General features: G+C 38.4%; 1 protein-coding gene across 4 annotated transcripts; it reads left to right on the plus strand.

Annotated features, from left to right (window-relative positions):
• Window positions 1–11,020: 11,020 nt before the first annotated feature.
• Window positions 11,021–44,834, plus strand: LOC149151610 (uncharacterized). 4 transcript variants are annotated; one of them, XM_089445613.1, is made up of 4 exons: window positions 11,022–11,517; window positions 39,785–43,355; window positions 43,461–43,797; window positions 44,027–44,834. In XM_089445613.1, exons 2-4 carry the CDS (start codon window positions 39,790–39,792, stop codon window positions 44,348–44,350), a joined length of 4,227 nt encoding a protein of 1,408 aa, XP_089301739.1. In that variant the 5' UTR covers window positions 11,022–11,517; window positions 39,785–39,789; the 3' UTR covers window positions 44,351–44,834. The 4 variants fall into 4 exon arrangements, with proteins under 4 accessions (XP_089301738.1, XP_089301739.1, XP_089301737.1 ...); XM_089445611.1 differs by having other exon boundaries at window positions 11,022–11,196; window positions 11,306–11,517; window positions 39,785–43,797; XM_089445612.1 differs by having other exon boundaries at window positions 11,021–11,517; window positions 39,790–43,797.
• The last annotated feature ends 27,255 nt before the right edge of the window (window positions 44,835–72,089 follow it).

Here is a 72,089-nt window from a genome sequence, read left to right on the forward strand (position 1 = left end):
CTTGATGTCTGACTCTCATCATGTTTGATTAGCAAATGAATGTATAATGGATATATGACCTAATAGATGATAATGCAACTATTGTGATAAGGCAACAATGCTTCTTTACGAATCTCAGATAAGTATGAGACCCCTATATTCAGATATGTTGTTATGACCTGTAGATTACATATTTGTGACATGTTTGACGAAATGTTTGTTATGGCTATTTAGGGTCAGATCAAGTACTTGTACCAATGATTACATTAGTAGCCTTATTCCATTGTTATTTACCATTTCTGAAAGTTTCATGAATTTTTGGGCAGTGGCCTGAGATCTAGCCCTGGAAAAGTGGCACAAAATCTGGGGTCGCTGGCTAAAAATTGCCTGAAAAAAGCCCGCAGTCGCAGGCATGCCTTGTTGTGGGAGCGACTGGAAGGCCTCAATTGCATGCATGGCTTGTCATGGGAGCAACAGAGGGTCCATATCAGTGAAATGTCAAGTTGTCTCAGGGGTTGGTCACCTGGAATAATTGGTTGGCTCCTGAAGGTTATGTAGAATGTGTGGAAGGTCATAATGGTTTTGTTTTGGCGGTTCCACTTCCTTAACTGTACATGGGGAGTTGAATCATGTCATAGTAACCTCTTGTCACATGTTTATCCTAGTGGACTAGTTAGCTTGGGTAAATGTGGGAGGAGGGTGTTATATGTTGCTTGAAGGGTTCCATCATGTATTTCTTGAGATTTTCCATGAGTTTGTTGGTGAAGACACTAAAATATAAATATCTAGTATTCAACATATCTTCATCTAGCAAGGGCTCTTCATGGCTCCAATAACTAGAAACTTGTTCATCTTAATTAACCTAATTTAAGGAATAATTTTGTTGGTATTAAGCCATAGACCTAGAGTTATATTTTTCCAACTTTTCTTGAATCTTCAGGGCCTTGTTAACAATAATGAAGTCATTTATCATTTCTTCTTCATTGATCCTTGGGACCTCTAGTGGGGCCTGTGTATATTACTTGGGGCATTGCTCTAGATGGTTCATAGCATCCCATACTCCTTAGAGTTGAGTGCCTCTTTCCTTAGCCAATTCCTAGAGTGACAACAACTTGGTGGAGATATTCTAGGGCTGTTGGAGGCATGAATAAACTTGTTAGACCATGGCCTTGTAAGACTTACGCACTTTAGAAGAACAAGACTTGTAATCCTCCATGTTAGTACCTTCTTGTTTTAGAGCTCTATTATCAACCTTCAACAACTCGACCTATTGCTCCATTAATGTTATATGACCATCTTTTTGCTTCAACTATTAAATGAGGTCTTTTACATTTCTCTTAATGTCTTAAGAGAATGTTGTGCCTGTTGAGGCCATAACAAGTGGATCTTTTCTAGTGTATGGCGCAATGGACCTTTTTGTGGTGACTAACAATGAAGTCATATGTGGAGTGGACAAGGTCTTCTCCTTGTGCTCCATTATCCTATTCAAAGTGTGATCATACATGAATATGCCTAGGTTAACTAATTTCTTATTCCTAGTTGGTGCTATGCACATCTTTGTAACCGATAAGTGACTACGCATGACAATAGGGGTTGTTGGTTGAACTATGTCATTGTCAATGTAAGTTGTGCTTTGGTGGACATCATGTTCATGTGCTTCTGGATGGGCCTTGAGAGCTTCTTCCTTCGCTTTGGCATCAACTTCTTCTTCTTGTCTCTTCTCTTCTTATTTTTGTGCTTTTCTCCTTTCTTCCTCTACTTTTCTCTTTCGTTCTTTTTCCCTCATCATATTAAGTTCCTAAGCTACTCTGCCTATTTCTTACTCCCATTTTACCTTCTCTCGTGCAACTCTAATTGCTTCCTACTGAAACACTTGCATCTAGGCAAGAGCATCTCCCTAAGCTTGAATTTTCTCCTTCTTTAATTGAGAAAAGTTATAACCTATCCTAAATTTAAAGAGTTTTTCCATTTATCTTCTCTTGTGTTACATTAGCAGCCAATTCTTAAAAAAGCCTACGCAAAAATTGTGCTTGTGCTTCTTACTTCTCACTTATTTTCCATTAATAATATGTTAAGAGAAATAATTAGTTTAATTTTTTACATTTTAATATATGATGCCAAAGCTGGACTTTTTAGAAATATATTTAATACCAACCAAAATGGACCTTTTAACCATATATTTAATTCCAACCAAAATCTTAACTTTAAGATCTAAGCTTATTATCGTACTTAATTTAAAAAATATAAATATTGTACGGTACCACTGATATCATGTGAGATCCATACTACCACAAACATATGAAGTAGTACTTTAATATATACATTTTATATCTCCCTCAAGTTCATAGAGATATGTGATACATGTAAATAATTTGCTAGTCTCATAATTAAATTGTTAAAAGAATATACAAATATGTTTGATGGACGTCCTATCTCTCTCGGGAAACTTAATTTACTCGTACTAGTGATGAATGGAAAGGAAGTTTCATGAATTGCATGGGAAATGGAGTCAACAATGCAGGACTGACAATGTAATTATGGGAATATAATTGAACCAAAATCATGTTAAAAATAGTTCTCTGGATTTTAACGACAGTATACACATAAAACAATGATATGGGTATCAAAATTTATTATTTTATTTAGATTTTTAATAGTTATATATATATAATTAGTATTTTATTTAGAATTTTAATATATATATTATTTAAAAATAGATGAATTTTTTCTAAGTATTCCATTCGAGGTAAAAAAAAATTCCTTAATCATGTGACATTCAATGTACATTAAATATATATGTATATGATAAAAAAATAATTTGATTTTAATTTTTAAATAAAAATTATAGTTTTTTGTTCAGGAATTTTTTATTTTAATACCATTTAAATTGTTATGTTTTATTTTTTTAATGTCTATCTTTTAAACTTTTTATAAAGTTACGAGTAAATTAGTTTAGAATTAACATGGTGTATGTGTACACATTTTTAAATGGACTTAAGTCTAAATGAGAGAGAATTATCTTTTAAACTTTTTATGAAGTTATGAGTAAATTAGTTTAGAATTAACATGGTGTATGTGTACACATTTTTAAATGGATTTAAATCTATAAATGTGGTTTTATATTATTGATTGAGGTTCTAATCTCATGAGCTGAATTATTTTTTAAACTTTTTGTAAAGTTATGAATGTATTGGTTTAGGATTAACATGGTGTATGTGTACATATTTTTAATGGACTTAAGTCTATAAATGTAGTTTTATATTATTGATTGAGGTTCTAATCTCATGAGCTTCACTTGGTACTTTAAGGTGACATGTGTGTCTTTATAGTTAGGGGCTAGATTTATGACATCAAGAGGTGATGACTCACACGTACATATATGACTTTAGTGGAGTTATGAACAAATTGGTTTAGAACTAACATGGTAATGTGTGTGCACACATTTTCTTTTGCCTAATGGACTCAATATTATAGGTGAAATTTTAGATTGTTAATCAAAGTTCTAATCACATATGCTTCACTTGCTACCTTAAGTTAATCATGTGACTCCTTATAGTTATGGGTTGAACTTATGACATCAATATGTGATGATTTGCATGTACATATGATAAACCCAAGTCCACCCAAGTATTCTCTTCAAGGTGTATATCATTCATCAAATTCCATTCTCATGTGCCTTTCCCTAATGCCTCAAGTATTTGTAGGGTACTTGGAAGTAGAGGTCAAACTTGCAATACTAAGAGCCTATGACTTGCATGTGTATAAATGAACCCAAGCCCACCCCATGCTCTGTCTTTACCTAATGCCTCAAGAATTTGTAGGGTACTTAGAAGTAGAGGTTGAGCTTGCAATACTAAGAGCCTATGACTTGCATATGTATAAATGAACCCAAGCCCACCCCATGCTCTCCTTAAGGTCTACCAAAATTTATTATTTGTTAGGTAAATAATTGAGTTCAAATCTTACCAAGCAAACCTTAACTTACATTATCATAAATATAGCTTGGTCAAGTATATTTTTTTTCCCTTTAATTATAACTTGACAATGGATGATTAAGTTAACTTATTATGATTATATATCGACATTTTTCTTTTTTGAAGTTAGGCACTTTGCATTACGTCAAATGAGGATTACATAGACCAACAATTTTCTGCTACTGACGTGTCTGAAGAGAAACTAGACTAGTAACATAAGTTTAGAGTCTTGTGGTTGGTAAGACCTCATCGAACTAGAGTAGTTTGTAAATAAAAACTTATAAAAATAGGTTGGTTGTGCCAGACCTTGACATACATTGACATGAGAAGAAAAAAAAGGACCACTAGTGCTGCAAGTAAAAAACGAGTGAGTCATAACAACTATTGGGCAAAATCTCTAGGGATCCGCGTTGGTCGGTCACTACCCTCATTTGAGGAGAGGTTGCTTGATCTTTTCACTAAAATGGTGAGCTTGTGGTCAATATTGTTAATTTTTTCCTCTGGCTCTACCATTTAATAGAATTCTCTGGTCGAGTCCTCGTGTACATCCCTGTGCCGCCTGCAATATTCAAATGAGGTTTAACTTTGTACCAACTTCATGCCATGATCAATGAAGTGACAAGAGCACATGCAATGCACCAAGTATAGTGGGAGCCATAGCCCCCTTTCGTGTGAGCTAGATCATATCAAGGCGAAGGAGGGGAGGGGGGAATGCCTACTCCTGGGCACCTTACTTGGGGAATGATTATATTTCAACTTGTTATTGTTTTTAAACTCATATTTTATAGATAAAATAAACTTATACAAACTCACATTATAATACAAAATATTACAAACTTGTTATAATCAATGTTATAGAAAATATTTTCAAGACAAAATTTCAAGATAATTAATAATTTGCAAAAGTAAGGTTGTAAATGATAGAAGCCCTAAAAAAAAACTACTAAAATCCATATAGACAACTAATGAACCTTGAAAGAAATATTGTAAAATAATGTAAACACGCTAAGAAAGAATAAGAAGTACATGTAATTAGTGTTCAATTAATTAATAATGGTATTGAAGCTATATAATCAATCGAGTAATAATATGATGCTTTTAGATAAAGATTATCAAGCTTAGAACTTACAAAAATATTTAAAAAGAATGTTGTCCCAATGATATAACTTATCTAAACTTTGAAACTCTAAGAATGCATGAAAAAGTTATAAAAATGTCAAAAGGACTAAGACATAAATGTCAAGTTTTATGATACATTTATGAACAACTAAAGGTCTCCATACCATAAAATTTATATAATGTTGTTAACCCACAATGTTTATGTTGCAACAGAGAAAAGATGATAAAGACAAACTTTAAATAATTGCGAATGTTGTTTGGTACTAATTACAAAACACTTAAAATGACCACAACTTTAAGTGAAGAAGCCCTCCAAAGGCTCTAGGTTGTGAAGAATTTAAGAAGATTGACATTTCAAAATTTCAATGTGAAAAACAGAGCTTATAAGAGTTTAAAGTGTTAAAAAACCATTTCAACATACCAAACACAATGTATTCCTAACAAAATAATTGCAAAAAATAGAGTTGTTCCATGTAAAGAAGACAAATAATTATAACATTATTGCATTGAAGCAACCTACTATTATATAAAGTTGTATTACTAATAGAAACAAAGATCAAGTTATTTTGACTTTTTAGATTTCCTATATATTGATATTTTAATGCAAAAATATAACACGTCTATAAATAGCTTATCTATATATTGATTCTAGTGTAACAATGTAACATTCATATAATTATATAAATTTATGATAATACATGTGTTTTAAATAAAAATAGAAAAGGGGATTATAACAAAACATATAGAGAATTAATTAATGTATTACTTAACAATTAATGTTATTTGTAAATATTTCAATTATACAATTTAAAATAAAATACAATTAAAAAATTAATATATTTTAATAATTAAAAAAAATTGAACTTCAATCATCTTTATAAAAAACCATTTTACATTATTATTAAATTACAACTTAATACATATAAGAATTATAAAAATAAAAAAATCACCCTATTATATTAAAATAAATTCAAATTAACATTATTTTTATTCTAAATTTACTTAATATTTGTTATCTTAATTTTTTCTATTTAAAAAAATAAAAATTCAAATTAATTAAAATATATAATAATGAAATTACAAATATTCATGTCGATATGATATAGTCTCTTTCACTTTAACACTATTAACATTATTAAAGATTATCATTAAAGATTATCTTGTTATATTTTGTAGCCCCTTTTAATTTAAAATGATTATATATTTGCTTTTTCAAAATAATAATAAATTTTATAATTATATTATGTATATATAGATTTTGTTGTATATTAACATTTATTTTCTTATTTTGTAATAATAATTTTAGATTATTAAATTATTTAAAATTAAATATATAATTTTATTTATTGTTATTCTATTTACCATATTTATAATTAAAATTTTCTTATAATATTTTTATGCATTTTTCAAACTTTTCTATATAAATCAATCAAATCTATTGACATAATATGTCTCAAATTTATTTTGTATTTTTCTTGAGAAAAGAAAAAAGCTCTCACATATTGAAACAACATATTGGGTGAAGAGATGCTTTAAATTATCTAGTATATAAGTAATATTAATCTAACAAATTATGTTTTATATATATATATATATTAAAAATGGCATTGTTAAATTTATATTTTTTTAAAGCGGTAAGAATTTGTTATAAAATATAGTAGTATTTAGTGCTATGTGTACTAAAAACAAAGTAATGAAAACACAATAAAATGGCTTATTGGATAACATAGATACATCATTATGGAATATCTAGTAACATTCCACAAGTGGCAATTTTATCTTTTGAGATTGGTTGCCAATCTTTAACGATAAGTTATAGATTTACTTGTATCAACTCCAACCTCTCATTCTCCCCATCTATTAACTCAAGAGGGTTTTTTTGAATTTAAATGGGAAAGACCAAACAAATGGGGAATTTGAGTTGTGTTGTTATTTTTGATATTTATGCATAACTTGACCATCTCAATGGCAAGGGCTTCCCTCGAACCATTGAATACATTAAGCTAATGACAAATTTAATTGCATAGGCTCTTGACTCAATTTATGGTGCACAACCTCAATAACTTATCAACTAAATTAAATAAGTCATTTCCCTCTTAACCTTATAGCCTTTAATATGAATCAACAAAATAAACTAAGCTAATGATAGAGTTCACTGCATAGGCTCTTTACTCAATGCATGATGCACAACCTCAATAACTTATCAACTAAATTAGATGAGTCATTTCCATCTCTACTTTATAGCCTTTAATATGAATCAACAAAATAAACTAAGCTAATGACAAAGTTCACTACATGAGTTCTCTAATCAATGCATGGTGCACAACCTCATTAACTTATCAACTAAATTAGACTAGTCATTTCTATCTCTACCTTATAGCCTTTAATATAAATCAACAAAATAAACTAAGTTAATGACATAATTTACGACATGGGCTCCCTACTCAATGTCTTGTGCACAATCTCAACAACTTACCAACTAAATTAGACCAATCATTCCCATTTCTACTTTATAGCATTAATATAAATCAACAAACTAAAGTACGGACTAAAAATTCATTATAAACCTAACCATTTATTAATATAAATCAACAAACTAAAGTACAAACTAAAAATTCATTATAAATCTAACCGTTTATTAATTATTATAACATAAAAAATAAACATAACTTTATTTTAAATCTCGTATTTTATAAACTGAAATTTACCTTGTAATAGATTTAAAATTAAAACAAATATATATTAATAATTCAAATTTTAAACCAAAAATAAAAAATATATTAATAACATAAATTTATATTCTGGCTAAGTTCCTTGCCCTTAAACTTAAGCCCCTGGTTGGCCGCACTGAGTCCTTCGTGAAAGACTTTGCATCCTTCATTAAGGAGCTTAAGGATATTAGGCTTAGCCCTGAGGACATTCTCGTCAGCTTTGATGTGGTCTCCCTTTATACTTGCATCCCTATAAAGGAGGCCTTGGAAGTGATCTATCGCCTAATAGATCCCGATACCGCGCATCTGGTGGAGATCTGTCTCACTTTCACTTTCTTCTGTTTCGAGGGTGAGTTCTTTGAACAAACGTGTGGTGTTGCCATGGGTTCCCCTCTTTCCCCTATTGTTGCGAATCTTTTTATGGAAGATTTCGAAGCCAAAGCTTTAGCCTCGGCTCGTCTCCTTCCCAAGCTTTGGAAAAGGTATGTAGATGACACTAATGTCATCTGGCCCCATGGCCCAGAGGAGCTAGATCGCTTCTTCAATCACCTCAACGGCCAGTCCTCTGCCATTAAGTTCACCATGGAAAAAGAGGTCAATGGTTGCCTCCCTTTCCTGGATATTCTTATATCTAGGAATAAGGATGGCTATCTCTCCCACTCTGTGTTCCGGAAGAAAACGCATACTTAGCAGTATCTTCATGCTGATTCCCATCATTTCCCTGCTCAGAAGATGGGTGTTCTTAACACCCTCGCTACTCGTGCCCTTAGGATTTCTGATAGTAAGAGCTTTGATAAGGAGAGATCCCATCTCCTTGATGTCTTTGTGGAGAATGGATATAGTAGGCACCTAGGTCAGAAGGCTTTCCTTAAAGCCTCTAAAAATGCGTTAGTTAAGAAAGAGCCAAAAGAGCACCGTCTAGGTGTCCATCTTCCCTATGTCCAAGGAACCACGGACAAGATTGCTCGGATCCTTAAGAGGTCTGATATTCCCTCAACCTTTAGGCCCCTCAACAGCATTCGCAATTCCCTCCGATTGGTGAAAGATCCCATTAACCCTAAGGACATGAAGGGTGTCTACTTGATCCCTTGTTCTTGTGGGACCCCATATATTGGGGAAACAGGGCGCTCCATCCATCAGAGGATCAATGAACATGCAACCGACCTAAGACATGGGAGATCCAAGTCTTCAGCATTGGCAGAACATGTAGAAAAGACCAAGCATCAGGTTTGTATAGAGGAGGCCAAGGTTGTTGCCAAAGTTGCTCAGTTCCATCATCGTAAATTCAGGGAAGCTATTGAGATTGAAAGAAGGCCTAACAATCTCAATAGAGATGACGACTGGAAGATCAGTAGATGTTGGATCCCTGCCCTTTCATCCTAGTCTTTCTCTTCCTCCCTCTCCCCCCCCCCCCCCTTTCATCTTCTTTGCTTTCGTTAGGGTTTATCCTTCTTGTTTTGGACTTTTTCCGGTCCTTCTCCTTCTCTTTATGTTAGGTCGCTCTTTCTATTTATTTCTTCCTGATAGATATTAATGAATATAATCGTAACTATTATATATTATTATTATTATTATTTTTTTTTAAGGTCTATAATTTTTATTTTATTTATTTATTGTTATTATTTTTTTAAGGTCTATAATTTTTATTTTATTTATTTATTATTTTTTTTGAAAGTTCTATTAATTTTTATTTACTTTTTTACGTTCTTAATTGAATTTTATTCATTTTTATTTTTATGTATCTTTTAGTTATTTATCCATCTAATTTTAACTTATTAGTAATATATAATTATTTTAACCAACTATCATCCTAAAATTACCTTATATATATATATATATATGAAAGTTAGATCTTTAATCTAACTAATTTTCATTTAATTTACAATTTTTAAGTATTATATTATACCTTTTAACAATCACCATATAAAATTATTTCATTTATATATTTTTATCTATTTTTAACTTTCTAGTAATTATAACTAACTATCATACCTTATATATATATATATATTAGGTCTTTAATCTAACTAATTCCCATTAATTTACATTTTTAAATTATACCTTTTAACTAACTAATAACGTAAACACCATCTAAAATTATCTTTATCTATTTAATTTTAACTTTCTAGTAATATATACTTACTATAACTAACTATCATCCTAAAATTACCTTATATATATTTATATATATATAGAAGTTAGGTCTTTGACCTAACTAATTCCCATATAATTTACAATTTTTAATGTTACTTTTTAACTAACTAATAACGTAAACACCATTTATAATTATTTCTTTTATATAATTTAAGGTATGACAACTAACTCCCATTAAATTATCAATTTGACTTTTTGACTCGTCCCTAAGTCAAAATTAGCCGTTGGTCAAGATAGCCGTTGGAGGCTCTGCTCAGACTATTTAGCATGCAAAGCTGGATCTGTTTCTTCAAGTTGTCCTGACGATGAACGACACTGATTGGTTTGAAACGCGTCGACAAATGCATCTCTTTATGTGATTTATGCTGAAGTTCTACTTATAAATAAATTTACTATATTTTTTATGTAATAGATTTAAAATTAAAACAAATATATATTAATAATTCAAATTTTAAACTAAAAATAAAAAAAGTTAATAACTCACTTTATTTAAATAGTGAATATGAATTAAAATAAATTTAATTTATTTTAAATATAAAAATACATTAATGGCTTACTTTATTTAATATAAAATATTAATTTAAAAATGAATTGGCATAAACACAAGTCCTTTCCGGAAAAACCAATTCATTTTTTTTTAAATAGCATTATCGAACCCGTGATTAAAGATGAGAATGATGACACAGAGAAAAATACAAAAATACCAACCCATGAGAAAACATTATAAAGAGTATTAATGCATATCAAAATCTGTAACATCGAGACTTCCAAATATCTTAGATTTGGCACAGTAAACTCCCAGAGGCTGGAATGGACCCACAGAGCATCGCAAAGGAACCGCCAGAGAACAATTAAAAGCCATAAAGCAAAACTGATATAGAAGTTTGAGTGAGATTCCAAGAATGAAAATGCTTAAAATGCCTCCAATGGACCCATACAGGATCCTTTATGCTCAGTTCTTTGACGAAATAAAGAGGAATATGTAGATGGTGATGGGCAAACGATAAAAAGTTTTTTAAATAGAGTTAGGGGATCCTGGGTCACCAACCCGGCACAAAATATATACATAAAAGAGACAGTGAGCGGACAAGGTAAAGCAAAGCATGGAGCCTATCATTAATTCTACACAAACACCTATGGACATAGATATATGTATATCTTTTGTTTTTATTTGGTGCTGTTGCTTTTTCACTTGGACGTCACTCTTTAACCAGTGGTTACTCATCTCACTTGCTTTCTACGTCTTCTACTGGCAGCGGGTAAGTAATAGCTGTAAAAAAATCACAAAACACAGCAGACCAAGCGAAACAACAAGCTGAATCCAGTGATTGTTAACATAAATCCTACATTGATTGCAATTCATGACAGGACGCCCCTTCAGTTTCATGGTTTTTCAGCAGGGAATGCGTCTCTGCTGCGACCCAGACATTGTGCTGCTTTTTTGAGGGTTTATTCCATTGGCAGTGTACAGATAGTCTGAGGAACCGGGTCAGAAAGCCTCCATGGGGACAGATCAGGGCAGAGGAGTGATCAGACACTGGATACTGACATACCCAAAAGCATTTTCTGTGTAAAATGAGGTATTTACTCACATATTCCCTCTGTGCATTCGGTTTAGCATAAGTTTATCATCGAAGAGTTGAAGAATGGGTCTTTTCACTGCAGAGCATCATTTAGTTTTCTTTGGCTCGTTTATAATTGAAAGAAATGCACATTTGTTATTTGTTTGAATGAAATGCAGTTTTGTATGAGTGGGTTTGAGCTCATTGATTTGGGTGTTCTGTTTCTATGGTGTCTATTGTGTGGCATTGCCGGTAGTTGTTTGTTCTATCTTATCATTCAGGTGCTTTGCGTTTGATGGTTTCCCTTGTTCTTTAATTTCTGTTTTATGACAATTGCATTATATCCAATCTGGGTTTTACTTCACTTAACCCTTAGACCAACGAAATAGTGATTTAGGCCCTCGAACTCTAAATTGGAGCAGAACAGACAAAAGGGTCTCAATACCGGATTCCGCACTATTTGCTCATTTCATAGAACTCATAAACATTTCAGACATCATACTTACAAACATTTCCATTGGGCATTTATGATGTCAAGTTCAGACATTGAATAGAACCCTATGTTAGAGATGCAGTGTTGAAACAGTATTATAGAAAGTAAATGCAATAATGGCGGAGAGACAATCTAGTGGAAGTTGGCGAAGATAACATATTTGCTGAACTGGCAACTTGGAGTTGGTGCTATTTAATGACAACAGTAGAGATGATTTATTAACATTTAGTGAGCACTTTTAAAGTTAACGCAGCGTGGAGAAGTAGCGACTCACGGCAGACATCATTCTGAAGTTTAACAGGACTCTCATCATTGTGTCAGAAACTGCGTAGAAACTACCGGTAGTGGATGGGAGGAAGGCTGGAAACTTCCACCTCGACCGGATATTGAAGTTTGATGGCATTATCAGTTGAGAAGTCTATCAACTGCGAGAAGCTTACTAAGGTGTTTCGACAGTCCCACAGACCTTGACTAATAATTTAGAGGCAGGAATTGCGGTCCGAAAGCACGAACATAAAAGGTCTTTGGTAATGTGACAGATACCTTCGATCTGCAAACTATGTCCAATATATACTACCAACAGTTAATCAACCTAACTAATTATTATTATTAATAATGCCACTATGCCTCTTCCATAAGAAAAATGAGCTCTCAGCCTCTCAATCTGAATCATATGCCCGCCTTTTGTAAAGTTGGTAAACCAAGGATTTACATCCCCTAAAGAAAGCAGATTTCCAGGACACTGAATGACATAACACCAAGTTGAAAGTTCGGGTGTAATCCTCCAGGCTTTATTAAGTCTAATATTAGTTCGCGAAGTATCTCAACCGCTGGTAAGCATCAACAGGTTTAGATTTTCAGAAAGGTTTAGAGTAGTTCCATCTCCAACCCTTCCACCAATTGGTGGGAGCCTTGATTGCAAACTTAAACGAGAGAGAGTCCAAGATTATATTTTTCATTCTTTCCAAAATAATTTTGTCATGCGTTGCTTATATTGAACTAAGCTTTGATCTGATTCCAGGATTCTCAGTCTCTATGTTTCTGGGAGTAAATATCTCCAACTTTAGATGTCCATGTTGTTGGAGAGATTAGGTAGTTGATGTAGAAATTGAAGTTGCAGAAGGGCTTCTTCCTAGAGGGATATTTTCGATGGCATGAAAAAGTTCCTTTTAAGGTTATGGAGCTTGAAAAGGCTAATCAGTTTTAGGTTCCACAGGAATGTGGGTTGAGTGATTCAATCCTTAACAGAGTCATTTGGTCCACTTGTTAGAGAAAATATGGGTACGTGGATTAAAAAAGGGTTTATTGTAGTATTCCATCCTCAAATAGAAGTCTTGGAAGCAAAGGGAGCGTGAGAGGTATAAGTCCAACAAATAATGAAATACTAGAAGGATGGCACTTGGGAAGGTTCCCATAGGAAGGGCATTTGCGAAGGAAACTCTAAAGGAATGTGCCTACATGAGGTCTGGTGCAAGAATGTGTTGTGCTCTTTGTTATGTGCTCAAGCACCGACAAGGTAGGTTGTCAATCATGAAAAAATTATAGGGTTTGAACCTAAGTTGCACAATGCGTGGAAACATGTATGAGTTTCTAAAATGGGAACTCTTCGAAGTGTGGCTCCTCCAAAAAGGGTATGCAAGTGAGATAACAAGGATATAAAATGTAGGATAGAAAGGATAGAAAAGGTAAGATAAAGGAGAATACCAATAGGAAAGATAAAGGAAAAGGATAGAAAAAGTAAGATAAAGGAGAATATCAATAGGAAAGATAAAGGAAAAGGATAGAAAATATAAGATAAAGGAGAATTCAACTTTTACTTTAAGAATTTAATGTTACCATTAGTTACCAATGTGCCAAAATCCTTAGAGCTCAATACTCTATCTATATTTTGTCTTAAAGAGTCATTGGCATAGATAGGGCAACATATTCCCATGGGTGCCACACCCCTCATAGGTACTTGTGTGACCCTGGAAACTTCCAAAAAGATGCTCGAAACGTCATTGAAAATGGCTGAAACATCTTGGAAATGTTGTTGGCTGGTTTGGTATTTCTAGAGTTGGAACACCACACGGTATGATTGACAGTGTTTCCAAGGTGTTTTGTACCCATTTCAATGTTTTTGGGTGTTTCAGGTGTAGGGACGTGGGAAAACTAGGTGTCTTCTACAACTTAGGTTTGAGTACTTCAATTTCTATTACATTAACCAAATTGTATACAAATATACTTAATGAAGATATTGTGCATTGATAGATATGCATAGTTAACCTTAATTAGGTTTGGATAAGACTTAATAACAATGTTGCAAACATCAACGTCGGGGTAAAATCGACAAGGGTCAAGAAAACCAAAAGATCGTAAAAATTGAGAAATATTGACAAACATTAGTAAAAATTGGCAAACATTGGCTAGGCCAAAAAAATGTTATTTCGTGATTTTTTTTGCGATAAAATCGGGGTTCTTGCAAGATTGCTTAATAATCCTTGGCCAATGTCCATTTGCTCATTTTAGCCTTAGTATTACTTATTAAATAGTCCTATATTCTTTGTATAAGACTAGATGTGAAGATTTAGATGATGATGATGATTAACATCCACAAAGATCAAATTTTGTCTACTGGACCTTAAGAAGGTAAGGGATTACTCAGATATGTTTAGAATTTTGGAATTGAGATCTAATTTGGGTACATGTTGGACTTTTTGAGAGAAAATGTTTTCATTTTCAACCCTCTTAGTGTCACAAAGATGATAGATTCTTTCATCGCACAAAATTTTGGGGATTGTCTAACACAATTTCATTATGGAGCTTGTGAGCATTTGTTGTTATTTTAGCAATGTTGATTTTTTCCTTTACATTGGTCATAACAAAGAGATACTTTTGATCTTCTAGATTAGGTTCATCACCTCCTTAGAGTATCTTAATTTTCTTTTACCATGTAATTCTTTATCGTACCACAATTTCTCTTTAAATTTAGAAGTAATAATATTTATAATATTATCCTTATTATGTAGATTGATATTTCTCAATGATTTAGCCAAGATTGGACATCTTTATTGCATCCCCACTTGAGTTGAAGATGGTTTTGGTTGGAGTTGAAGCAATTTTGGGTAGCTTGTTGTCTTCCATGTTCAGCTTGTTACTATACATTAGGTACTTGGTCATAACAATGCTCGTAATGGGGGAATGGATTGTTTCTATGAGAAGGATATGATAGGGAGTATTGCCTTTAATTTGAGATTAAGTTATAAAATTCTTTTGGATCTGCTCTATCTCTCTACATGATTCTCTATAGATGCTACATCCCCAAACTTCACATCCATATAAGATAACAAGAGCAGTGGGAATAGTACAAGATTAGGGGGACAAGTGTGCAATCCAAGGATAGTGAAATGCCAATTTTTCATGTCTCATAAATTCCTTGCTACAACGTCATCAGATTTAGCAAATAGACAAAAAGGGAGAGAGTGCGCAGACATTGGAGAATACATTGGAGCAGACCAATATTAATTGGGAAGAGTGAACAAACAATGCAGTTTGAGTAGCAAGAAACCTTTTCCATTGATGTCAAAGGGGGAGAGTGAGTAGACATTTGATCTTTAGAGCCAAGGGAGAATCAATAGCTTGATAGGGGGAGTTCAATCCACAACCATCAATGGCCAACAATGTCTAGTGGTGTTTCCATCATGACAAACCGGGGGGGGTGGGATTGTTGGCAGTGTGTTGTTGTCATTGATGGCAAGTGATGGTAGGCTCATGGGGAGCTTGTTGAAGTATCCATGATGCTAGGAATGTTGTAAAGTGTCTAGTGCCATTGATTGCTAAGTATATATGTTGCAAATTTGTTTGCCTTGAAGTCATGAATGCAAATTAGTTGGACAACTGAACTTGGAAGACCTTTTGCCTTTACATATCTTAATCAAAAGAGTATGAGAAGTGCTTGGTTAGATAGTCCCCTTAGATAACTTTCTAGTGATTTACGACACTTAATCTTACTCCCAAGGGATGAGGAGAAATCTTGAGTTGAAGTTCAGTCATGGTTCCTAAGGCTCATTATTCTGAAAGGGGATCTAGGTTCTGAAAGGGGTTCCACTTCATTGGATCGATGCTAAACAAACGAAAGACACAAGATTAGGGTGAACATGCCAACGATTGATGAGCAATGAACCACCAAGGTCCTGGTTATGGTGCCCAGTGACAAAGAGCCTAGTGGCAAGCACCCAGGCATCTATTAGATTGACCGATACGAAATTGCGAAAGCAAAAACTCAGGAGGGAGTGTGACGAGCAGCGAGTGGTGGTGCGGCAAGTCCACTGGTCATAGTCCCTATGTGCTTATTAGATTGCTTTGTCTAAATGACGTGTACACAACGAATACAACAACGAGGTGGTAGGTGGCAAGACTTGACACGTTCTTTCGAGGTGCCAAGTGGTAGGCCAATTTTGTAGCCTAATGAGATGATGACATTATAGGATGACACGTAGCACTCTGTGATTGTGAGTTGTGACACCTGGCAGGTGGATTTGGTGTTTTTGGATGGTCAAATGGATTGTTGGTGAGTGACTCATGGAAGTTACACTTCAGCAGAGGACATGTGGTAGGCTTTGATTGGTCATATAGGATTACTTGGAAGACACATGGTAGGTGATGTGGACGACACATGGCTGGTGACGTGGATAACATGTGGCACGTGGTGATTGGTACATGAGGAAATGAGGGGGCAAGAGAGGGCGCATGGTACACGCTGATTGGTGCACGTGGACATGATATGGCAACTTTGGATGCCTTGGGATTTGTGCTAGGGATAAGTTTTGCAAGGTTTTTTAGTGTTATATGATTTTGATATTTTCGTGAATTTACGAATCGGTGGTCAACAAATGGCAGAATATCTACAACAGTTAACAGTTAACAGGATCATCGTCAAGAGAAGTTTTTGTTCATCAGACCACCCAGTTTGAAGGATCTTGCAAACGATAAAAGGGCTGGCTGACAATCGATGAGTGGTGATGAGCCCAAGGTTTCAACGCTTGGTTGCAAGGGGTTTAGCGACAGGTGCCTAAGTGTCTAGCGAATTGCCTGGTTGGAAGGTCTTGCACATCGAAACAAATTTAGCCAACGAGCGGTGTGCAATGCAGTAGCAAGTCAGTGGTCACAACCCTAGTTGCGAAGGGCTAGGAAATAAGCGTCGTGGGATTAGATCCATCGGGCCATCAACCATTGGCCATACCAACATTAAGCATTCAGGGTGCAATCAGAGCAACATTTTCATGTGGCAAACTAATTAATGAAGCAGAGTAGGAACGAGATGTGTGCAAGTATTTTACGTGTGAGTTGGACAAGAAAGGCAACAAACAGGTCAATTTAATATCCAGTCAGGCTGAAATACCATGTGTAAATACCATGGACTGATAGCCATGGTAAATAAAGGGTTAAAATTATAAATGCAGAGGGAAATACTAGAAGAAGAGGGTCGACCTGTGTACATGAAAAATGCGTTCTGAAAATGACAACGAGAGATACTGCAGAAGATAAAAACACGTTAAGCTCCTGTCTGAGAGATGTTGAGGAATGGCCCGAATGTGGAATACACGCAAAATTTGAATATGAGATGTCAAGAGTAGTGCTAAGTCTAAGAGAAGAGATGTCAGAACAAATTTGAAAAGTTGCGATCATATATGGGTTTGAGATGCAGAAGAAAGACATAATTTGTAGATGCGATTAAGTTAGAATGTGAAGTGGTGATGGTCTGAGTATGTCTGAGTTGTAGTAGGATTTATAGTTGACTGAGAGCTAAAGTGTGACTTAGTGAGAGCAACACAAATAATTTTGACGATTAAAAAGGAAAGAAAGCTTGTGGATTTGAGTTGGAAAATGGATGAAAGAGGGATCTGCTAGGATGAGCGGGTTGGTGACTGCACATCAGGGGATACAAGTCTCCTTCAGGTTGGTGCCTCCTGTAAGTGGGTGCTTGTAAATCAGGAGATGGGTGTCTCCTTCTAATTGGTTCCAGAAAAATTGACGTAACAGTAGGTTGAAGCCTACAACAATATTCAAACATAAGTTTTGTGGTTTTCTCCCTTCATGGGTTTCCACATACATCTGGTGTTCCTATGTGTTGTTAATTTTAGGATAACAATGGTAGTTCTATGCTTAGAGCAATTTTATTTCAATTTTCTTTATTAGCCCAATATCATATCCAGTATAGCAATCACATCAACATGATAGTAAAATGCAGATAGAACATAAACAATAATAGTAGAAGACAAGCCAATACAAGAGGACACAAGATATGGCACCAGCCAGGGACAAACCCATTGTGGGGAAACCCTTGATCAATTCTTCTTATAATTCTTTAAAAGTTCAGCACAGAGAGAGAGTACAATTTACAATATTCACTTGCCCAAACTGATCAGTCAAAACAGCAGAAACAGAAAGCCCTAACTAGAAAGTCAATGCTAGTCAACGGGGTTGAAATTGATCTTCAAAGCATCTTGGTCAACCTTGGTCAACTTGACTTCCAACAACAAGATAATGCAGTGCAAAACAATCCAAAAATAACCAGTCAAATATGGTAAACAAAGGTCAACGCAACAACTTGAATTAGGGCAGTCAACGTTGGTCAATGCAAGGGTCAAACTGCCTCGGTTTTTGTGGCCAGAACAACGACCTGCTCAAATAGAAGTCTCCCTCACAAAACTGAAGTCAAATAGGGTCAACGCTGGTCAAAGTCAGCGTCTTGAAATTTCGGTCAAATTTGGTCAACGCAGCAGCTAGAAAAGACAATCTTCCTTTTGCACGTGTGGAAAGAGAGAGGCCTAGAAATCCGTACCCAATCAAGATGAGAGAGAGAAATAATGAGATGAGATGCCAAAATGAGGAGGAGGCACCTTGTATTCATATGTAATGTTGAAGGTTGGAGGAGGCACCTTGTATTTATACGCAACGTTGGAGGCTAATTTGATGGTTGGCCGACCTTGACAATTTGTCCATAATCAAAATAAATTCATAACTTCATTTGTACATGTCAGAATGGGATGATCTTTAGATCAATCCTGCACCTCTTGGAAAGAGGAATCCAAGAAAAATAATAACTGCCTCATAAGAGCTGTCCAAAGTTATGTTTGGCCCTAGTTGTCAAATTTAACACTCCCTCTCAACTAGGGAGAACATCACCTGCCAAACTATTTGACAATCTGTACCATCCTTGTGACTGCACTGCTTTGCTGAACCATGAAGAAAGAAGAAATGATTGAGAATATATCATACCATTCTCCACTAACTCGAAGTTTGTCTCCAACAACAGAGAGTGTGTCATACCATTCTTAACTGTCCCATAGTCAGTTTCCATTGATCCTAGATCAATATCAACATCCTAGCATAGGGAGTACGGTAGTACACAACGCACCCATCGGTAGTACTATGGTCCCTATCCCCATTTCCCTACTCATTGGCCAGATGACAATTACTTCCCATGAGTCTCGAACTGCATGGGTAGGATGTGCCGACGGGAGAAGGTGAACCATTCATCCTACTCATATGCCATAGGGGAGGGTGAACCACTTAGCCTATGCATATGCCACCATGGGGTATCATAGGGGAAGGTGAACCATTCACCCTGTACACAGTGCACCACTAGGGGAGGGTGAGTCACCCTATGGTCGCTCATCGCTCCAAGAAGTACCCCAAGCCCCCCGGAGCTCCCAGAGCTCACTATCCATCTCATATAGGACCCTCATAAGAGGGTCTCTCCACGACTCCAAGTCATTCACGGAAGGTTAAGAATTTGACCTTCCCGAGGGGCTTCGTAAGAATATCGACGGCCTGTTCATCAGTCTTAATATGATGGAGCCTTATTGCTCCCCGCTATACCATATCTCGGATAAAGTGGTACCTGATGTCAATATGCTTGGAGCGATTATGAAACATGAGATTCTCAGAAAGACGAATCCCACTCTGGTTGTCGCAGAGGATCACGGTGGTATCCAACACATGCCCAAACAACTCATTAAAGAGCTTCCTCAACCAAACAGCTTCACAGTAGGCCAAACTAGCAGCAATATATTCAGCCTTAGCAGTGCTCAAGGCAATCGACTTCTGCTTCCTGCTCATCCAGGATATTGAAGCAGAACCTAGAGAGAAGCAACATCCAGATGTCCTTTTACGATCCACCACACTGCCAGCCCAGTCTGCATCAGAGTAACCATGGAGGCTCACATTCTCGGCAGTGTATCTCAGTTCATAAGTGATTGTGCCTGAAGATATCTCAAGAGATTCTTGGCAGCAATCCAATGTATGTGATGAGGCTCGACCATAAACTGACTCAATGTATTCACTGCAAAACATATGTTCGGACGGGAGTTTGCCAAGAAAATCAGGGCCCCTATGAGTTGGCGATACTTAGAAGGATTTCCCAAATCGGGCCTGACAACACTTCCGCATAACTTCTTGAAGTTAAGTTCCATCAGAGTAGTCACAGACTTGCAGTCCACCAACCCAAATATTTCAAGTAGCTTCACAACATATTTTCCTTAAGAAAGGAAAATCTCCCTTTGCTTTTGCCAAACCTCTAAGTTGTAGGAAACGTTGCCCAGGGGTTCGTTTTCGACCGGAAATGAAACGAAAACGAGGAAACTTGTACTGTACAGCCTAGAAACTCGTTTCTGACCGTACTAGCTCGTTTCACACTGGGGAAACATGGCCAGTACGGCCGGAAACGAGTTTCCAGGCCGTACGACGAAGTTTCCAGTTAACGTTTTCTCTTTTATTTAATTTTTTAATTTTTTCGCTTCTAATTTTTTATTGGGCGACTAAAATATCTTCTGGATGCTTCTAGATGCCTCTCTCAATGATCCGGACTTAAACAGGAACGCAACAAATTACAGAGATAACCATAAACACAGATATGCAGCGGAAATAATACTTCATTTCATTAATGTAAAATATTGAAATATGCTTACAAACAGTAATGGAAATACACTAGCTAGGGCGATGTAGCTTGTCTCTGAGAAGAGATGTGGTGGCTACATGCCTCTGAACTGTATTACAATGAGGCTCGAAGGCCTATTTATTGTTGAGAAACAATGGAAAACCCTTAACATTCCAAAACCTAACCCTAGAAGATGAAACACCAAATTGTGGGCCCCGTTTGGGTAAATTGGTACACCAACTTCCCGGGATCGTAACTTTGGCATACGATCTCCGTTTGACGCGTACAATAACTCGTTAGAAAGATCTGTCCGAGAACTACCACTTTGGGATGCAACATGGGTCCATGGATCCATGTTGCCCTAGATTTCCCAAAAAACGTCGTTTAGGGCCTCAAAACAGCTCTGGAAGTTCAGGACCTGAAAACTGCTAAAAATAGTAAGTTGTGCTACAATTAAGGAAACTGAAAATGCTGAGAGAAACAATGGTGGGGGTCCAGGTGGACTTGGCAGGTGGCCTCCAATATCCACCTGGATCATTCCTCCCCCCTTAGGAAGCAATGGTCCCCATTGCGTTGAGTTCCTCCATGAGATGAGGAAACTTTTGCTGAACTTGTTCCCTGGTGAGCCACTTGCCCTAGTGAAGGAGTTGGCTTGCTTTGACAACTCGATACAGTTGGATATTCTGTTGGCGAGTGTTCTTGATCTGTGTGTCCATGATCCAATCAGTTGCAGCTTGTTCCATGCAATCTGGATTTAATTCTGTGGGTGTGAGCTGTTCTGCAATGTCGGATGTGTCTAGCAATGGTGGAAAGTATGGCCGAAGGCGGTCCACATTGAACACTGGGTGCAGGCCAAGGAATGGGGGAATGCTGAGCTCAAATGCATTGTCTCCCATAGCCTTAGTAATGGTGTAAGGACCATATCGGAGTGGTCTCAGTTTCCGATAGGCTCCAGTAAGGCGTTCCTTTTGCAAATGCAACTAGACTTTGTCGCCCACCTGAAACTTGTGTTGCACCCGATGTTGATCATGTCGCTGCTTGTACTTGGCATTTGATTTCTCCAGAATTTCATGGACCTGCTGGCGAATATGTTGGATGCGCTCAATGAAGCTGGTGGCCTTATCTGTTTCGGACTGGACATGAGCTGAATTTATGTGAGTAGCTGCAAGTGGCATGGCCACATCAATGGGGCATAGTGGCTGGAATCCCAAACCCACCTGAAAAGGGCTATGGCCAGTGGAGCTGTGAAGAGCTTGGTTGTAGCTGTGCTGAACATAGGGGAGGCTCTCGTCCCATGTCCGTGGATGCTTTGAGTTATACATGCGCAGAATGTGCACAATCATCCTATTGACAACCTCTGTCTGGCCATCAGTTTGAGGATGGAAGGCTGTGGACTTCGTGAGTTTGGTGTCCAACATTGACCAGAGATTGGACCAAAATGTGCTGAGGAACCGACTGTCCTGATATGAGATGATAGACTGTGGGATCCCAAAGTGCACCCACACTCATTCAAAGAAGAGTTTAGCAGTGGCTTCTGCTGTGATATTCTTCTTGCAGGTCGCCATACTGGCCATCTCTGAGAACCTGTCGACGACAACAAAAACACAGTCATTTCCATGCTTAGTGGAAGGAAGGCCTGACATGTAATCCATGGAGATGGATTCCCAAGGTCGACTAGGGGTAGGCAACGGGGTATAGAGGCCGTGCTTCTTGATGGTCGGTTTGGCAATGGCACAGGCAGTACATGATCTGATGTACTTCCCAACATCCTGTCGAAGATTCAGCCAATAGAAATAATTTTGCAGTACTGCCATTGTTTTCTCGACCCCGAAATGCCTAGCAACCCGACTGTAGTGTGCTTCCCAAATCATCTTGGCACGCTCACTTGAAGGAACACAAAGGTGACCCAGGTGGCATAACAGGGCATCCTGGAGGCGAAAATCTGGAACATGCCGACCCTCCAAGAGTGTCTGGTATGTGTGGCCGAATTCTGGGTCGCTTTTGTAGAGAAGTGGCCAATCAGAAGTCTCGTGCCCACAAGAGTTGAGCACGGTGGTTAACGCCATGATTGGTGGTCGACTGAGGCAATCTGCAACATTATTGGTGCTGCCCTTCTTATACTTGATATTCAAGTGGAACTGTTGCAAGTATGTAGACCACTTCTGATGGCGATCATTCTGCAATTTCCCTTGGGTCTGTATGAACTGCAGGGGTCGGTGGTCTGTGTGGATGACCGTTTCCTTCCCCAAAATGTAATGCTTCCATTGTCGGCAGGCTTGTACAATGGAATACATCTCTTTATCATAAGTGGGGTACTTTCGAACTGTGTCTGAAAGTGTTTCACTGTGATATGCCACTGGATGTCCCTGTTGAGTAAGGACTACCCCAATAGCATAGTCAGAGGCATCTGTCTCGACCTCAAATGGTTGTTGTAAATCTGGTAACGCGAGCACTGGTGCCGTGCAGAGGCGATCCTTCAACTCTCTGAATGCCTTCTGTTGAGATTCAGACCAAAAGAATTTTGCTTTCGCCCCTCCCTTGGTGACTTGACTCAAGGGCCAAGTAATATGAGAAAACCCCAACACGAACCTGCGGTAGAAGTTGGCAAGACCTAGAAAGTTGCGGAGTTCTGTTAGAGTGGTTGGAGATGGCCAATCCCGAATGACTTGGATCTTGGCTGGATCCACATGCACCCCCTGTTCATCAATGATGTATCCCAGATACTGAACCTGGGTCATGCCAAAAGTGCATTTCTCCAAATTGGCACATAGCTTGTGTTGCTGGAGTGTTTGGAGAACCTGTCGGATGTGGTGGAGGTGCTCTTCCCAACTTTGGCTGAAGATCAGAATGTCATCCAAGTATACTACTACAAATGAGTTGGTGAATGGCCGCAAAATATCATCCATTAGCCTCATGAAGGTTGCAGGAGCATTCGTCAATCCGAAAGGCATAACCAACCATTCAAAAAGGCCCTCCTTGGATTTGAAGGCAGTCTTCCACACATCAGAGGGTTCGATTGGTACCTGGTGATATCCTGACTTCAGATCGATCTTGCTGAAATATTTCGCCCCCTTTAGTTGGTCCAGGAGGTCATCAATCCGCGGGATCGGGTACCTATTACGGACAGTGATCTTGTTTAGTGCCCGATAGTCAATACAAAGTCTCCATGTCCCATCCTTCTTCTGTACCAACACGATCGGGCTCCCACAAGGCGATGAACTCAGACGGATGTGACCTTTCTGCAAGAGCTCCCGAATCTGCCTCTTGATTTCATCGTTCTCCAGAACGGAGCGCCGATAAATTGGTCCATTGGGTAGCGGCGCACCTGGGGTCAGATCGATGGAGTGCTTGACCTGACAGTGCAGAGGAACCCCTGCGGGGGAGGTGAAGATGTCCTCGTACTCCTCCACGACCTTGTCCATCTGTAGTTGTCGTGCAGAGGGGCCCTGTCTGGAGGCCGCGACCACCGTCTTCTTCTTTCCTTGAGGGCGTATCATCAGGAAAACAAATTTCCTGGTTTTGGAAATGAACTTACTGCATTGTTTTGCAGTAATCAAAGAGATGGCGGTAGGTGGTGCTACCTTTGGTATCCTGTACAACTTATTTCCCAATGTAATAATAACAGCACGGGGCCTTGATTCATACACAGCATGTCGCTTCCACAAGTATGGCTGTCCTAATAATACATCACAAACTTCCAAGGGAAGCAATGTCACACAATACCTCATCCGTGAAGGGCTTGATGTTGTATGGAAGGCGACACTGCTGGCTCACGCGAAGATCTCGTCCTTGGTGAAGCCACCCAATGGTGTACGGTTGTGGATGTGCTGTGGTCGGTAAGCCTAACCGCTTCACGACCTCTGCCGAAATGAGGTCCTTTTGACTCCCGCTATCAACAATGAACTGTATCGGGGAGCCCTTTACCCACATCTGGGAGTGGAAGAGACGCTCTTCCTCCTCTGGATCTTCGGGTTCATTTTTCTGGATCTTGGCGGTAGCAACAGTGGCGTTGGGATCCACATCAATGATCTGCTTCCCTTTGTCATTCCCCTTATCGGGTTCTGACTCAGAGTCGGAACATGCATCTGATTCTGAAACCTTTAGCTCAGCCACCAGTGACTGCTTGGCCCGACACTCACTTGTGTTGTGAGTGGAGCTCTTATGGAACTCACACCATTTTCCCGTGTCCTTTTTCGGCTTCGCGGCGCTGTTCTTTGCTTGCAGCTTCGGTGGGTTGTCTTGGGCTGCCCCGCCTTGGCTTTTTCCTTTGTTCTGTGGTTTAGGGGCACCTTTCCCCTGCTTTGGATTCGCAGATCCAAAGTCTCGCTTCTTTTGTTTAAACTTCTGCTCGACCTTGACGGCATATCGGTATGCTGCACCAAGCGAGGAGATGTTCAGGAATTGTATTTCTTCCTGGATGTACTTGTGCAGGCAGCCACGGTATTTGAGTATCAAATGCTGCTCCGAATCCTTGATACCCAACTTTGTGTGAAGGGTATGGAAAAGATTGGTGAACTCTGGCACGTCTTGGTCCCTTCCCTGCCGCAGTGTGGTCCACTTTATGTATTCATCCTCATAGCTTCCGATAGGGTAGTACTGCTCCTTGATGGCATCCCGGAATGAATTCCAGGTGGGTGCGGCTGAAAATAGTGAGCCAGTACTTTCTTCCTTCTGCTCGCAGTAGGTTTCCCAACAATCCTTGACGTGGGGGGCTGCTTTGAGAAGAGCGAAAACAATCTTTTCCCGACTCGAAAATTCATGAACAGAAAAATAACCCTCTAGCAGATTTAACCATTTATCTACGACATCTGCGTCTATCTGACCCTCGAATATGGGGATTTCAAAATTAACTTGTACCTTAAAGGGCGTGGCGTTTCTAGAGTAGCTGCTGGAAGCCGATGCGTCGCTTCTGGGTAGCCGCTGAAGGATCTGGGCAAAGCTGTCCATCATCGCGTTCCGTTGTCGCTCGAGGGCTTCTTCGAGCAAGATTTTGATGGGATCTCCTGCCCCCTCGTCTTTCTTCTCATCCGCCATGAGAGGCCGTCGGGATTTGCGAGGCTGGTCTTGCAAAGGTTCGACCAGTTCAAGCCCTAACTCCTTATATCCCGACCTTGTTGGGGACATGCAAAGAAAAACAGAGAAAAAGCAGACCGCTCTGATACCACTGATGCGGACTTAAACAGGAACGCAACAAATTACAGAGATAACCATAAACACAGATATGCAGCGGAAATAATACTTCATTTCATTAATGTAAAATACTGAAATATGCTTACAAACAGTAATGGAAATACACTAGCTAGGGCAATGGTAGCTTATCTCTGAGAAGAGATGTGGTGGCTACATGCCTCTGAACTGTGTTACAATGAGGTTCGTAGGTCTATTTATTGTTGAGAAACAATGGAAAACCCTTAACATTCCAAAACCTAACCCTAGAAGATGAAACGCCAAATTGTGGGCCCCGTTTGGGTAAATTGGTACACCAACTTCCCGGGGTCGTAACTTTGGCATACGATCTCCGTTTGACGCGTACAATAGCTCGTTAGAAAGATCTGTCCGAGAACTACCACTTTGGGAGGCAACGTGGTTCCATGGACCCATGTTGCCCCAAATTTCCCAAAAAACGTCGTTTAGGGCCTCAAAGCGGCTCCGGAAGTTCAGGACCTGAAAACTGCTAAAAATAGTAAGTTGTGCTACAATTAAGGAAACTGAAAATGCTGAGAGAAACAATGGTGGGGGTCCAGGTGGACTTGGCAGGTGGCCACCAATATCCACCTGGATCACTCAAGTTATAAAAAGGAGGACTTTCTTGAGTGGGGCAGCCTAATGTTCAAGCCTATGGCCTTAGTGTTGATATGCAGTTCATGGTAATGTTAAATTCTTGAAGTAAAAGTGACATTCTCCTTTGTGATGAAAATGAAAAATAAAGGAGAATGTCACTTTTACTTAAATTTTTAACATTACCATGAAATGACTTAGGATGTTTGAGAGTGGTTTCGCCCTCATTGGATTTCATATGGAGAAAGTAAAATTTTAGATCTCACTCAAAATCTAGCAGACTTATCTGTTTTTCAGGATTTCAGGATTGTGGGGATTGCAATGTTTCCATTGGATTTTGTCATGTACTAGGGTATGGAACTTGTATTTAATCAAGAGAACCAAGCCCTCTATGCAAGGGAGACTCCCAATAATCAAGAGCACCTAGGGTTCTAGGGTATGGAACTTGTATTTAATCAAGAACACTAAGGTCGTTTGACTATGTAGGAGGAGACTCCCAATCAAGCATGAGACAAGAAATTAGAAATTTCTTGTGGCTGATTTTGGATATTGCTATTTTCATTATGTGATCATTCATGAGTAAATGTGATGTAAATTTAGAGACTTATAGTCCATGCATTGACAATTGACAATTTAATCATAATGTAATAAATTAGAATGTATCATGTATGCTTTATTATTGCACATGTCTTAAATGTCCTAATATATATATGTGTGTGTGTATATATTGCGTTTCTCCGTTTCCAAAATTTGGGGGGGCCATGTATCGTACCTGTTCCCGTTTCGGAAACTCATACTCGTTTCCCCGTATTGTGCAACCTAGCCAGACCTCCAACCCTAGGAAGTAGTGCATCGGTCCTAGGTCCTTCATATCAAATTCGGAAGCCAACTTTCTCTTACATTGATGAATAAGAGGGTTTGCACCTGTCAGAAAGAGATCGTCCACATAGAGTACCAAGATGAGAGTTCTATCATTCTCAACCTTAAAGTAAAGGTTCGGATCAACTTCACTTCTTGTAAATCCCAGCTTCATCAGATAACTATCAATCCTCTCATACCAAGCCTGGGGTGCTTGCTTCAACCCATAGAGGGCTTTCTTCAACCTGCATACATGTGTCTGACGATCTTGAACTTCAAACCCCTCAGGTTGTTCCACATAGACTTCCTCCTTAAGTGAACCATGCAAGAAGGCAGTCTTGACATCCATCTGGTGTAGATTCCATCCTTGCGAGGCAACAAGGGCTATAATCGAACAAATGGTGGTGTAGCGAGCAACGGGTGCAAATATCTCATCATAATCTACACCTTCCTTTTGAGAGAAGCCTCGAGCAACAAATTTGGCCTTGAACTTCTCAACACTTCCATCAACACCATGCTTGATCTTGTAGAGCCATTTAGAGGTGACAACAGATTTGTCCTGGGGTCTAGGGACCACATCCCAGACATCATTCTTCATAATTGACTCGTACTCTTCGTTCATAGCATCCTTCCATACTTGTTGCTTCACAACTTCTTCGAATGAGCAAGGTTTAGACTGAATAATGGTGCTCATAGCATTTAAGTTCTCTTGGTACCTATTAGGCTTGTTGCTTTCACGAAATGTTCCCCTTGGTGCAACATGTCTCTCGGCATCTTCGAGAGTTTCCCTCAACCATGAGGGTCTCCTTTTGGAGGAGGAGGGCTCATGAGGAGGAGGATCAATGGGATCCATTGGTTCTTCAACATCGGGCATCGGCTCATCCTGCGAATCTCCCTGATTTCCTGCATCTACTTCTTTGTCCTTCCTTGGAATAGGAAGGTTGCTAATCTTCCTTAGGGCAGCATCCTCATCAAAGGTGACATCATGACTCAACTCTACTTCTCTTTGACCAGACACATAGATTCTATATGCATTAGAATTTTCACTATAGCCCACAAAAGTTCCTTTCTTCCCAGATGCCTCCAATTTACTTCCCTTTTCTTTTGGCACATGAAAGTATACGGGATAACAAAAATTCTAAGATGAGAAACATTAGGTTTCTTACCAGTGAAAACCTCTTTGGGAGTTTTGGAGTCCAATGCTTGATGAGGGAATCGATTTTGAACGTACACAATAGTGTTGGCAGCTTTCTTTCAGCAACACCATTTTGTTCAGGAGTAAATGCAGTAGTAGTCTCCCTCTTAACGCCAGCTTCCCTGCAATAGTCATTTAATTCATTTGACTCATATTCGGTTCCATTATCGGTCCTCAATATCTTGATTTTCTTCCTTGTTTGATTTTCCACCAAGGCTTTGAAGGCACAAAACCATGAGAATATTTCGTCCTTCTCCTTCAAGAAATATATCCAAGTTTTGCGAGAGAAGTCATCCACGAAGACATCATAATATAATTATCCTCCTAATGATGTCACATGCAACATACCAGATAGATCAGAATGAACCAATTGCAAAATGTATGTGGTCTTGCTATCACTTGAGGGGAATGGTACCCTTGTATGTTTTCCCTCGACACATCCATGACATACACTTTCATGCTCTATTTTGAATTTGGGCATACTTGTAACCATCTTCCTTGCATCGGGTAGAGCCTTATAGTGAAGATGAGCAAACCTCCGGTGCCATAGTTCGGATTGAAGAGATGTGTCACAAGACATGGCTCCCAGTGGGCTTCCTCCAACTTGATATAAATTGTCAACCCTAAATCCAAGAGTAAATGCTTCTTTGAAATTTATTTTCCACACACGTACCTTTCCATTGATGAATGCCACCTTGAATCATTTGTCTTCCATTGCTGAGATAGACACTAGATTCTTCTTTAGATCAGGTACATATACTACTTGAAGATTAACGGTGTTACCTTGATTTAGTTGAAGGGTAACATTCCCAACTCCTTTCACGGGATGGGTGGCATTGTCTCCAAGGATAATTTCCAAATTTGTATCCTTCTTTATCAGATTTGAAAGAGCTTCCTTGTACTCGGTGAAGTGCCTTGAGGCACCACTATCAATCAACCAATTTCCTGAAGTATCCGGAGGAGAGGTAGTAGAGAGGGAAAATATAAGATAAAATTCCTTTTGCTTAGAATTTACAACATTAGACTCATCATACCTGGAGTTTCTTGTTCTTTTAGAAGCTCGATCATTTCCAAGTTGAGTAGTGGAAGCATTCCTTTTCCCTTTGTTGTTGAACCTGCCATTCCTTTGATTGTTGTTGTTGCCCCTGGAATGATTGTGATCATCATCATGAGATGTGTCCCTTCTATTTGGACACTCCCTAGCATAGTGACCAAACTTGTTGCAAATGAAGCATCTTCCCTTCCTTCCATTTTTGAATCCCGGTCTTCCTTCACTTTGCTTATTTGAACCTGCATTGTTCTTCCTTTTAGCATGAGCAGAGAATGTAGTAGGATTATTCCTATTCGAAGGCATCTCCAATTCCATCATCCTTGTTTCTTCTTGAGAACATCTAGTTAGCAATTCTTCAAAACCTGGAATTCTGTCGTTATTGAGAATAGTAGTGTTGAACACATGCCATTCGGGAGGAAGACCTCCAAGGGCAATGAGAGTGAGCTCCCTGTCAGCAATAGCTTCACCAATCGAAAGAAGATCATTTTTGATCTCGGTAATCCTCATGAAGTAGGATTGAATATCCTCACCTTTTCCCTTCTTTATATCCTTCAACTTGTTCTTGAGGAAAAGAATTTGATTTGCATTGCTAGATTTGAACATGCCAACCAACCTGTCATATATCTCCTTTGATGTATTCAAATTGGAGATTTAAGCAACTAAGTGCTTATGAATAGAATCTCAGATGATCTTCTTGGCTTTGACTTCACCCTTCTTGTACTTTGTCTTAGCAGCAGTGGTGCATTTGAAGGAGGTTCCAAAATCTTTCCTTGCACATAATCCATGGCATCTTGCTCTTCTAAAGTCAAATCAAGAGACATCTTCCATGCATGATAATCAAACTTATCATGAAGCTTATCGTCAGACTTGAAGTAGGATGTGGAGGCCATTGAGACTTGTTCTTGATCAGTGATTGCTCCTCTTAGTGATTGCTCTTCACTCGCTTGGGTTTTGTCTTCACCTCAACTTTGAAACCATGTTAGTTTTAGGATAACAATGGTATGTTCTATGCGTAGAACAATTTTACTTCAATTTTCTTTATTATCCCAATATCATATCCAGTATAGCAATCACATCAACATGATAGTAAAATGCAAATAGAACATAAACAATAACAATAGAAGACAAGCCAACACAAGAGGACACAAGATATGGCACCAACCAGGGACAAACCCCAATGTGGGGAAACCCTTGATCAATTCTTATAATTCTTCAATATGGTGGTGGAGGCTAAGCTCTGGTTGTTCTGACAAGTTTGTGTGATAGTGATCAGTGGTCTTCAGTCTCACCATTTTAATTTGTTTATAGTATGTGATAGTCAATTTGGAGCACATGAAACGTGATTGATTTCATGAATTCAAACCACGACGAGCGGAATTCAACCTTGGCGCAAGTCTAACAACAAATGGTTAAACGAGATGTATATAGCGCAAGTCTGGATGAAGCAACACAATTGATGTGGCTTGAGGATGAAGAACGAAATTGTAAAGAACAATGAACACTATCGATTGGCATAGTGTTGAAAACGATGTGCTGGTGAACATGTGGCACAATAACCTTAACATAATTTGTTACCAGCGTGAAACCTTGTCGAAGCATGTCTCATTAGTCCATGGTTAAGAGAACGCGAGTGTTGGTTAATGTCTCTAGTACCAGGAATTGAAAGTATCGAGCATTACTGTAGAGTTTGATGTCTGAGTGCTCAGCCCTGCGGTCATTGGAATTCTGGTTTCATTGATTCCATCTGTGTAAGTGACATGGATCACAGATTTTGGATCAAGCCACGCAAGCTTTTTTTAATATGAAACCAGAATTAATAACATTGATTTATTTTGGAAGAAGTTCAGTCAACAAAGATCTAAAGTTAGTGGAGGATTCTTTGATGGACAATTCACTAGTCAAATACAGATTGTGATGTGGATCCAATTTAGATCAGGCTACGCAGAATTCCTTGATAAACAAGAAAGTTGTTTATATCTATAACAGAGACATAGATCCGCTTTAGATTAGACTTTGGAGGAATTCGATAAGGTGCTATTTTAGCCACACATACATGCATACAACAACGACATAGAATCGATCCTCGGAGGCATTGTTTTGGCCACATGTATAAGTGATGGAAGATTCGATTGAGGTGTAGGTTCGGCCACGTATACGTATACCGTAGATCGAGCCATGAAATATTTAGATGAGGTATGTTTCTAATCACATACATATGTGCTGCACAGTTCGATGCCAAAGGTTCGGGTCTCTCGCCCTCTTTTGGAATCTCAATTGGAAAGATAGTAAAGTACGGTTATAACATGTCAAGCAATAATGTGTAGCACAGTTGGTATGCCATGTGACTTGCCCAACGAAGGTCATAGGTTCGAAAATCAATTTTTAAATTTTAGCCTATACGGTTTCATAGGTTGCATTTTGTCGAAAGGTTGCTATAGCTGGTTGAGTGGACAACAAGCTAATGGGGGGTTGAGTATTAAGGGCTAAAACATGTTGGTATAGTACAAACTCAAAGGGCTAAAGGAGGAGTCTTTTGTGAGCAACGAGTGGATAGAGATCTAAAGGAGTTGATCTTCTGTGGAAGGGCTGATTGCTAAGGAGAGCTAAACAACAAAATGGAAGACAATGTTACAAATCTTCAGAAGGAAGTTACTCCAGAGCCAGAGGGAGAAACAATGGTAGAAGGACTTTCTTACATGACAAAAGGAGCAACCAAGACTACCACAGGAAGACTTGCTTTAGTGTTAGAGGGAGTTGGCCTCGAAGAGTGAAATGAAGGATTCTGGCCAGATACACTATTTCTTGTGATTGGAGATTCAGATTCGGTGGATCTCACGATGTACCGATAGTTGATTGGATCCTTGATGTACCTGGTTAACACCAAGCATTATATTTGCTTTGCAGTAGACACCCTAGGCCAATATATGGTCGAGTCGAGGCAAATACATTGGGTTGCAACAAAGCATAGTTGAGATACCTGCGTGTTACAATAGATATGGTTTGGGATGTCTTAGGTGATGAAGTGAGGCTGCATGATATACAGATTTAGATTGGGTCGAGAGTGCAGAGGATAGAAAGAGCACATTAGGGTGTTGCTTTAGCTTGGGATCAGCTATGATATCTTGGTTTAGAAGGAAGCAAACTTCTGTCACACTCAGTACAATAGGATCAGAGTGTATCGCAGCTTGTGTCGCAAGTCGTGAAGCAATATGACTTTGGAAGCTTCTTGCAGGACTCCTTAATTAGGTCACTTCATCCAAGACATGGTGCAGAGGGAGCAGTGGAGATTCAATACATATACACAAATGAGTAGATTGCAGACATTCTTACCAAGCCTCTGTTTAGAGTGAAGTTTGTAAACTTTAGAGACAAGCTTGGCGTGATGTAGAATGTCTCCCTTGTTCAGAGGGAGGGTTGATGTCTTTTCAGGATCAGGGCAAACCATCTCCTGAAGCCATAAAGGACTTTGGCTGGGTCCTAAAGGACTTTGACCAGGGGAGATGGATACATTCACCTTGTGTCGCAAGTCGTGAAGCAGTATGACTTTGGAAGCTTCTTGCAGGACTCCTTGATTAGGTCACTTCATCCAAGACATGGTGCAGAGAGGAGCAATGGAGATTCAATACATATACACAAATGAGTAGATTGCAGACATTCTTACCAAGCCTCTGTTTGGAGTGAAGTTTGTAAACTTTAGAGACAAGCTTGGCATGATGTAGAATGTCTCCCTTGTTCAGAGGGAGGGTTGATGTCTTTGCAGAAACCATCTCCTGAAGCCATAAAGGACTTTGGCTGGGTCCTAAAGGACTTTGACCAGGGGAGATGGATACATTCACATTTGAAGCCAGAAGGAATTGGCTGTGTCATAAAGGACTTTCACTAGAAAGGTGAATGGCCGAAGGTAATTACAGGGGCAAATTACAAGATTAGGTAGATCTTCTCCTAACAAGCCATAAGACTCATAAAGGTCTTCGACTAGAGGAGATAGATGTAATTCACCTAAAAAGCCATAAAGGACTTTGCGTGGGTGAATGATCCAAGGGAAGATTCTCTCCTGAGAAGCCAAAAGGACTTGGATGAGTCATAAAGGACTTTGACTCGAGGATATTGATATATTTGCCTAAGGAGCCATAAAGGATTTTGGCCAGAGGTAAAAGGCCCTGGATACTCACATTGTCCACTCTAGGATGGAGTTCTCTATAGACATGCGTCAACTTAGCAAGTTCATGCACTTTTCTTATGAAGGAAAAATTTCAGTTAAGAGGAAATCTATTTGCACCCAAAGAGAATACCTCCCTCGCTAAGAGGGAGTGTTGATTTTTGTGTAGCATTTGGAGGTATTCCCGCATGCCAAGAGGCCTCCTAAGTTGGCCTGGGAAACTGCAGAAACAAGCTGAGTTTGACCACAAGGGTCAACTGCAGGTCCGGAGTTAACTGCAGGAGATAAGTTGACCATGCCGACCAAATTTGATTATTTGGGTGGTTTGAACAACGTTGATTGACTTGTAGTTCGACGAGGTTTGACTGGTGTTTAGACTTGGATTTTGGCATAGATTTCTAAACAAATTTGGATTTGTAAATCTTGCTGAAGAAAATTTTTCCTAGAAGAAGAGTTGTCGGGTTTTCTCCCAAGTTTGGGTTTCCCAGGGAAAATTTGTTGTCTCTTTATGATCCTACTGTTTTCGTTGCATTGCTGTTGAGATTTTCTGTGTATAATTGTTCAATAATATTCGTGACATAAAGATAAATTGTTAAACACCATTAGATAGTAATTATGAGATCAGAAGATTGGTTTCAACTTTCTACTATGTATATTGTAGAAAATTCAACATCCTCAAGTCAAGCGTAAAACTCCATGCAAGTAACCAAGCAACCTCATGTCTAATGCTCAATGCCCTCCTCTGGAATGCCAATGCTTCTCCTCCAATGCAAGGTGCCCTCCAAGCAAGCAACCTCCTCTCAGTTGTGCATTACATGAAGAATGTCACTAAGCCCCATAGGCCTCCAACACTTCCAAGGAAGAATGTCATTAAAGCATACCAATCATGAGTAAACCAACTCCAATGTGCATGCCCATCTTGGAACAATGAGGGTTAACCATACGCCATGCACCCCAAATGACATGAAGTACCCCCAAGCATGGTGTAAACAGTTTTTGGGTAACCCAAAAAGATGACAAAGTATTTTACCTTAAAACCTCGAGTGTTAGGGTTTCAAGAATCAACCCATGGTAACTGAGTGAGAATGGTGATGTTCAAAAACCCTCTTAAACAATGAAGTGCATCTTTAGAAAAAGATCCCAAAGAGCACAATGTGTGTATGCAATGTGCATCTTGTGCATATTAGATGAGGCCAGAGCCTCGTTAACAAATATTCTTAGGGTTTACTCATGATACCCCAAAGCATGGAATTGCAATAACCATAATAACCACTAAAGTGGTCAACCATAAATGGAGTGGTCCCAAAGATCCAATAAACCCCTCAAGTTGGGTTTACCTTAAATATTCTCACATTAAGTACATGATATGTATTATGGCCATTATAATATATGTTATAATACCCTTCATTAATGGTCATATTTTAAACCATTGTTTGTTGCTAAACATAACCCAACTTGTCTAGTTCAAACAAGTTGTAGAAACTCTTTGCAATCTGCCTCTAAATAGTGTAACTGATTAGCAACAAAGTAAGGTTTAGGCATTCCCATTTTGATGTCCTTTGTGCATTGTGTGCCTCTCTTTGATGTGCCACAGTGAGTGACAAAAGATGATTGCGAAACTTGTATTCAACATGGTCGATACCAAGCTAAGTAACAAGACACACCCTTAGGGGGTTCTGCGTATCTGTATCCTGTGTGTCAGACATGCATTTGGCACATGTCCTGCCCTTAGGGGTCTGCATGTCTGTACCCTGCGTGTCAGACACCCATTATAGGACACATGCCAAACACATGTTAGGGGGATTTGCATATCTGTATCCTACGTGCTGGACATGTGTTTGGCATGTGTCCTTCCCATAGGGGTCTGTGTCTCTATTTTGTGTGTCAAACACACATTACAAGACACATGCCAAACACATGTCTGGATGTGCCCTAATTGTGTCTCAATTTTAGGATAGGTATCCCACACAAAGGGACCTGTAGCCCTCTCAAAAAGTTATGTCCCTCATTTTTTCTCATACTTTTCTACAGGTTGGAGCTCTAAGGTGTCTTGGTGTGTAATTGAGGGTTAAATTGTAGATTTGAAGGGAGCCCAAGTGTTGGGCAAGTGTATTTATCAACCTGAATTCAAGTTTTTTCCTATAGTAGTTTGTTTTCTTCCTCGTTTCACACAAATCATGGCTCAATCAACAAGGGCATTTGGAAAACGTCAAAGGAAAGGCCCCGAAAGGGAGGAATGCCACTATTGATGTTGCTTCCTCTCCTTCAATTTCATCATTCTCTGTTAGTGTTCCATCTGTTGCAAGTATAACTTCTAATGCTGAAAAAACATTGCTGTAGGCTGTAGCAAAGACAGGTTTAAGAGAAAAAATATCCATTAGGAAATATGTTACAAGACATCAAGGGGGGTTAAGTTAAAGGGGGGCTTGAACTAATGACAAGTTGAACCCAAAGAATGGAGGTGAGATATGGACTTGTAATGTAAGATGGAAGGTGTTAATTATGACATATAGGAAGATGGAACTACACTGTCTCATTCAGGGCTTCCCATATAGTGCCCCTCCTATACCCAAAGGGCCTTAAAGGAGGTCCCATTGGACTAGGATCAAAGATTAACCCCCCAAGTAAGGTGAGAGAACAAGATCATGGTCAGAGTTTGTCAATCTTCCAGATCAACCCATAATCCATACTAGATGCTGAAAAATAAACAAGTATAAGCACTCGATTGCAAAATGATCAAAGTACCTTTTGAGTAAAATCCCACCTTCATCCATGTGCTCATGACAGATGGGTGAGAAGCAAATGGATGATGCAAGTAGTGGAGATATATGGCATATCGTCAGCTAGTGGTGGCTGTCAGGGGTTGTTGGGTATCTGGTTGACCGGTTGGTTGTCGAGAATAGGATTTTTTTTTTCACCTATGGGGTTGCCCATTTTGGTGGGTAGCAGGGTCATTCATTGAAGCCCAAATACCCGCTCATTGAAATTTGAATTCCAAATGCTACAACAATGATTGGCTCAATGGTGGGCCTTCACACAGATTCCATCCTCACATGGATGGTGAGATTTCACAGTGGAGGAAGGATGCATTTAGATGGATATATTAGGATAGAGAATCCCTTAATGAGGTGGAGGAGGCCTTTGTAGAGTTTTTGACTAGCACTGGGAGATTTGGAGGCTATTGTGTGCTTAGAGATAGGGGGGCTAAGAAGCCCTATGCTTGGTGGGCAACTCATGGGGCGAGATGCCCTCTTCTACAACAACTAGATATGCGACTCTTCTCTTAGGTTATTTCATCCTCTTAGCAGATATGGGAATTTGTATAATTTGAAGAAGAGCAGGCTTGAGTAGTTTAGGGCAGAGACAATGGTGTATGGGCACACCAACCTTCATCTTATTTACAGGGAGAGGGAGGAGTGGTGAAGGGAAAGAGAAATATGTGGGATGTGTTTTCTGATGATATGGGTTTGGACAATAGTATTGAGTTGGCATTGGTCAACTTGGATCTTAATGAACCAGTGCTAAAGCCAGTCACTTTTGATGATGGTGATCTTTTTGAGGGGTCATCCTCCACACCAGCAGATGGAGAGATTGGATTGGATATAGAGGATGAGGATGGAAGAGAGAGCAGTGACAGTGATGCTGATTTTGATGATAATGACATGGGGGACTACTGACAGTCATGAGATATGGGATTCTTCCATCTTGATCTACAGTTCTAGTATCTACCCTTGTTTTGTATTTGCCATTGGCATTCCCACCTATAGTATCATTGACACAGTGACTCTGTATCTATGTAACACATTTTTATTTTGATGACTTAATGAGAAAACTGCAGTTTATGATTTTAATTTCTTGTGTGTTTGTCAATTTATCATCATTGATGTAGTACTAGTTGTATGTATGATTGAATTTATATCATCATGTAAATGTTTTAGTTTCTGAATTGAATCTGTCTATTTCATTTTTTTGTGTAATTCACTAATTTGTTATAATTTTTACGATATATATATATATAATATATATATATATATTATTGAGTATATAGTCATCCGTATCCCTGTTCTGGGGGTTTCCGTGTCACATGTCAGATATTTGTATTTCCGTGTCCTGTGTCCCATGTCATCGTGTCAAGTGACTTAGTAAAACAGTCTAATTCGTGCCTGTATAAATTTTGTTCATACTGACTATTTCTGCATGTCAGTTTTGGGATTCATGCCAGATGATGCTGCCTCAGGATCTGAGCTTCTGTCAACACAGTTATCAGCAATTTGTGCCTGGAAAATTAAACCCAGATCCTGCTATCTCAGTATGCGTGCCCAGATTCTTCTGTGACCAGAATCTGCTTCATGATGCACAACCCTTTGACTTCTTTGCATTGTCCTCGAATTCTATCAGCTGCACTCCCCAAAAGATGTGCCAACAATTCCTTGAATTCTGTTGCAGCACCTTGAAACTCTTTCAGAAATTCTGTTCCAACATTTGCCACCTTTCTGGCCTCAGTCTGTATTATGTGACCTCATGGTGCCTTAGCTTCTTCACTGTGACTCGATGTTTCCCCTTGATTCCGTGGCTCTGATACCATATCAAGATTGCAAACACTAAAGCAGAGAGAACCATTTGAATCAGTTGTATATTCCACAAGATACCTGAGTCACTTACATAGCCTCAATGAGTCACTCCCTAACATCTAATGAATTATTGATTGACTCGTTTAACTTTATTATTTATTACATGATAACCTCATTAAAACATGAAGTAACTCCAACTTAAAACCCCCCATGTAAATAACCTCATTAAAACATGAAGTAACTCCAACTTAAAACCCCCCAAGTACATGGGGTGATCATCATAACAGACATTCTAATAGATTTCTGCATGCGAAGATTGGCAAGTAGCTCAGGCATGGAAAACAGTGCAACAAAATGCATAAACAACACAAGAGTATATTCCCCATTTTTTTGTGCAGAATTCAGTCAACCAAAATGCATGAAAGTTAAAAGCACCAAAAAAGGATGACACGTGCACATGATTCTTGTGCAGAAATCAGTCAACCATAACATATAGAAGAGCATGAGATGAATGATGATTCGTACAGATTCACAAGTAATTCACGTGCAAAAGGCAGTCAACCAAAATGCATAAAAGCAATGTGAAAATTGAAAAATTAACCCAAAACATGCCTTTTGGTTGACTTGTTTTCACATCTGAGATACTTGTGAATATGTACAAGTCAGCTGCTAACTTGCTGAATACTTCTGAATTTCACTTATCCAAGCTGAAGTTCTGATGACTCCTTTTGTTGGCAAGGCAGTCAGACCCTGTGAGCTTCAGAAACCTTGTGCGTGAAGCAGAGCTGCAGGGAGGCATCTCCCTCAACTCTCAGGCAACTTCCTGTTTATTGTATCATGGTGAGCTCTGTTACTAGGCATATAAAACATTGGGTGGGAACCAGAACAGCAGGGAGGCAGCTCCCTCAACTGACTGGCAACTTCCTGTTCATTGCATGTTGTATTCGTACTTTTTTCTTTTATTGAATTTCCATAGTTCAGTTGCTATATAAATTATAAAATGACTAGGAAAAACTATCATTAACTTAGCCAGGCGAGATTGCTTCTAAATTACCTGGGTGCCTTTGACATTTATGATTTCATTGCCCTACATTGTAAATAATACTGTCTTCAGTTAACTGGATATGAGTTTGTCCATGCACATTTAAAGTTTGTGTGGTAATATGGCAGCTATTGCATTGCAAATGTTCAACTTTGTGGGCCTATATATTGGCAACTCTAAATTATAAAAGTGATTTCTGACATTATGATGTTTGGCAGCTTAGATGATGTTCGATGGGGCTCATTTCAACCTGCAGTCAATGTCTACCAATGTGGGAGTTGGGGGTGTCAATGCAAAAGCTAAAGGCGAAGTGCATGTTAAGATGGGACATGCATATATTTATGGTGCTGAGAAAAGGGTAAAATCTACAGAGAAGGTCAGTTCAAAGGGAGATGCTCTGAAAGAGACTGCAGTTGATAACCTTTTGGAGTGTGACCCGGAATGCCATTATTTTAATACATCATGTGAAAGCGTATCATCTGAGATAGCACAATCTGAGGCACGTGCTGAAGATTTCTTGGAAGTGAGAAGGCCATCCATTTATCATAATTCAAAATCACGAAAAAAGTTTTGGCCGGGAGATTTGAAAGAAACCAAAAGTGAAGGAAAGGTGGATTGTCGAAGCAATTCCAAAAAGAACAAAGGTTTAGATGGTTCCAACTGTGCTCAAAAGCATGTAATGCATGATCTCCGGGAAATACAGCAGGAAGGTGGAGATTGTTTAGTTACCAATGAATCTTCGAAGAAGCATACAAATGGCATGGCAAAAGACAAGAAATCAGAAACAGAAGACCTAATACGGTATATGTCAAAGTTACCTGATTATCTTCAACGTGCAGAGAAAACAGACTCTTTTCAGGAGAGAGCCCTGCGTTTTGGAGTACTGGATTGGAGTCTTTTAGAAAAGTGGAATCGTAAGAAAGGAGGGAAAGGGCCCAGAAGAAGTTTTAATTCACCGTCTGGGAGCGACACCTCTTCATCCTTCTCAACCTTGGAATCCTCTTCTTTCTCTTGCAGAAGTGAAGCTAGCTATTCCGCTAAAAGGGAGAGGTCACCTTCTAGTTCCTTGCTTTCATATTTAAATTCAGCTTCATCCTCTTCAGTCAAACCACACTGTCGGAGCCATTCATCTTCCCCAAGCAAGGGTCAAGAAAGCTACTCAGTATGTGTGGAAGGCTCAAGGCATGGTTCAAAGGAAACATCTCTGCGTACACAGCTTGTGACAGATACTGAGTCTCCACATAATGAATACTTCGATTTCAATCTTCTCGAGGGAAAGATGGTGAAGAACCAAGGTTCAATGGTAGGGGAAATACCAAAAGTTATATCTGCTACATTAGAAAAGGAAGTTCCATTCTCAGATCTAAAATCCCCAGAATGTGTTTATTCTTCAGAAAAAGGAGTGGGCAATGAAAATGAAATTGATGGTTCAAGAACTGAGCAAGGTAGCAATCCAGTTTTTGAACTTCCCAAGGAACAGTGGGTTAGTGGGTGTGGTACTCCTTGTTTCTTGTCAGCTGGAGATCGTTCACCAGAAACATGCTCAGAGATGTCACTAAATTTTGAAGATGTACCACAACAGTTTGGTGAGAAGCCTAGGTATTCATCAGCTATTGGATCAAATCAAGGAGACAACTTAGAGGATGATGTAAATAATCAATTTCTTGACTGCTTTGATGAGTTGCCTTCTTCAAACGTTGATGGTAGTAGTATTCAGACAAATGATCCTCCCTTGATATATAAATTGGCCGAGTCACTTCATAATCTATCACTCCATAAAGCAGCTTCAGGTCATTCTCCATCATCCGAAAGTGACCAAAATCATATCTTCTTGGAAGGCAATAGCATTTCTTCCGGAGACACTCAAAATTGCATACTACCAAAGAGCCCTATATGCTCTGTAAACAGCAAGCTTTCAAATGCTCCAGAAACTACTTTTCATCTAAGAACTGGTTCTACTGATGAGTCACTTCATAATCTATCACTGCAGAAAGCAGGTTCAGATCATTGTCCACCATCAGAAAGTGACCAAAATCATATCTTCTTGGATGGTAATAGCATTGTTTCTAGAGGCATTCAAAAGTGCATACTACCAAAGAACCCTACATGCTCTGTAAACAGCAAGGTTTCGTATACTCCAGAAACTGCTTTTCATCTAAGAACTGCTTCTACTGATGTTTTGTTTCACAGATCACAATCTGCAATATATAATGAGCTGCAGAATCAGTACAATGTGTCTGACATACCAGTTAAGTCGGCAGAAGCATGCTCTGACCAGCACTTGCATGAAACAGTAGTCAGAGATAAATCACCTATTGGTATTAGGACAACCCATACAAACAGGAGAGCTAAAAGTTTCAGTGTAAGTGGGACTCGGGATCCTGCAATTAACAATTGTGACACTGTTTTCATGACCCCAAAATCCTTTTCAGTCAAGCCAGATGGATGCCATTGCCATGGAAACTTATCTAAAGCTGGGTGCAAGGTTCATAAGAAAGCTTCGATCAGTCCTTTAAGAAGGTGGATAGACCCTATTGTCAAATCTAAGGAAAGGCATCGAATGGACGTGTCTACTTCTGCACGTTTGGAACATACCTCACTGCATCATGGACAGGTTCATGGTGTTTCAAAGTCCAAGGCAAGTGTCACAATGGAGATATCTCCAAGCAAATCTGATGCACAGGGTTTTCCCAGATACAGTCATAAAACATCAAAAAGTTCTAGTGCAAGATTGGCTTCATCAGAAAATCAGTCACTTATGGCATCAGAAGGCAATGTTTCGGGCAAGAATTTCTTGTCTGTGTCAAGAAGTAGATGCAATTCTCCTGGACGTAAAGTTAAAAATGAACAGTTTTCGGAAAAACTATCTGAAGTTACTTTAGATACTGATGTTGCTCGTTCAAGTACTCAAACTCCACCAGCTCATCGTCCAATTTTACAGGGGCTTCTGCATTTTGTGTACAAGAGTGGCCTTCCCTATTTCACATTTTCCCTTAATGGGTCTGAAGAAGTTCTTGCAGCCAAAACATGGAAAACTGATAAGTCTGAAGCAGGAGATGTTGATTGGATGTATTCATTTCATTCAGGGCAAAGTAATAACAAGAAAAAAATCAAGACTGGATGGGTAAATTGGGGACGAAAGGATAATCATGTACCTGATATTGTGGGTAAGATGAAGGTGTCCAGTTCCTTATGCTCGAAGTTGAACAGTTTTGGCAACATAGAGCATATGGTTGAAACCGACTTTGTTTTATTTGGTGTGAAAAGAGAGAATACCAGTGAGATTCCAACAATGCAAATGGAGCATACAGAAAAAGACAATTTGTGTCCTTCCCAGTTGGTCCATGCTGGAGATTTTTCTTCAAATGTGTCATTGCAGGATTCCTTCCCAGATTCAACAACATCCTCCTCTTCTATGTCGGGTGATGTCGGTGAAATTCTAATTCCCAGAGGTTCGATGCCTCCTAAACCCACACACAGGAAAAAGGAAATGAATGTATTGAGGTATCCTTTCAGTCAAAGTTTCAACGAGTCATGCCAATCCAGTTCAATGAGATCCAGATCAACCAGCAGAGATACTACTCAAGTCAAATTGAGAGAACCTGATGTTTTAGATTCTGATATGTGTATTTCTAGTTCTTTCTGCCGTCACCTCGAGTTGGCAGCTTTAGTGATTAAAGTTCCATTAGAATGGAGGGAAAGTGTGAAGGGTGGACCTGGAGAAGATACTGTTTCAAATAAATTTGCTGGATGGGGTCTGAAGTTTCTTGACAAATCAGGTGGTACAAGGTCAGAAACTATACTTGATTATTCAATTACTTTTTCCCCATCTGAATTGAATGATGATACTCATTTTCACTCTTTTAAATCGAGTGCCACATCAATGGAATGCAGTGATTTCCCCATCATGGATTCTATTCGGAGTTTGGAAAGATGCTCATTTGTAAACGAGTATTTAGAAAGTTCAGACACTAGCTTGAGCTGTGGAGCTCAAGGGCATACAAGTGTAACAGTTATAATTCCAGCAGGTATACATGGCTCACCAATAACTGAGTCTGATGGGCCTTCACCTCTGATCGAAAGATGGCAGACTGGTGGTAGGTGTGACTGTGGTGGCTGGGATTTAGGTTGTCCATTAACCATAATTGACAATTCAAATCCAAACAAGAGTGGTTTGCCAGAAAGCAATATCGAGATTGAAGGTTTTCATCCATCAGATCTATATATTCAGGTATGCATTTAAACTTGGCAAAAATATTGTTATTTGGCCCAAGAACTAGATTCTTAACTTGAACAAGGCAATTACGTAGTCTCTCTTCCTTTTATTTATTCGTACTGTCAAGAGTTTCCTGTCCCTTGATAGGTTGGATATAAGACTTACAGATGTTTTACCATCGCATTTTGTTAACATTTTTTCTTCTGATAAAATTTGACTTATCATTCAATGAAACTTCTTTCAGGGAGAGAAAGAAAGCACACCTGCATTGAGCTTGGCTATTGTTAATGATGGATTGTACTTACTTAGCTTCCAAGCACAATTGTCACCTCTGCAGGCTTTTTCTATCGGTGTGGCCATGCTTCACAGCAGAGAACCTTTAATGTCTGCAAAGGAGTGTAACATACAAGAGTCATGTGCTAGGGCATTGAATGCTTCGCTTGCAAAGCAAGTAAGAACATTAAGTGAAGAGATTTCAACCCCACAGGATGATATTCCAAGGAACCATGATGTATTTTCTGTGAACTGTGTACCTGATCGACCTCTTTCTCCATTTGGAAGGGTGTAATATGCACATATACCTTGTATTTTGGCCAGTCCCTGGCTGTGCTTAGTTTGTCAGCGTTGGGGTTTGTCAAATGATTGCATCTTGTACTCCAAGTAAATATTCCTGGAGTTGCCCTCTATGTATCTTATTAGTTAGTGTTTAGATAGGAGCAAGCCTGATTGAGTCACCTTCATAGAGTTTGATGTAACAGAATCAAGTTGGCCCCACCTAAATGAATGCAAATAGCTGATAAACGCAGATGCTGTTTCTCTTCTCTACAGGGCAAGTGCAAGTATTATACGATGTTGATTAGTCTGAGATATAGTTGCTTTCAAGCCAATGATCAAGTGCTTGCCAAAATCTTTTGATCAGGCCAAAGCACACCATACCGACTAAATGGAAGTATCATCTCTCCCTTGGGTTTTGTATCAATAGTTTATTGTACTTGCATCACATTTTATAGCAAACATCCAGATTGAATAATTTATAATAATTTTTTCTCAAAGATGTTTCATATCTGTTAGTTTGAAAGAGAAAGTTGAAGCCAAAGTCTGGAAAATGTACATATCTACAATGTTGCTAATATATTATGGTGGGTGCAATGGCTAGAGATGTATGATTCAATCATTTTGGCATAGATTATTTCACGAAACATTGACCTATTGGGCAGCTATAGAAACCCTGATGTTTATAAAATGTGCATTAGACTAAACATTGTCCTATGGGGCAGTTATAGAAACCCTGGTGTTTATAAGATATGCATTAAACTAAACATTGATCTATTGGGCAGTTATAGAAACCCTTGTTTATGAAATATGCATTAAACAAACGTGCAATCGATAAATGCCGGGACGTATTTTGGTGATGTTAAAAATATGCCAATGAATAAATTCTGTATAAGAGTATGCTATTTTTCAGCTTTAGACTAGGAAGGAATCACGGTGAAATGCATGTTTTTTCTCTGAAACTACACCACAGCTACTGTTGTAGGCTGATGCAATTTGTCACACAACATTTCTAAGAACCTAAAAAATTAAATTTTAGAAGAGAAATCATTTCCAAAGATGATATAAATGAAATTTAATTAGTCATTGTTGAACTCGTGGTTCGGAGTGGTAAATAAGATCTAATATTTTGGGTGGGGAAGCCGTCTCAGATCCTCTGTGACAACTTATGCTAGTTCGAATATTTGTAGTATACGATTTTCCATGCTTATCCATAATAAATTTGAGTAATTGCTTGTTCATAGTATTTGTAGTGTAACAAAGGTGTATTACTTTGGGATAAAAGGAACAAACACATTGCAAGGGAAATATGAATTACTTTCATAACAAAATTCTTATGGGACGAAAATATAGATAACGATTTCAGATGAAGAAAATCTAAATGCCCTGTAAATGTTATATCATGTAATATCAAAGAAAACCAGGTACACAGTGTGCTATGCCATATCAAAGAAAGCAAGGTAAATATAGAAATGATGTAAAATATAGTATGTGCTTTGTTTTTATTTTCTTATATAGAGCATGGCAAATATTAGGGGACTTCATTATCATTGACAAGTGGTAACCAGGGTAAATTGTCAATGTCCAAGTTCCAAGCACTTCGCTTTGAAAGATCAAGAGAGTTGAACTTGTGACCTCTTCAACTTGAGGGACAGATCACACGTTTGGCTCATCATTGCTTGAGCTAGCCATTGAGACTCAAATGTTTGGAACACTTTCTCACACCCTCAACAAGAGTGAGATTGTTGGTATGTTACTAGTGCCACATATATATTAAAGGGTATATCCCTTATGCCTTACATGTGTTCCTAGATGGGCTTAAAGATCTTCCCTTGCTTTCCCAAGGGAATGAACCTTAGTGAGATTTAAACTCAGATGGGTAGGGGAAAAATCCTCTTGCTTTCTTGCTTTCCCATAACATCAGATGTGCACATGCAAAATATAATATGTAATTGTAAACACTAACAATGAAATACTTGCATGTCTTTCACATGTGCTTTGCTTAGACTTGTATCTAAGTTTTATTTGAGTTTCAATCAATCAAATTTCGTTTAACTTGTAATATGGAAATAGGCATAGAACAAATATAAAGACATAATAAGAGAAGCCATCAAGACTAAGCAATCTTGATGCTGGGAAGGGTTCTTAACTTTCTGGAGCATGATCTAGCAATATTTGAAGATTTACAAGTATCACCAATTTTGTTTAACTTATAACATGGAAACAGGCATGGAACAAATATAAAAACATTTGACATAATAAAAGAAGCCATCAAGACTAAGCAATCTTGATGTTGGGAAGGGTTCTTAACTTTTTAGAGCATGATCTAGTAATATGTAAATATTTACAAGCATGGTGATAGGGTTTGCATTTTATGAATGGAATAATATACATAGTGACCAATTTTAATGTGATTAATGGATATATCAATAAATAATTGAGATTTATACATATACACACTTGTATGAACAAATGGTTGATGTGCTTTTTGGACCTTTTAGACCCTTACTATTTTCTAGCCTTTATATCTTTCATAATATGATATCGAATATATAAAAAGCCTTAGATTAATTTTATGTTGGGGCTTTCACAATGTACTAATTTAGGATGAGAATATCTTGAATAATTAATGACCCTTTTAACTCTCTACAATGCAATATTAGAGATATCACTTGATCTTTATGCCCTTTGATCCATTTTCTTAGAATTTAGTAGTTAATGATGAATCATTTAGAGGACTTCTAGGCTACATGTCTTCTTTGAGGTTGTTTGTGTTAGTTTTGGTTTCGGGGATGCCATTGATCTAGTACTTTGCACAAACTCTTATTGCCTTTTTTATAAGTATCATATTTTAAGACAAACTCTTTAGCTACTAATACAATTTCAATTGACATTCATGAACTTATGTGACAAGTTAGTATGTCTAAGAAATCATTTAACATTTATTTTATCTTTACCCACTTATCTTTCTTCCAAAGAAAAGCTTTATAAAACTAACTTGATCATCCAGTATTTTAAACATTCCAAAACATGAGGGAGAAAATTTGTGCAATCATGTCATCTATTTTAACTCTGATGAATTCTTTGAAGCATAAGTTGCATATATAATAAATTTGTGCACTTGATTGTGTGCATTACAAAAAGTCCCTTAAAATTTAAGAGTCCCAAGGAGGACAATACATTTATTGTGTCATTGTATACACATGATCAACTTTGGGGAAATTTTTGAAATGATCTAATGTTGCCTTGTGATGCGTTAAGTGTTGTCCATTTGATTACAACATGTTTACAATGAATTTCTAGTGAAGTACATAAAATTTTGGAATTGCATTATTATGATTATGAAAGTGTTTGCATGATCTTAATATGGTGCATTATATTAACAATAATGTTCCACATTTGGTGACTAACATTAGGAACAAATGATTCTTTCTTTGATCATGTAAGTATTTTTAGTTCATACTTTTTATGTATCTCGTTGTATTCATCATGAAATCTTTGTTTTCTCATCACACTTAATGTGTAATGGTTGATATACATAAAAATAGTATATATAGCGTATGAGAGAGAAATATAGAGAGCAAATTCACAAACTTGTGATAACATTCAATTGCTTTATACTACAAAATGGCCCATGTATGAGAACTTCTTGGTTTCCATAAAAAATCAAAACAAACAACATTATAGATTTACAATTCGTATCCCATGCAATCTTTAGTCTCTTCCTTATAACATATTCTTGTGTAGGTATCAAATTTGATACCTACATGCCCAATAATTAGGAGAGAACAACTATATATATATATGTGTGTGTGTGTGTGTGTGCTTTTAAATGATCTTGAAGTGGAATGACTAAATTTTTTGGAATTAGAACTCTTTTATAAATTAATCCCAAATTTAGAACAAGTAAATTGCATTCATGTAGTTCTTAGCTTGTGCTTGCTTCAAATTTAACATATACCCGTGGTAAAATTATGCATGAGAATAGAAATTGCAATTAAACTAGAAATCCAACCCTCACAATTCTTAATAAATAATCAATATATAGACAACTTGTTGACAAAACACCAAATCAGAATATTAATAAACTAATAAATCATAAGAACAAAAAAGGTTTTGGTTTAAAATTCGAAAAAATAACTGATCAACATACATAGCAATACACACAAGGCTCCTCAAAATTAGGATGTAAGTTTGAAACCTCTATTAACATTTGCAATAAAACTAAATGTTTGTATTTTTAACAAAATAACATCTAAACAATTATATAATGTAAGATTGTTTTTGTGATAATAACTGCCTAATTGTATTGAAATATGGTTTTAGTTTTCATAATTTTAGTTTTGCAATAAAACTAAATATTTGTATTTACAAAATAACATTAAAAAGTCACATAATGTAAGATTGTTTTCATAATATTTACACTCTAATTGTATTCAAATATAATTTAGTTTTCAAATATTATTCCAGAAAATTGTATATGTTATTTATATTATAATGTAGGAATTTGATAATTACTCATAATTATATTTAAGTCATGATGTAATATATTTTCAACTTTATACTTGATTATATTCCATACATGTATTTAAAAAATAAGGAAACTTACTCACCAAGTTTTTCGAATACACACACATATTATAAAAAGACTTACATGTGAAAACCTCTATGCACATTTCATGTATGAGGAGCTTTGTATCAAATTCTCTTTGTGCTATAGGTTCTTATTTTTGGATAAGTGGGAGGTCCGTGATCCTCCATTCTATATGTTTTTTTTGCATTGTATGAAAGCATGTAGTTTCACCTTGAAGTCACTTAATGGTTTTGCAACACAACTATGAAATTTATGAGCAGTTTTAACAAGAGAGGTTCAAGTCTGTAAGTCAAATGTTAGAAAGGGCCTCTATCATCCTAAGATACAAGCTAAAGATATAATAAAAATACGATGATATATATTTCAATCGGTAAAAAACCTTATACGGTAATGTTTCTATTGGAGACATATCTGCTTTGGTTCATTGAAGGTAAGCGAAAGCCATCCATAAGATAGATGAAATCCATACATCATAAAATAAGGATGGTAAATCTCTTCTACGTAGTATTTTCAACTTGTTTGATAGTCTAGTTTTGCATGCTAGTGATACCAAAATTTTCAAGGAGGTTTGGTATTAATTAGTGAAGCACATTTTTATTTTTATTGCACATTCCATGTATCCAAATGAAAAATATTGTTAAGTTTTCTTATACCCTTACCTTTGAATACACAAAAACTGCAATTGACATAAGCTCAAAAAGAATTGTTGAGAAATTACTTCTATCCCTATTTCTATTGTAGATTCCATGCATCTAGTGATAACAGAGTTAAATTTACGTAATCTTAGATGAGGATGCTGTGACGACTCTTTTTATTGACTTATGAAGGGAATATGTGGCTTTGGAAACAAAATTTGTATTTAATTTGCATAAGGCATGTTCAACCTTGTTGTAGGAAGAAGTTGAGCACAAAAGTTGCAAATCTGGTTTTAAAGGCATAACATTATTATTTTCATTAGGAAGTAAAGGCAAACAAAACTAGAAAAAGTTGCTTGCGTCAACGACACAACCTTAGATAGAATTGCTTCACAATGCAAAATACCATAGTGAAGTTGGCAAGTGGTTAGAATGGCCATCTCAAGAAGGATTTCATAAAGTGGATTACAAAGAAGAAAAGGGAAATATATGACCAATATAGCCTCTAGAAATGGTGGAGTTGAGTTATTCTCTGTGACCACACCCTCAATTACAAGCACTCTTAGTGAATGGTACCTTTATTTGGGAGCCACTTAGCACATGACATCTTAGTGGTCATGGTCTATGCAATATGAGGCCCTTCTAAAAGGATGGAATGTAACTTTTGACGATGGAACAAAGTGTAAGAATATGAGTGTAGTGGTATCACTATGGATGCTAGATGGCATACAAGCAAATATTATGTTTCTGCATTGGCAAAAATTCTGCTTGCAATGAGTAAAATTATGCATATTGTCTGGTAATAGAGTTCAGGTCTGCGAATTGTATTATAAAGAGTACAAAATGGAATATCATTGTTAAAGGAATGAGTGATGGAGACATATAAAAGCTGTGTATGGAGGTACCAAAAATGGATTTTCCATGGTTGATGTAGATGATGAACTGGCTATGGTTGTCACTTGGCATCATAAACTTAAGGACATGGATGTACAATCTCTTAGGAGTTTTGAGAGAGGAGCGACTTTAAGTTTTTATGAAGACGTGGACGAACAAATTTGATTACAAATTAGGCTAAATAGAATTTAGAAACCATCAAAGAGGCTATAATATTTCTATGTATTATATGGGGATGAAGTGGCTTTGCTAACAATTTTATATGAAGCTAACATTTCTATGTATGAGAAGGGAACAAGAACCTTGGAAAAGAGAACTCGATGTGCAAATTAAAGAAGACATTGTAAATGATAGAGTAGTTATATAAAGTACAATCCAACACACTATTGGATAAATCCTCAGTGAAGGTTTTAATATTTGAGGAGAAGATTCAATTATATGCATCAAATAGATTCCATAACTAGGGAATTAATTCATACTAAGATATAGAAACAACAAGTAGAGTCATTTGAGTTGGGGATATATGCAGGTGTCCTCCAAAAAGTTGGGTTGCATGAAGGCATGCCTCTAAAGACATTAATGGAGGTTACATTGAAGTTGTCAAAGGACATGACAAACAATGAAGAGGAGACCATGTTAACAAATCCTTATCAAAATGTGTTTGGAAGATTAATCTTTGCAAAGGGTTTGTACAAGCCTTGATATTTCATATGTCATGAACAATTTTAGTTAATTCTTGGGTAATGTTAGATAGAAACATTAGGGAGTGGCTAACAAGATTTTCAAGTATCCCAAAAGTATAACTAACCTTGATGTCACATTGAGTCACTAGGATTTTGGAAGATGCATTACATATCATTGGATATTGTGATGTAGATTGAGCAAGTGGCGTGGATGATTTTAGATCTACATAAGGTTATTGCTTCAAGTTGGCTTGTGGAACCAACTCATGGGTGAGAAAGAAGAAACCTATCATTTCTATTTTGAGGGAAAAGGCAAAGTATGTGGAAACATATTATGCAATTGAATAGTTAATTTGGTTGAGAAAGATGCTTTTCGATGTTGGAATAAATTAGGCATATCCTATAGTTTTGGCATGTGATAAGAACATCTATGTTTCCATGACCAAGAATGATTGTTTCATGTAGGAACAAAACACATTGAAGTACAATATCACTTTATTTGCAAGAAAATAGAAAAGTAGAACACATAGTTGGAGTTTAGTGACATTGGATGGATGGCGCTTGATGCATTAACAAAGGGATGTTCGAAAGGGAAGTTTGGTCATTGCAAATATGGATTTGAAATAAACTTTGTTATCAACTGAGTTCATATAAAGGTTAGAATGAGCGAGATTGTTATAAAATGAAGTCTATATACATTTATATATTAAGTGGGAGTGTTACCAAAATATTAAGTCCCTAGTTAGAGTGAAGCACTGTTCTATAATAATGTTCACTTAAGAATTCTTATTTTTTTAAATGAAATAATTATATATTCAATAAAAGATTATTGACTCTACCCATTAATATAATAAATGAGATAATTATATCTTCAATAAAATATTAGTGGCTCTACCCATGAAGAGAAGACGTATTAACTAAGATGATTTCTAGGCTATGATAGGATGCTCTCATCTTAAGAAGTGGCATGATTACCTGCCATCAATGCAATTTCTATTTTTGTTTGTGGTTCTTTCTTTCTTGGAAGTATGCTTATAAATTAGGATAAATTGAACTAAATTTTCTTTACAAAGATTATATTAATTATAATGGGATAAATCTTTGAGGATTTTCAAGTTATATAAGTTGAGGATCATTGAGGGGGATTACATTTCTTCATCTTATGACTTATAACCAAACTTCTTGTTCATCAAGCATAGATTTGCGTCAAGTAGGTCACCTTCTTCTGAGTATGCTTTGATATTGAATTCTACTATAATAAGAGATTTGTTAGAGGAAAATAAAATCTTGGTCTTAACTTTTGATTTGGTGGGGCCCAAATCCCCTCTTCCTTGTCTATGGAGAGATGGGAGGGGAAGTGGGATATGCAGGGTCCTACTGGGAGGTGAGGGTTGTGTTATGCCTCATAATGTATGAGGTTCCACTTTGTGATTTTCATCACATTGATGAAGATCTGTTGTTGGTTTCTTCTAAGTCTCTTTTTTAGGGGAGTCTCATTTCTCCTTGGTTGGATGATTCTGCCTATTACTTGGTGGTATTCTCACATGTGCTTACCTTGCTGATCTCCCATTGTTTGCACTTTTTCGATGGTTGTGGAGCATACTATCTCTTCGATATGGATGATGGTTTAAGCCCAAGGTTTAGATGATGGTGTTAGGGGGTAAATGATTCATGATGTTGTTGATGTTTCTTAGTGATTTGGAGTGTTGATGCATGATGTTGGTGTCATTGGAAGGGTGTGTTCCACATGGTCCTTATGTGTTGGATGTGTGATGGGGAACACATTTGTTGATTTGATAAGTTAGCATTTTTATTGTTCCTTTCTCTAATGATGTTACTATGGTGGGGTGATTTATGTTGCCTTTGTGGGATTTCTGGAGTTGATATAACCTAATGATGTAACATTTCATAGACATCACCTAGATGGAAGCACATTGATGATTTCAGTACCCTCATTGATATAATTTCTCCTAAGTTGGAGTTAGAAGGGGGGGTTGCTACATCTAATTTGATCATGAGCCTAACCTTTTCACTAAGGTTGTGTAATAAATTTTGATGTAACAATCCCTTAGTGGTAGTGCACCTTAGGTTGATATTTATGTTTTCATGGTGGGGTTTAATTTTTTTTATCAAGTAAGAGTGGGACCTTCTATTAAACTAGAAAAATACATAATATACATAGAGCAACACCAGCTCTGTGAAAATTCAACAAGCAGTTGGGTTGGCAAAAAATCTGAACCAAACTGCGAAAACCATGAAAAGCCTGAACAAGACTTCAGAGGAACCTTCTAGTTGGAATACCGTGCATCAAATAAAAACTGAACGCCTTTGAGGACGGGGCCCACAGATCCGATGGCCCACAAAAATTCAACAAAAGACCAACCTTAATCTTTATTTAACTTGTTAACTCGAAGACCGTGCAATCCAACCTTCCAAGATCCAATGGTCACACGTTGATTCCGGATTGACACCTATCCCGCACTTTAACTCTTCTTACAGACCCGAAGAGGACCTTAGGCCACCTTTCTAAAATTTTTTGGGTCCGATTGAGGAATTAATAGTTGTGTAGTTTCTCTGCTCGAAATCCATAGGATGGAGGAGAACCAAAGGGATCACGACAACTAGCCCCCTCTTTAACCTCCCTTATGGACCCGAAAAATAAATAAGCCCCCTCACTATAATATTTCGGGTCCGTTTTGAAAATTAAAGATCGAGCAGATTTCCACCCGAAATTCATAGGATGGCAACGATCTTGGTAAATAGCCCACCCTTTAACTTCTCTTTCAGACCCGAAGAATGAATAGGCCACCAATCTATATTTTTTCGGGTCCGTTTGTAGAGTTAACCTACGTGCATTTACCGGCCCGAAATCCATAGGATGATGGAGATCTGGGCAATCTTTGGTCAGGTACCTGCCAACTTGCCCGCTGTTTACCTTCTGCTCCTTCCCTGTGAATGGTCCTCTTTCTTCAGTTTCCATTAGTCTTCGCTTTGCTTATTTCTCATGCTTTGAAAGTACTCCCGGTCTATGGTAGCCTGTTTATGACAGTCTTCACGCAATTTTCCTGGGGGAGTCGACATCCAGTTATATCTTCTATTACTTTTTGAACATAGTACCCCTTCATTCGCCAACTGATCCGCTAGCCTGTTAGTAGTTCTGCGAACATGAACAAAATTGAGGGTTCTCAGTGTTCTCAGGTGGGATTGGATATGTTGATATACCTGCAATAACCTCCAGTGTTTCGAAACTCTTTCTAGTGCTATGCCATTGCATATTTTCTTAACCAAATTGATTATCAATTCAGAGTCAGCTTCAATGATGGTGTTATGTAAATTTGATTCAATTAATATTTCTGGGCATTGCTCTAGGGCCATGAGTTCTATCATATTATTAGTGGCCTTCCCCAAATAACTATGAAATATGATTTTTATGTATCCCTGCTCATCTCTTATGACTCCGCCATAACCAGCCACCCTAGGGTTTCCTTTAGATGCTCCATTATATTGAATTTCAAAAATCCATGAGGAGGAGGTTGCAAGAAGTCCTTATCTGCTATTATATGACTAACAATCTTGCTTATGCCCTAGGTGAAAGGCATCTGAAGACCCAGATGCAAAAGTATTTGTACATCCTGGTCTTGAGGTGGGTTCTCGGGGGGTTTCTTTATAAGGGTGCCTACAGTCTCTTTGAGCTGTCTAATGATCTAAGCTATGATGCTCTAGGATGAGGCCATTCTGTTCTTGAAAATCCTATTGTTGCATTCTTTCCAGACATCCCAGATTAGAAAGCCTGGAACTAGAGTCCAAGCTTTGTTGGTTATTTCATAATCAGAGAAGTTTCTCCTCCAATTCTTCAAAGTGCCAATGATGCTGAAAATGTCCCTATTTGTTTTTCTAAAGATTGAAGCCACCCAATTCCACAAGGTGGAGGTGAAAGGGCAGAGATTGAGTAGGTGTTCCATTGTTTCTTCTTGTAATTCACATAACTGGCATCTAGATGGACCTGCTACACCTCTTCTCTGAAGGTTATCCCAAGTCAGAATTTTCTTATGTTGCACCAACCACATGAACATTTTGATTTTGATCCAGTGTGGGTTCTGCCATAGGTCCTTCCATACCTTATCAGGGTCTGGAAAGCCAAGCCCTAGGGTCATGTTCTTGGCTTCTTTAAGGTTGAAGCTGCCTTCGTTGTTTCTTCCCAATCTCAATTGGTCTGGCAATGTTGATGTCAAAATATTTCTCTGTTCCAAGATCACTGCAAGAGCTTCTACCTGGGCCTTCAGAGGAGTCTCTTCACTATAAACCAGGTCCTTCCATGTTCTCAATTTTCCCTTGTTCCTGGCCTGATCCTAGAAGTCACTTACCCTAAGTAGACCTTTGCCCCCAAAAATTTGCTTAGGGTTTCAGGGTCATGAAGTCCCAAACCTCCATGTGTCTTAGGTTTACAGATCTTATCCCATGCTACCAAAGCCCATTTCTTTTTCTCTTCCCCTTTGCCCCAAAGAAAGTCTCTTTGGATATTTATGATATGTTGCACAACTCCTTTAGGAGTAGGAAGGGCTAAAAACATGAAGATGGGAATAGTTTGTAGGAAAAATTTTGTTAGCACTAGCCGACCTGCTAAATTCAAAGACTTGCTTGTCCATTTCCAGACTTTGTCCTGGAGTTTATTAGTGACTAGCTCCCAAACAACCTTGCTTAGAGGTTTGTTCATTAGGGGAATACCCAGATATTTGGAGGGTAGCTGTTCTCTTTGAAAGCCGATAATTCTGATGAGGTTTCTCTGAATAGCAATGTCAGTATTAAAAAAGAAAATATTTGACTTGGTAAGACTTACCTCTGTCCCAGCAGCCATAGCAAAGTCGTTCAGGATTTTCTTGAAAGCTTTAGCTTCCTTGACCGTGGGTGTACCCTGCAACATAGTGTCATCCACAAATTGTTGGTGAGTCAAGGCATCTCCATTCGTGGTGAGTTTGAGACCCTAGATTTTTCCTTCTACTTTGGCTGATTTGATCGCAGTTGCCTAAACCTTCCATCATGAGAATACGGAGGAAGGGGGAAAGCGGATCACCTTGTCTGAGGCATCTCGAAGGTGCAAAGGTTCTGGATGGTGAACCATTAAGCAAGATTGAAAAACTAGCTGTGGTAACAAGGGCCATTACCCATCTTATCCAGTTGTGGTCAAAGCCATACGCTTTTAGTACTTCCCTGATATAAGCCCAACTTAGCTTACTATTGGCATTATGATGTATGTGTTTTACTTGATGGCAACCCACTTGTAGCAGAACAACTCACTTGTATATGGTAACTAGATGAATCTATAGAAGAGATATCAGATGTGACAGAATGCATGACAATAGTGTTTACATATATGATCAAATTAAGGGCAGCTTCAAGGAATTAGTTCAGAAGGCAACTCACTCAGATGAAAGATCACAATATAGCAGGTAAACAACAAATAATTACATATCAGTCTTCACATAATGAAGAAAGAGAGGTATACACAAGTTCACCATTGACCAAGTTGCGTATACATGCAGGTTCATTGTTTACAAGTCGCGTATGTGTACACACGCACTTTCACAGAAGGAAAAGCACGTATACCTTTGAAAACTAATTTTTTGGTCCGAAGTATTTGGTCCAAGGTATCTGATCCGAGGTATTGACCCTAGGTATTTGGTCCAAGGTATTGGTCCTAAGTGGTTTTGGTCCATGGTATTGAGAAAGGCCTAAAACTGTAAAAGGAGGAGAAGATCATTAGGCCAAGGTGTGCAAGTATCAAATATCTGATGAAGTGTGAGATCTAATAAGCAGGTTATTGGCTTATGGTGCTGTGCTTGATCTGAACCAAGGATGAACCTTAGCGTTTGATGAAGGATAAGATCTAAAGATGTATCAGGATCTCAAGGCTTGAAGTGAATTATCTTTATGTGGTTTGATCTTGTATTTGAATAACTGGCACATGTTGTAGTATGTAAATATGATGATCTGGGTATGACTGAAGTCTGGAATAATTGTAATATTTAAATCATCATTTATAGATCTGTACGTAGGTTCACTTTAGAAAAGGAGCGTATACACGTTGGTTTTGCATATCAAAGCATCGTATACATCATAAATTTGATTTGCAGATTTGTACACTGGTTCGCTTTGAGGAAAGCATGTATGCACGCAGGTTCGACACATGGAAGTAGCGTATACCTTATAAAATATGTTTTAGTTGCTTCTGTTTATTGTTGCAGTGTTCTGGGTTCTGGCTTGGGTTCTGGTTACTGTATTCTGGTAACAACATTTTGAATGATCAGATTGATGGAGTGATTGATTGATTCGGTTGTGGGTGGTTCAAAGGAGATTGGTTGATGCAGATATATTTGATGATTGAATGATGTTGTTGATGAATCTAGTCTGAAAATTTATGAAACGTGGTCCCTGGAAGAAAAGAGAAGGTTGTAGCCTTTTGTAGCCGGAACCTAAGTACTAGTAAACATATCAGCTAGTACAAGAGCTAGGGGGTTGTAGCTCCCTTACAGTAGAAGCTGGAGAACGAGAGGAGGTTGTAGCCTTCTGAAGGTAGAAGCATGCGTACTGGTATAAGACTGCACCAGTACAAAATTGTAAACATAATTTTCTTATTATTAAAAGAAGATAGAGACGATTGCAGCAGGTGGTTTTCACCCACATTAGGTTTCCACCTTATATCTTGTTGTTCATGTGTGTTTCTTATGTGTGATTCTTTATTCTATTTTTACTGCACTGTCTAATGAATTCTTGATATACTGGTTAAAGTTCAATGCATGATAATTTGGGTAAATCAGAAGATCTCTGCATATATGCTGTTGCATTAATTACAATTGAGTAGCGTATACAAATCAGTTTTGAAAATTAAATTATTGATCTGATAATGCTGATTCACTCCCCCTCTCAGTATTATTTCCAACAATTGGTATCAGAGCAGGTCCTTTAGAAAGAAGCTTGATCGCTTGAGGGAAGATCCATCATCATGAGTAATTAAGAAAGCGGGGGATCCATCAGACTGCCAATCTTTGATGGGAGAAACTTTGTTTATTGGAAGGTAAGAACCACAACCTATCTTCAATCTCTTGGAATAGATGTTTGGGAAATCGTGGAAGGAGGATATAAATTTCCATCAACAATTCTTACAGATACAACAGGTAAAAATCAATATGAAACCGATTCCAACACTGTCAATACATTATTGGGGAGTCTGTCACAATTAGAGTTTGTCAAAGTTATGCAGCTCAAATCAACCAAAGAAATATGGGACAAAATCGTTCTAAGCTACGAAGGAGACTCTCAGGTAAAATGTGCTAAACTGCAAACTCTCAGAATTCAATATGAAACTCTCAAGATGCACAATGATGAAAGTATAGCTAGTTACTTATTACATATAGATGAGATTGTTAATTGCATGAAGAATCTGGGTGAAGAGATAAAGGAAGTTACCTTAGTTGGAAAATTTTTAAGATCCTTATTTGCTAAATTTGAATCAAAGGTATCTGCCATAGTGTTGTGGGGAAAAATGCCTATTTAGGACGATCCTATCCACCTAAGGTGTGATAGCGCCTTAGCAACAAACGAATACAGCTATCATGACTTCTTCCTTTATGAAATATGAAAGAGAGGAGATCGGTAGACTTACCGTTATCTTCCGGTTGTCCCTCGAACTAGATCCTCTTCTCTTTGTGTGTCCACAGCTACTTGCCTCCTCGCTCGATCAAGAGAACAACTACTTGAATCCCACGAGATCACAAGAGAACAACTACCTGTGACAAGAGAGCAGCTACTTGCAACAAGAGAAGAACACAATACAAAGGCAAATATACATATTCATAAATGATTCAGGATTAGAAGTAAATCAAATATACTAATGCAATTACACAAAATACACCAGCATATAGGAAAGAATCAAGATAGCTTTATTGAAAGTAACAGTGTTCAGGAAGAGATACAACCCATAGGGCTCCAACCCAGCATCTCCTTCCCAGCAGAATGGACTTCCTTCTTCAGCTCCTTTCAAAGCATAACACACCCAATGTTTCTAGCCACAAACCAACAGCAATTCTTTGCAAATACTAAATTCCAGCCTCCCCAGACCTTATGAGAGAGATCTATATATAGGAGTTTTGGAGAAAGGATGAGTCAGCTTGATGCTGGTATGAAGCTGACTAGTGTCCTCCCCCATTTCAGTTCTTGAGTCCACTTGGAGGTTCTTGCTTCCACTTGGAGATTTGGAACCTCTTACTCATCACCAGTCGAATTCCCTGATCCAAGTGTCATTTTGGAAGCTTCCTGGGCATTGACACCTTGAGGAATGACTGTGCCACATGTCCAAACTCACCCAGCGCAGGTAGCCTTCTTTGCAGTTGACATTCAACGCAGGTAGACAGTGGAGCACTTGACATTCAGCGCAGATGCTCAGTGGAGCAGTTGACATGATCCAGAATTGCCTTGTTTTTGAGTGTTTTCAGGTGGAGAACTTTTGTTAAGTGCTGTGGTTTGCTGGCCTTGTTCCTCTAGGGGTAGGAACAACATGTTTAGGGACTTTGGATCCCTTGATTATCGACATTTCATGCTTAGTGATGCACGCCACAAAAATGTCTATAACAGTTGCCCCCTAAAGTATGAGGCCGTTTATCGGGTGAAATGCTTTATCCAGGAGGGTCCGAAGTTCATCCATCTGCTGGGAGGAGACCTGTAATAAAATACAATACAATACATTATGATTCATTATGATTTCATGATCTGGCTGAGGCGGGCATTCCCATGCTCAGCTTTATAAATTCATTTTGGTACATAGAACAGACGATCGTCTGATGGTAGACTGATAATTTTGGTGAAAATTACCATCCTTTGATTAGGATGATCATCTGCTGCAACGATGTACATGTCAAATGTCTTTATTTTTCCTGAATATATATTGCAGCCCGGATGGATGAAACTAGATCCGGGGTCTTCAAACTCGTTCGATATTCACTCTAAGTACAAGTCAATCCATGTGAGAATTGCGCTGAAGTCGAACATGGAAAGACATCGCTTGATTACCGGTCAATGATGTAAACCATTAACAAGCGCGAGAGGAATCACCGATAATGATAATGACCCTCAAGGTACTGTAGTACAATTCACGTGGTGTGAATAAAGGACTTGGCGTCGAACACCACGCAAAATCTTCTGGTCGAAGGTCATTGATGTATACCTGTCGCCGGAAGTGAGAAACTTGCCATTGAGGCATGCAAGCTTCAAAGTACTGAAGGGGTTGTTCCTAGATCAACTCCTTGGATAATGAGCTGATGTCGACAAGGAGCGATCCGTCAAAGGAGGGCCTTAATGAATCCCACATCAGTGACACGGAACGGAGCTAATGATTTTAATGGAGGTGAAAACAATCTGTGACATATGATTCAGGGTGGCGGTCATGAATGGATGAAGGATAATGTATGGCAGTGGATGGGACCCGGTTGACTCTTTCTGAACGACTTCTCTTGAACATATGTCGACACTGATGCGATGGATCGGTAGCATTACCCCAAATATGGATGGTGTGGCAAGACCATGGTGATGTGACCGGTGAATGAAACAACCCAACCCGAATTGTGATACGGAGGAAAAGTGTCATGTTCAAGAGCGACCTGCTACCATCAAAGTTTTCTTGATCTTTCCCAATTTTTCCCCAGTCATTGCTGACCAGTACCTCTTTATTTTTGTCAAGCTTGAGGAGGATAACATATGCTTGTTCTATAACCTACCCTTCGGGCAAGCCCATCGCTATGTTTTAACGAGCTTAGCGATAGGGAAACTCGTTCTCGTCTAAAGACAAGTTTGTCGCTATTTAATCATTTTAACGAGTCTAACGACAAGGATAACTCGGTCCTTTTCATTTTTAGAGAGTCTGAAAAGGTACATAAAGTTAACTCCAAAATTCCTTTTTCGTCATCTAATCCCTTAAGTCTGAAAAAGTATAAAACAATACAGAAGGGATGAGTTTTCGATAACTTTAACGAGCCGAATAAAACAAGCGCTCGACCTTTTTGTGCAATAATCCCTCAGGTCCAAAAAGATTAAAATCTAGAGGAGGGATAGCTCTTCCGGTCCTTTTAACGAGCTGGAAGGCCAAAACTCGGCAATCTTTTCATATTTTACGAGTCAGATGAAAAGAGCTTAAAGAAGGCTCGTCTTCTGAGGAACGAGTGATAAACAGGGATAGCAACTGATTCCAGGTACAGGTTGGAATTTTCCAATCACGGCAGTGTCACAAGGATGGCCAGGTGAAATCACTCTTCGCAGCTGTTCCTCAAAATGGGTAAACAATCATATGGAGGTGAACGATCGGCCAAATGAAAGTGGAGGTGGCAGGTGCAAACACGACCAAGGCTTTTATGGCTGATAAATTTACGATCACAGTGGTTATTTACCGGGATAGGTTCATTTTTTATTTAAAAATGAGCTTAAACTCTGGAGGGAACATTGCTCACTGCTTATATTTATTTTTTAACGAGCATGAAGACCGCGTTAAAACTGCTCGGATCTTGCGTTTATTTTTTAACGAGCATGAACTTTATGCTAAAACTGCTCGATTACCCAGTCATAAGATAAGAGTGTCTCATGAAAGATTCCATTTTTTATAGAGCTTGTGCCTTACCAAAGCTATGCTCCCTCTCATCCTTTCTTTATGCAAGTTCGGAAACGGCTAACCTAAAAAAAAACAGATAAATAACCGCTCTTTCCTTGCACTCCAAAAGGTTTGCATGCCCCCAGGTATAAAATACAATTTCAAGGTTGCCCCTCCTCCTTCTCACCTCTGCTTTTCTTTGGGTGTTCACAGCTACTTGTCGTCTTGCTAGTCCAATTTTAACGATACTTGTCTTCTCGTTAATTTTAACGGGTCTATACGATACTTGTCTTCTCGTCAGCCCAACTTTCAACAGATTTTTCGCAAGATTGCAAGAGAACAGCTACTTGCGACAAGAGAAGAACACTACTCAAAGACAAAACATTTGTGTTACTGAGGGAGGCTTACCTCTTTCTGGTTACCCAAAGATTGTCTCGTTAAATAAAACACTTCCTTGGCCTACCTTTTCCAAGTTACCTAAAGATTGTTTCGTTAAACAAAACACTTCCTCGGCGATGTCTACCAAAATAGACAAAGGTGAGTGACGACCCCCGCCCTCTCACATAACTTTGACAAAAGAATCTTATTCCAGAACAACCCCTCTTCCAACCACGGACGGGGTACGGACTAGTCATATTCTCTCGCGGAAATTCTACCTTATACCCAAAGTTCCCTTGCCGAAGCAGGCCAGGATGCATGCCCCCTGGGTTCCAGTCATATCCTCCCGGATTACTCGCGCTCATCAGGAGGACGGACTGTGGGTTGAGACACTTCTTGCATGAATAGACCATTTAGGGATGGCACATGACTATTTGCGATGTGTGATCCGGGGAACGAAAGTTGGTCCACGAGCTTGACCATTCTTCCTTCATGCGGAAAGCACATTACTCTAAAGAGTGAGGAGACTACAGCTCCCATGCAATATATATAGTCTCGTCCAAGGAGTAGGTTATAATCCAAGGGTCCTTGAACGACCATCACGTTCATTTGAACGGTCTTCCCTTTCAATGTTATAGGCACATTGGGGAGGATCCCTAAAGGTCGACTGGTTCCTTTATCAAAACCTGATAGATTTCTCATCTCAGGTAAAAGCGCCGGCGAACCAAGCGCTTTCCAAGCAATAGAGGAAAGGATACTCACAGATGCCCCCTCATCAATGATAGTGCCAGCCATTACCATTCTGTATATTTGACAAATAATTCTGAATGGCACACTGGCTGGCAACCGGGGTCTGCCTAGTTGGTTCCAATCAAAGGACACAACCAGGTTGCTTGGTGGTGGGACCGAATATACGGCTGGATAGCGCTCTGATGAACTTCCTTCCTGCGACAAAGGAATGGTGGCATTTCCCCCTTGATCATCAGAGTCAGTGCTGATGAAGAGAACTTGGACGGTGTCGTCTGTATTCTCCTCTGTGATGGTGTCATTCGAAGATGGAGCCTCTGAAGGAAAAACCGGGTCAACTGCCGTATCAACCCTTTGACTTTCGTCAGGCATGGATCCAGACGGTTCTTCTTCAATGACAGGTGCTTCGGCTGACCATCTAAGTGGCTCGGCCGGATTCTCAACTAGTGAGGGACTTGGCAGGAGTCTTTGATATCCAGGAGGAAGATTCGCTCGTAAAATCGGGCGATCTTCCAGAACTCTTTTTTCCTCGTCTAAGAAGGGACAACGGTGGATGGCGTGATCGCCTTCACACAGTCTGCAGGGAAATTTAACTTTCCCATTCTGTCCTGGAGCTTCACTCCCACTAGTTGACGGTGAGCAGTCGACATGGCTATCAGAGGTCGATGCTCCCGAATTGTGCAGACGGGGGGACCAGTCTCTTAGTATCCGTGGGATACAGGGACAATCTCTATGGAAGTGGTCTCCCCTGCATATGATGCATGGCGATTTAGGCCTTACAAGTGCGGTGTGTGGATTTTTGTTAGATGACATCTGTTTGCCCCCAGTCGCCTTAGGCTCCTTCTTCTTCTTTTCTTTCTTCTTCTTCTCCTTCTTCTCCTTAGGAACCCGATTTTTTGATCGACCAGTTCCGTCAAGCGAAGAGGAAGGAGGGGAGGAAGATGAAGTGGAAGGCTGGGAGGCAACTCTTGTTTGATCTAACTGTTGACTTGACTGTTCAGGAGTGGTGGTATTCTGAACGACATTGGTCGAAAAGAGCCAAACTGGTAGGCCAATTGTCAGTCCTGGAAGCGACAATGTGGCCATGTGGGGCGCACCAACATCTCCCCAAGAGGAGAAGGGACTAGGATTTACACCCAAGGGAACTCCTTGGTTGGTGTGCTCCATCTTTTCAACCTAAAGATCAACGCAGGATTAAAGGGTGATTGTTCCGTTTAAAATAAATTGTTAACGATGCTTTTAGACACAACTTGCTTTTTCAGTTTTAAAGAGTCGAGAAAAAGCTAAAGATGACTCTAGTCTCCTTCGATGTTTTAACGAGCCCGAAGTGACAAATGCTCGGATGGACTTTTTCTGTTATAGAGTCTGAAAAAGGCCAAAAGAAACTGCTCTGGAGATCTAGGCAGAGGGTGTGCCAAACCTTTCGCAAAACCACAGAATACGTTTTACGGTACGGGTGGTCGATCTTCGTGAATGCTGTGTTCACTGCATTGCGATCAGTAGGGCGGCCGACACGGCTTCCTAGGGATAAAAGATATATGCCTATAGGGGTCTCCCAATATATACGCGACGGTACGTGGGAGCACAAGTCCGTATTAGTGCAATCGTCCCTCAGGAGGAATCACCCACCTTCTTAGAGATCGACAATCACTATGTTTAACGACGCCGGAACACGTCTCTACCTAGACCTCTACGATGAGCGTTATGTTGTAAAGCGTTGTTAGGTTCATTCAATTATATTTTAAGTTGATCTTTTTAAAGTTTGCCTTTCAAGGTTCACCACGAGATGTATGATACAAATTCCTAAATGCAGTCTAAGATGATAAGCAAGCTTTACAATCTTTCAACTTTGAAAATCCTAGCTACTAAGGAAAAGAGAGCGACCATCTTTTCTCAAAGAGCAATCAGCACACTCTAATGCACTTTCCCTAAATCCAACATGCAAACTTATCAAATGCAAAATGCACAATGCAGGTGTTTGTTTTCACTTTCTTAGTATAAATGCCTATAAAGAAAGCTTTTTGCACAAATTTGAATTCTCTTTTACAATGATAAAAAATAAACAAGTTCACTTTCTTCGAAATCAACAAGGGTAGAAGAGATTACAATCACTTTGAAATTTTCGAAATAAAGACTCGTTTTTGATACTTTGAAAAGAACAAATTCAAACCAACAAGCAAAAGTAAAACAATAATCAATCTGAACAAACAGCCAATGAGTTCTCTTCTAAGATCACTTTTAATCAGATCTGAAACAAAGGCTACAGAAAGACTACTTTACTCATGCAAAGGAAGACTGTAAATGACGCCACAAACACATAAAAACATTCACAATCTTTTTGTACAAAAATTGGGGCGGAATTCAGGCAAAGAAAAGGGTTATCAGACCAGCACCTATACTTGGTTAAAGGCTGCAAAAACAGAGATCAAAACAGGGCAAAAAGGACAAAGAACCCCAGCTGCACAAGGCCACACTGGTTCAGCGCAGGTAGAACACTGTCAGTTTGACATTCAGCGCAGGTAGCCCCTTCGGGACCTGCGTTGAAATGCAGACTGCCTTCACAGTGCCTGCAATGAAGAGAGAAACTCTCGTTTCCCTTGGTTTCTGGGTCACAAAATGCTCAAAAATCGACTGTTTCAGGCCAGATTAGAAACACAAGCAAGGTATAAACAGAGGGATGCTTTGATATGGTACTAAAGACTATCACAAGGATCAATCAAATCGTTTGTGGATCTAGTTTAAATCATAGACAAGTCCAACATACTGGATCAAAGCAGCAAATTTTACTTTGCATCCGGGAAAGACGCAGTTCAAGAGTTGCTGTCAAGTCTATGAAGTAAACAAATGACGGAAACACAAATGAAATGAATAAACAAGTTCTTCCCCAGCGGAGTCGCCAATTTGTTGTGGGGAAAAATGCCTATTTAGGACGATCCTATCCACCTAAGGTGTGATAGCGCCTTAGCAACAAACGAATACAGCTATCATGACTTCTTCCTTTATGAAATATGAAAGAGAGGAGATCGGTAGACTTACCGTTATCTTCCGATTGTCCCTCGAACTAGATCCTCTTCTCTTTGTGTGTCCACAGCTACTTGCCTCCTCGCTCGATCAAGAGAACAACTACTTGAATCCCACGAGATCACAAGAGAACAGCTACCTGTGACAAGAGAGCAACTACTTGCAACAAGAGAAGAACATAATACAAAGGCAAATATACATATTCATAAATGATTCAGGATTAGAAGTAAATCAAATATACTAATGCAATTACACAAAATACACCAGCATATAGGAAAGAATCAAGATAGCTTTATTGAAAGTAACAGTGTTCAGGAAGAGATACAACCCATAGGGCTCCAACCCAGCATCTCCTTCCCAGCAGAATGGACTTCCTTCTTCAGCTCCTTTCAAAGCATAACACACCCAATGTTTCTAGCCACAAACCAACAACAATTCTTTGCAAATACTAAATTCCAGCCTCCCCAGACCTTATGAGAGAGATCTATATATAGGAGTTTTGGAGAAAGGATGAGTCAGCTTGATGCTGGTATGAAGCTGACTAGTGTCCTCCCCCACTTCAGTTCTTGAGTCCACTTGGAGGTTCTTGCTTCCACTTGGAGATTTGGAACCTCTTACTCATCACCAGTCGAATTCCCTGATCCAAGTGTCATTTTGGAAGCTTCCTGGGCATTGACACCTTGAGGAATGACTGTGCCACATGTCCAAACTCGCCCAGCACAGGTAGCCTTCTTTGCAGTTGACATTCAACGCAGGTAGACAGTGGAGCACTTGAAATTCAGCGCAGATGCTCAGTGGAGCAGTTGACATGATCCAGAATTGCCTTGTTTTTGAGTGTTTTCAGGTGGAGAACTTTTGTTAAGTGCTGTGGTTTGCTGGCCTTGTTCCTCTAGGGGTAGGAACAACATGTTTAGGGACTTTGGATCCCTTGATTATCGACATTTCATGCTTAGTGATGCACAGCACAAAAATGTCTATAACACATAGAAGAAAAGCAGGATCTATAGACTATTACTATGACACAGCTTCACGGAATATTAACTGCCTTTGAGATGAGAAAAGTAGGTCCATTAGATATAAGAGAAGCCACATTTAAAGCTTCAACAAAAGGAAAAGAAGAACTCAATGAATCAGGACATATTTCAGAAGAAGAGGAGGAAGCAAACTTTGTTAAGAAGCTTCAACGGGGTTCCGGAAGATTCAGAGGTAAACTACCTTCAAACGTTTTGCCTGTGGTAGAGTCGGTCATTATGCTGCCAAATGTCCTCATAAAGATAAATATGATAAAGAGAAGGGATCTGCAAAATGTAATAGAAAACAAAGTGTAATTAAAAGGAGCTACTATACTCATGAAGATAGAGATGGTTTATCAAATAGTGATGAAGATGAAAATAGTAATGACTATAGACTTCTGATGGCTTATGAAGATGATGATTTCTTGGATGCTTTAGATGAAGATGACCTTTATAAAGAAATCTCTAAACTCAAAATCTTTTTAGAACAAAAGAATATGATTATAGATACCTTGACATACCAACTTGCTGAAAGAGAAAAACACAATGAAAAGCTAGAATGTGAAATTGTGGGTCTAAGAAAGGATCTTGAGAAAACAAAAGCTCCCAATCTTAGATTTGCTAAAGGATCAGAAACCTTAAATGAAATTATCAAAGTGCAGTGCTCTCCTTTGATAAAGACAGGTCTTGGATATATTGAAGAAACATCTCAATCACAGAAGCCGTCAACCTCCACTAAAATCTATCTTGATGCAGCAAAGAGCAGTGAACAATTTGACAATTGTCAACAAAGGCATAAAACAGATCACCAGGTGAATCAGGCTCAATTTACTTCAAGGATGAACAGAAGCCACAATCAACCTTAGGTAAATCGTACTCAATTTGCTTCAAAGGTAAATATCAATAGAAACTACAATCAACAGATCAGTGGATTGGATAATCACAGGAACTTATTTAATGATCAATGTTTCTCATGTCATAATCTTGGACACAAAGCTGCTCAATGTATTGCTTACAAAACTATCATGACTAGAGAAGCACGAAATCAAAGGAATGTGACAAGGATCAAGAAAAGTTCCTATAATAACTTTTCTCTTCTTGAAAATGAAACAGAATGCTCAATTTGTAACAACTTTGGCCATGAAGAATCTCAATGCAGAAGTAAATTTCAGCAAATAGCTCACAAGGAGAAAACTTCTTTAAATCCCAAAATATGGAGAAAGAAAGAACCACAAACAGAAAGATGTGGTATAGCCTTGTATGCAGAAGGACAAGAAAACCAGTGGTACATCGACAGTGGATGCTCAAAACACATGACAGGTGACAAAGAAAAACTACACTCATATAATGCCTTAGAAAAGGAAAAGAGTGTCTCATTTGGAAATGACACTCCTGTTGTCATAAAAGGTAAAGGCTCCGTTTTCTTGAAAGATAAAGTTAAAGCGTGGAATATTATGTATGTTGATGGCTTGAAGCATAACCTGTTGAGTGTGAGTCAAATGTGTGATCAAGGAAATGAAATAGTGTTTCGATCAAATGGATGTGTTGTTCGTGAGCTTGATACAGGATAAACCGTGATCAAAGGGACAAGAACTCCAAACAACCTATACATACTCATGGGAGGACAACAACAATGCTATCTAAGCAAAAATCATGAAAACTGGCTATGGCATAGAAGATTGGGACATCTAAGCTTTTCTCAAATAAGAAAAGCATGCAGATTCTAGGTTGTTCATGATCTTCCAGGTATTAACATTCCTGAAAATACTATATGAAAATCATGTCAATTCGGTAAGCAAACCAGATCTCACTTCATCGAAAAGGAAGGGTCAGCTAGTAAGCCTCTTGAACTTGTTCATACTGATTTATGTGGACCATCAAGGAAAAAGTCAGCTTGTGGAGAAGAATAAATTATATTGTTCATTGATGATTTTTCCAGAATGTGCTGGATAGGTCTTCTAAAGCATAAAAATGAAGCATTTGAAAAGTTCAAAACCTTCAAATCTTTGGTTGAAAATGAATCAGATCGCAAAATCAAATGCCTTAGATCTGATCGAGGAGGGGAATTTACCTCGGATGAATTCTTTGACTTTTGTGAACAACATGGAATAAAAAGGAAGTTCTCCACCGCAAGAACTCCTCAACAAAATGGAGTGGTAGAAAGGATGAACATAACTGTTCAACAAATGGCTCGTGCTATGCTAGATGAATCTGGAACTCCTGCAACCTTCTGGGGTGAAGCTGCATTCGCCACCGTCACTATTCTCAACCAAGCAAATGTTCGGGTAAACAACACTCAAACTCCACATGAAATTTGGTATGGTAAGACTCCTACTGTAAAATACTTCAAAGTTTTTGGAAACAAATGTTACATCAAAAGGACTGATGAAAAACTTGGTAAGTTTGAACCTAGAGTAGATGAAGGTATTCTTCTTGGCTACTCTTCCCGAAGTAAAGGATATAAATGTTACAATAAAAGACTTGGGAAAATTATTGAAAGTATTGATGTTGTGGTTGATGAAGCATGCAAAAATCCAAAACAGATAAAAAACGAAGGTTACGACAATGAAGAAGATGAGGATCCTTTTCCCACATCAAATCACACTGATTCTGAAGAAGAAACCAATGAAGCACAAGAAGAAGAGATAACGATAGAAGAAAAGACTCCGTCTAGGTATGTTCAGAAAAATCATCCAGAAACTCAAATTTTAGGAGAAAGAGGGACAGGTGTGCAGACTAGAAGAACCATTGCTGAAGCTTAAAGCTATCTAGCATTACTATCTTCCACTAAACCTCAAAATGTAAATGAAGCATCTAGAGATGAATGTTGGGTCAAGGCCATGAATGAAGAACTTGAGAAAATTGAAAAGAATAATACTTGGGAATTAGTTCCTATAACTCATGATAAGAATATCATATGAACTAAATGGATATTCAAAAACAAGCTGAACAAAAATGGAGAAGTTATTAGAAACAAGGCCAGACTTGTTTGTAAAGGATATGCTCAACAAGAAGGTATAGATTTTAAAGAAACTTTTGCACCTGTTGCTAGACTTGAAGCTATAAGAATGTTTCTTGTTCTTTCTAGTTTTTAGAAATTCAAAGTATACCAAATGGATGTAAAATTTGCCTTTCTTAATGGAGACTTAGAAGAAGAAGTCTATATCGAACAACCAGAAGGATTCATTCTTGGAAATGATGCAAAACTTGTATGCAAACTCAGAAAAGCTCTCTATGGTCTAGAACAAGCTCCAAGGGCATGGTATTACCATCTTGACAAATATCTCCACCAACAGGGTTTTTCAAAGGGGTCAGTAGATAACAATCTATATACAAATATGGACACTGGTAAATTGCTAATAATTGTTGTGTATGTTGATGATATCATTTTTGGTAGCAATGAAGAATCCACGAGTCAGAATTTTGCTTCAGTAATGCAACAAGAATTTGAAATGTCCTTGATTGGTGAGCTTACCTATTTTCTTGGTCTACATGTCCAACAAAATAAAGATGGTATTTTTCTCTCACAAACCAAATATCTCAAACAGATCCTGAAAAAGTACGACATGGAAGATTCTAAACCAGTATGTACCCCAATGGTAACAGGATGTAGTCTTAGCTCAAATGATGAATCAACAGCAGTACATCAACCAACTTACATATCCATGATTGGCAGTGTTCTTTATCTAATAGGTACCCGACCGGACATCATGCATGCAGTGGGAATAGTTGGAAGATTCCAAGCAAATCCAAAGGAATCACATCTTCAAGCAATCAAAAGGATTTTCAAATATCTTCAAGGAACATAGAACTTTGGTTTATGGTATCCTAGGGATACAGATCTTACACTTCATGCATATATAGATGCGGATTGGGCAGGAAGTGTTGATGATAGAAAAAGCACTAGTGGTGGTGCATTCTATATGGGTTCCAGGTTAGTGTCTTGGTTCAGTAAGAAACAAAGTTCAATTACATTATCTACAGCTGAAGCAGAATACGTGGCTGCTGCATCTTGCTGCACACAATTACTTTGGATGATGCAAACCTTGAAAGATATTCAGATCACATGTACTCCACCCATCTCCATTCTATGTGATAATACAAGTGCCATCAGTATTTCAAAGAATCCAGTCATGCACTCCAAGACCAAGCACATTCCCATCAAATATCATTTCCTACGTGAACAAGTGCTTGAACGAAAGGTCAAATTGGAGTATGTTCCCTCCAAAGAATAGGTTGCTGATATATTCACTAAACCATTGCCCAGAGAGACATTTTAATATCTCAGGAAAAAGCTAGGAGTAGTTTCTACATCATCCTGCTGTTAAATCCTATTTTTTAGAGAAAGGTGGTTATACGCGAGTTTCATGAAGTTTAGTCACATACATATGCGAGTTTCAGTGGACACGGTCGTGTATATGTTGGTTTGAAGAAAAGTAGTGGGCTAGAATCAAAAAAAGAAGAAAAAAAGAAAAAGAAAAAGAAAAAAACAAAAAAAAGGAAAAAGAAAAAGAAAAAAAGGGGGTATGTTATGATTCTGTCAGTTATATGCTCTGTTTGATGATAGGTTCAATCTATTGATATATTAGTCCTCATAAAGTTGTTGATAACTTGATGTATATCTGATTGATGATGATGCTTTGATATCTCTTACTAACATATGCAATGATCAAATCTGATAGTGAACAGGTGGAACAGGGTCGGGAGGAGAACATGGTTGATGACATTTTGGGAACTAATGATGGACATATACAGGTTGTTGGTTTGGATGCTGTTGACATATGCTACTGATGGTGCAGATCATATGATAGTCACTGATGACTATAATGGTCTTGTTTAAGATATTTGGTCTCTGTTATATATGTCATGTATATCTTTTAATGTAATGGTCATGAAAATACCTAATTTGTAACCCCACTATGCATGGGATGGATGATGTAATGTTTCTTGTTTTTGACATGTATAAACAATTGATATATCCCCACTTGGTTGGGAGATGGATGTATGTATAAGTCATTGGTGATAGGAAGGTCATTTGTGATGTATGTATAGAGTCATGTTCTTCTTTTAGAACATATTTTTGCAAACTTTTCTTATGCTGAGGGGGAGCATGGACTTGATCATGGGAGCTCAATCAACACACTTCAGCATATTAGAGAA

The sequence above is a fragment of the Pinus tabuliformis genome, chromosome 9 (genome assembly GCF_031772625.1).
Source record: "Pinus tabuliformis cultivar Carrire ecotype Pingquan chromosome 9, CPIR1, whole genome shotgun sequence".
NCBI lineage: Eukaryota > Viridiplantae > Streptophyta > Pinopsida > Pinales > Pinaceae > Pinus > Pinus tabuliformis.

Bases quoted from the DNA above. Each gene is read 5' to 3' on its own strand.
- LOC149151610 (XM_089445612.1), top strand. From the start codon at position 39,790: ATGATGTTCGATGGGGCTCATTTCAACCTGCAGTCAATGTCTACCAAT. The intron at 43,798-44,026 runs GTATGCATTTAA...AACTTCTTTCAG, and splicing joins CATCAGATCTATATATTCAG to GGAGAGAAAGAAAGCACACC.